The following is a 72,089-nucleotide window of genomic DNA, read 5'->3' as shown; positions in this document are numbered from 1 at the left end:
TGAGGTGCTGCAGCATGTTCAGAGAAGGGCAACAAGGCTGGTGAAGGGTCTGGAGCACAGGCCTTATGAGGAGCGGCTGAGGGAACTGGGGTTGTTTAGCCTGGAGAAGAGGAGGCTGAGGGGAGACCTTATCGCTCTCTACAACTACCCAAAAGGAGGTTGTAGCGAGGTGGGTGTTGCGCTCTTCTCCCAAGTAGATAATGACAGGACGAGAGGAAATGGGCTTAAGCTGCACCAGGGGAGGTTTAGATTGGATATTAGGAAAAATTTCTTCATGGAAAGGGTAGTCAAGCATTGGAACAGGCTGCCCAGAGAGGTGGTGGAGTCACCATCCCTGGAAGTTCAAAAAACGGGTAGATGTGGCACTTTGGGACATGGTTTAGTCTAGTCTACCCTTGATTGGTTTAGTGTGGACTTGGTAGTGTAGGTTAATGGTTGGACTGGATGATCGTAAAGGTCTTTTCCAACCTAAATGATTCTATGATTCTATGATAAAAAAAAAAATAAAAGACTTTGTTTTCCTCTTCACATTGCTGGTCTTGCTGCAGGGAATAGGAAGAACAAAAGCAAGAAAACTCATGGATCCAGATAAAGACAATTTCAGAGGTGAAGAAAAGAGAAAGAAGAAATAAAAAGTGATGGAAAGGCAATCACTAACCACCTCCTACAAGCAGACCAATGCTCAGCCACTCTCTGAGTGATGTACAACTTGGAAGCCAAAACCACCCCCTCCTTCTTCTCCCTCCAGCTTTCATTGCTGAGCCTGACATAATAGGGTATGGAATATCCCTTTGGCCAGTGGTGTCAGTTCTTCCCGCTGTGTCCCTCCCAGTCTCTTGCTGACCCCGCGCCTGCTCACTGGTGGGGAGGTGGGGGGAGTACAGAATGGGAAAAAGAGAAATCCTTGACACTGTGCAGGTACCATTCAGAAACAGCCAAAACATTGGTGTGTTACCAACACTGTTTTATCCAAAAATGCAAAACACTTAATGTGCATAGTCATAGAATAAAAGAGACAAATTCTTCATAATAACATATTTCAAAATGTTGCATGTATCATATGGGTCTATAATTTATAACTTAAATAATGATGACAATGACAGCAGCAATCTTTTTTTTTAAAAAAAAGTAAAGAGAAAGGCATCTTTTTCACAATGTATTCCTGTCTGTAGCAGCTACCTGCAAATAATTTTTGTATGCAACAAGACCAATATACGAACACGAAAAACAACTTGCGGGTATTCTTCCTCAGTAAAGCTTACCACTCCTTGTCTGGACTGAGGTCTCCAAGCACCAGTCTTTGCTAGACAATGCTGAGGAGAAATAGCTGATATCTAGAGTTGTAGAGCTGAACAACATTATGACCCTAGAGTATCAAAATGTCCATGCAAGTGTCCTTATTAGGCCTTTAACAAATTAATGTGCGCATTGCATAAGAATGACAAGATAGGGCCTTGTAAAATCCTGCAGGTGTAACTGCCTACTAATACTCTGTCAGTGTTCTCAGAAGAGGAACGTATTCTCTCAGGATTAGCTAAGGGACTAAAATCTCATCATCAGTACTAAATAGCCAGTAGGTAGATACATGGGAGCGTGATATGACATTCTAATTCCTTACACAGATCAAGGCACCCAGTCAACTAGAGTAAACGTGAGACTAGAGATACTTATCCTGAGTTCATTTTCCTCATATGAATAAAGTAGAAGAATTGAAGTAGATAGAAGCTGGGAAAGTTGTCTAGAAAAAGAGCTAGTTTCTCTGCTTGTGATGCCACTGCTGCTGTATACTGACCTTTATGAGGCAGAAGGTCAGTTCCCTAACTTTGCGGAAGGAGAAACTGCAACGTACGCAGACCTTGCCAATATTAGAATATCTGCATTGTCTAAACACACAGCTTAGAATTTATTCCAAACATTAATGGCTGTGTCTTCACAACGCAATCAAGTTCTGAAGGAATGAGTGATTCCCAGTGCTTGCAGTTATTGAGTTACTCTCTCCAAGAATTGATTTCCAACAACAGAGCATCCTCTGCAACCTCTTCAGTAGAATGTCCATCATTTTGTAGTTGATGATTCACTGTTCTAATATCTTAAATTTTGAAAAAAATACTATTTAAATGTAAAACTAAAAATGCTTATTTCTTTGTGAGTCATCAACACTAGGTTAGCTTCCTTTACAACAACATTGCAAGGCATATATTCTGAAATGTTCACCTTAGTATTCTTTTAAAAATGACCCTGGTTTTGGTTCAGACTATCAGATAGCAAATGGTAAATCAGTTGTATCTGTGGGACATTCCTCTTTCTGCTTCTATTTGCAGGAGTTAATGCATATAAGAGGAAGAGCAGAATTAATCTGAGTGTATATGTAAATATATTGGGTTCTGTATTTCTCACTTCAGTTCTAAAATTATGAAAGCCATGGTAACAACAGACATTCCCTTATGCATCCAACAATTATTATTCCTAACAATTCAATTTTCATTGTTTTCTAAGAATCAGAAATAATCTCTTAAATGTAAACCTAGTATTTACAATGTGTTTTCCTTGGTACATTTTTATATTGGCTCACCAATATTTAAACTATGATATTTGCTAACTTCTGAGATCCCAAATACAGAGGTATGGGACACAAGCAGAATTCTCTGTATCGCTTTAACCAGATTATTCCATCATTTTGTTTTTAGCATGTTACCAAATTCTATATACACTTAGTCATGTGAGGACTGAGAGAAATTTACAGGGATTGTCTTACAATCTTCATATACTAATTACAAAATTCAGTCATGTCCTACTTTCCTTAGGTTACAAGCAATATATCCAATTTATCTACTTAAAGAATATAAATTATATAAAAAAATAACCTGTATGTTCTTTCCATTTCACAGCAGCTGGGTTCCTAGAGGAACAGCCAAGGCCAAGAATGTACCTTCATCATGAATACAGTCATTTTTTCAAACCAACATAGAAAAAAATTGAGGACACACTAAGCAACCCCTTTTTTTATAGAAGAATAGTGCCATATATTCTTAATTAAATTTATACATTGCTTCAAGTATAAGGACACAAAAAAAAGGACTGGGGTATAGTATAGATCAGAACAAATAAGCAGAAAAGAAAAAAAATAAAAGCAGACCTCCAGTTTGGTGGGCAAGGGAAGAAGAATCAAGTAGAGCTATTCAGATAAAGGTGACAGTCTAACTGACAGGCCAGAAAATGATCTTGTCAACAACATTTCCTGAGGACTACACTCAATAGACCTGTGAACTGGAGAAAGGATAGGATATGAATTAACAGCCCTTTCCTTGCAGTTTTGGATGAAAGTGAGAATGACAGTGTAACTTGGAATGGCAGCAGAGGATTTTAGAGAAAAGATGGGGAATTTGCTTTTGTCCACACTATGCAGACATACAGGAGGGAGTGTTAGAGAGAGAAAATGAAGTGCAGGAATATAGTTTCTTAGTTCTGGAGAGAAATCCTGTTTTAAGTGCAATGAATTTAGCAATACATCTTTTACAGTTTCCTTTTATCTGAAAAGTAACTTGCCTTACAGTAAACTAAATGGCTTCAGTTCTAATCCTGCGCAACAAGGAGATGTTTATGATGTCAACAAAGCTTCCTCAATGAATCATTGCTTAACAAAACATCAATATCTTATTTTGCTGAAAGATTGCAAGAAAAAGTAACAGCTAGGTGGAATACTTCAGATTGTGAAATTTGGCAACCTTTTGTAACATGTAGTATTTAGTTTCTCCTTTCCTATCTTTTTCCTCAGTTCCTACTGAAATCACTGAGAATAGAAATTCTGTTTGTGAATGTAAAGTCCATTACACTCACAAAATTAATTTCCACCCATGCAAATGCCATCATAAGAAAGTAAGGTTTCCCTTGCTACTAGGCCATCTGAAATCATCCATCTGGTCTCACTGCTATTTTAACGTTCTGGTTTTTGTGCAATTACTAACCCCAGAAAATAGAGAGGCCCACATACAAACCTGAATTTAACTCCAATTCAGTTAGTGGATGAGCTTGTGCTTCCACAAATCAGTAAAGATCCAAGACAGGCACAACAAACATGGAGCAGACATGGCACTTGAGTTTTTCCTTTCCCATAAGGAAAGGTCTTCAAAAAGCCTCAAGTAATCATAAGTAACTTTAATTGAAAAAAACTATGTATTATTACTCTTTATATCAGCTACCAGTGTCCTGAGGGCACTGCCAGCCCTGACTGTCCCTGCCTGGCCTCCTTGGGTCTCCCCTCTCCTGTCCATGTCCCAGGACTCCATCTCAGCCCCCTGGGGCCATCAGCCTCTGCCCCAGTGATGCCACAGCAGGGACCTTCTCCAGCTCCCTACCCTTCTCCCAGCCCTGCCTTGCCTATCCGTGGTCCCTTCCAAGCCAGGCCCCACTGCAGCTCTTCCCATCCCCAGGGAGGTGCCCAATGCCCAGGGCTGGGGCGATGCATGGTGCCCTCTACTCTTGACTGGGGGTGGTGGGCTGGCTGCCAGGCCCTACCTGGTATCGGCCTCAATTCCTGTTCCATGGGAACCGCTGGCCCTTGCTGAGTCCTGGCATAGAGGAAGAACTGTTGGAGGAAGGAGGAGGAAGAGACTGCAGATGAGCCCCGATGCTGTGGATGAGCTACCCTCTGCTGCTGGCAGAGCCTTGCCAGATTGTTTCTTCCGATGGCCGTTGCATTTGTCCCACGCTGCCCCATTCTCTCCCTGGAAGGGTTGCCATCAAGAAAGTAATTTCAAAACCCAAACAGCAGCAGAAAAGGAAAAAAGCAGCAGAAAGCAGTAGTAGAAGAGAAAATTCTTTTGTTAAGCTGCTGTGCTTTGTTTTAATAAACAAATTTGGGGTCATGTCCAAAATTCTCATGCCCTTTTGTTTACTTTTAATTACGGCATTATTATGTGTTGCACTGTTGTTCTTTGTGGTTTTTAAAAAATGCGTTTATTAGAAACTGCCAGTTAATGAATCACTTTTTGTGTACCTGGCAAAATATAGCAAAGTAGCACCTGTCAATGAAACAATGAGAATAATAAATGCAAAATCCCAAATGAGACAAAATCAAATGAAACGATGACAATAATAAATGTAAAATATATGTTATGGCTGTACAGTTTTTATCAAACTCCTAAACAAAACCTCTAGAAGTGTAATTTGCATGCAGTGGCAGAAAGGCATGTATTTTAATAAATGCATTGCCTAGAGACTGAGGAGAAAATTGTTGCCAGTCTCACTATAATACCTGTCCTGGGAACTTCCAAACTGAAGGAACCTTCCCCAAAGATGGTATTTCTGTTACTTAGATTCTGTTAAGTAAATGTAATGCCTAAAGCACACAGGAAAACCAGCACACGAGCTCTGATTGCTCTGCTTTATGACCCAAGGAGAAATTATTTCAGAAACTTAGCCAAATTCAGAGTTCCATGTGTGTTTCTTTAGAACCTTACCTCTGCTAACGATGGTGAATTCTTGGTAATACAAATAAAGTCTGTCTGTGCTTTTTGAACTCAGAGTATTAGTAACTCACTAACAAATGACTAGCATCCAATTCAGCAACACCATTCCTTTCTAAAGTAATAAATTAAATAGGTAAATTATACACCTATACTAAGTTTCCTCTATTTTGAACTTGAGTCAGCTTATTGTTTGTCTTGACAATGCCATCAGCCAGAGTGTCAGAGGACACAAATGAAGATAGGGTCATTGAGATACTCTGTTTACCCTAGTTTTACTATGGTTTACTGCCTTTAAATCTTCAGCTAATTGTTTTAACTGGACACCAACATAGTAACTTATTTCTAAAACAGTGTTCCAAGCAGTGCTATTGACCTTTTTGTATTTACATCCTCCACTTCTGGCTGCTACCCAAGTAGCTCTTGTGAAATTGCACTGGCTAAGTTGGAACAAAACTACTCAGCCTTACCTCCAGTTTCAAGCCAACTGAAACCCAAGGAGATTTCTGAGAACAGGCATGGTATGTTGAAATAGGAGAAAATTACTTCCTTGTGGCTAAAAAATTGGGCTGAGCCAAGTGTGGTATAAAGGAAGAAATTAAGTTAAATGCAGCACTATTCATAATTTGCGAAATTCAGACACTGGCATGAATAGCATGAACAGCATTTAAAAACCACTGTCGAAGATTTCATAGACTGTGTAATGACTGGTTTTTAGTATTGGTATAAAAAAGTAATTTTTATTCAAGTAACAACAGCATATGTATTTTCTACAATGTTTTACTGACTTTCTTGCTTGTACTCACTTAGAAAGGCAATTCACTAAAAACAATACAATCAATGTATCTGTTAGTGTTAGCAAGCATTAACATGATCCAGCTCAAAAGTTTTCTGCAGCAAAAATCCAGAGAGTACAGAGCCAGGAAACTGGCAGAGCAGAGATGGAAATCCTTGAAGAGTCAGGCTGCTAGGAAGGTGGGGGACATGATGGCACATCTGGTGATGATGGGGGGATTTGGTGCTCCTGCAATAGTTGCCATCCCTGACATCTCAGCTGCTCTCTTAGCAGAAAGAAGTGCAGCCAGCCTGCCTTTTGAGGGCTTTACATTGATAAAGTAGTCATAGGCAGTTTGCTGATTAACTCTCCTTTTCCTGTGTCTACAATTATATTAGTTAATATAGCAAGCTTTGTATGTTTATTGTCTTTTCAGAGATGAAGAGAGAGATTCTGGAAGAAGAAATGGGAGGTAGGAGAGGCTAGAGAGAAACGGAAGAGGTGTAAGGAACTTCCCCGACAGCCTACCTCCCCAGCTGTCCCTGGCTGATTTATCACTGGTCTAAGCTTCTCTTAGAGGGGCATGCAATGACAGGTAAAGAACTGGTCTCTGCTTTTCCATACCTGCTAGCACAAACACAGCTTTTGAAATACTCATGCAGTGCTCATACAGTCAATGCAATAGATTTTATCTGGTAATGGCCCCTGCCTGGGCAAACAAATGGGCTAGTTTAGTGTGTAAAAATGATTGTAAAATAAACTGCAGCAGGGGTGACTCAGAGTCTCCTAGCTTCTTCTCTGTGTTTCCAATAGCAAATCAGGAAATGGCCCTCTTCTAGAACTATCACTGGAACTGGATGTCTCCTTTTTGTTACAGCATGAATTCTGTCATAGAGGCACAGTTCACCCTACAGATGAAATGTTGCCAGAAAGAGACAATGCTCGAAAGTCATAGTTGGAAGAAAAAATTCTTTCTTGTCAATGAATTCCTTTGTGTTTTTTGCTAATGAGTTCGCCTGTGTTCTCCCAAAATGCAGCTGAGGACTAGGTACCTGTTAGTTTCTGCTGAACGCTATGAATAGAGGAATTTTACAGGTATTCTGTTACGCAAGAGCTTTCAGTCACACTATTGATTTCACAGTGCAACACAATCCAGAAATCGTATCCTAAAGTGGCATTCTTACAGTCCGTTGAGTTATAACACCACCCCCCCACACCCCAACCTTTAGCATTAAGGTAAGATATCATTAGGACAGCAAAATATATGACTGGTTTTATTATAGGCACCAAGCGTGAAACATAGGAATAAAGGAATTACCATAACACAGACTATCACAGTGTCCAGCAGACCCTGATGTTCCTAAGAGGAGCTGCAATACTTGCTGAAGCCGGAGCCATGAACATTGTTGGAACTCCTAGCCATTGTGCAGATCACTTTAAATTTTGGGCATTTTGGTAGTTCACCTGATTCTCAACAACATTTACTTATTCTAAAAACATAAATGTCAAAGCTGATAAATTTCATTCTTTTATGTACAAGCAAAATTTGTTTGTTATGTGGATGAGAACATTGCTTACATCCATCGCTTGTAACATTCTTTTTCTTTATCGAGGACTAAAAGTATGTTCTAATACCATTAACAGCAATTTTTTGAGTTTTTCTAACCTAAGTTCCAATACCAAACTCCTGACTGACCAATAAACAACCAATCAAACTCTTTGTCTTCACCCAGTGACTTGATACAGCAATGTGCTCAGGCTTGTCTTTGGCCTGTGCCTTAGAACTGAGCCTCCCAAACTGCTCTGTCACTGGCAGGTGCTAGACAACCTACCATTGCTTGCTATCCCTTCTTCTTGTTGCAAGTTTTATAAAGTTGTGGTGAAGGTATCTTCTCTAGAGACATGCACCAAAAAGGCCAGTTTCTCCTGTTGATCACATCACTCAGATTTCTGGGACACAGGCAAGTTCTTAACACACTGCTGCAAGTTTAACAGGGCAATTGCTTTGCAGCTGGCTGAAACACGCTTACTGATCTAGGCCCTACTGACTCATAGCACAGACTAGACCTGTTGCTTGTGCTTTCAATTTATGTTGAAATCACAGGGTAATGACCACTGCTATAATTGAGTGCATTATTCACCTTTAGCCGTAAGGTGTTCTTAGGCCTTTAAAAGCTATAAATTAAATTCAAATAATAGATAACTGAAAGATATTTTATGCATTGAACTCCTTTCTCCTTTTGTAAGAACTTTTTGTAAGACAAACTTGTACTTTCAATTTTGTTATTGAAAACAAATACTGTTAAATAAACAAGATGGGAAAAAAAGAAACATAGATTCTAAAGTATTTGTTTTATGAAATAAGCAAACAATTTCCTAACTACATTGTGAAGAAAAATTTTGTGGTCTAAATCGACTAAACTGGCTAATCAAGTGCTAGCTTGCAAGCAGATGAAGACCAAAGCAGTAACAGCATATTAGGTATTTCCAGAGTGTACCAATGTCTGTGAATATAAAGTGAAACAAAATAGTAGCAAAATAAACCAATTATTTCAAAATCTGGATTCATCCTATCACACAGAATGTGGAAAGGATAATACACCCCTGCAAAAGTTGTTTTGGGGTTTTTTCTTTTTCTCATCTTAGAAGTCCAATTTAGAGCCCTCTCCTTGAACTTCCAAGCATCAGGAAGACCAAGTGAAATTCCAGTTAACTTTGTTCACTTGAGACCTCATGTGGCCACTGTTGTCTGTCAGAATCAGTGTGTTTCTTTCATTGTTTTACTTTATGTGAATCACATTTTTATACCAGCTCTTCTATCTCAAATAGCCAGACACACAACAGTTGTATTACTTGAAACAGAAACTTAGAAAATTCTCCAGCTATTATCTATTTTAGAAAGATAGAAAATTGGCAGCTAATGCTACTAATTTATATTTTCTAAAACGTTATACTCAATATTAACATGAATTTAATTTTAATTTTATTTTTTGAACAAAAATGGGATTATGGAAAAATAGCAGACTGCTTTCTCACATTTCCAAATGATTTTTAAATATCAGAATTGTGAAGTGATAGCCATGTATTTAATTAATTAAAGATAAAAGCTTAATGCTTCAACATTTGAATATAATTTAATACTTAAAACATGGAGCCCAAACTTACTGTTGCAGAAATTTTTGGAAAAGTTCTCATTCAGAAATGTAGATTTGAAATAAAGCTGCATTTATAATTTTTTCCTTTCTCAAAGGAGATATTAAAATGAATTAAAGTGAGTTTGAAATATTTCACAGGAAAATGTTATGTGAATTATGTCAATAATATATATTTATAAAAAAATTAAAGTATTAAACAGGTAAAGGTGGCTGGACCTGTCTTCACAACCATCTCAACACAAGGGATGAATTGAGAATGTTAACAGTAGTACAAGTATGGGATGGGATATGAATAACCCCTTCCTTTAAAGCCACTTTTGTTCTCTGCCCTTCTCCTTTCTCATCCTCTCCACATACATGTTTGCTATTTGCAGCAGACGCATCCTACAGCTTTGACTGATCAGATTATTTCTTTATTTTATTTTCAGAATTTTTGAATGCTTAATCTGGTTCTGAAAAAGAGTCTGAGTCTCTGTGGGATAACATTAACATGGAGGGTGATGCATGGGTGAACACTGCCTTCAAATTTTATTCAGACTAGATGTTAGTAGTAAACCCATTGGGTGACTGATTGGGTAGAAGTTTAGTTTTCATAACTACTACTGTATTTAGTTCTTACTTCCTCATGAACATTTCAAACATTCACTACATTGCTGGGTTTAGTACTGTGGATTTAGCTTAATGTTTCTGGCTAAATCAATTAAATGTGATGTAAGATTACAATTTACATATTGCCACATAACTTATAAACTGGCCAGGCTGTATTCATGAACTGAATTTTAAAGGATTTCATATGTAACACAGCTTACAGTAATGCTACCCCTGAAAAATAAATGCCATAAAGAGTTTCATAAAAACATCCAGCACCTTTTTTTGTTTCATCCCATAAAAACATTTAGATAATGAAACTGTTTTAAGGTAGATAATTTTTTATTACTTTTAAATATTTGTATATTATTTTGTATTCTGTAATATTTTATACTTTTATTTTTTATATTAAATTTGTATGTCTTTTACCTGGCTTAAACCAACAAATCCCCTAAATTATCAGATTTTTAGGACTATCTTACTTTCCTGTTTCCACATAGTGAATTTATTCCTCACTCACATAATCTGCTACTAGAGACACACAGATATTTTATTAATATGAATGGATATTGTGCCTTTACATCCTCTGAAATGTATTTCCTAAGCAGCTTCACCTACATTTACGAAAGAATATTGCAGTCATTGAGAGTTCGTACATTCTTGATGGTGAATACACATTGTAGTGTTCCAACTCACACAGGTGTCCCATTGACGTCAAGGTAATTATTAGAGTGGGCAAAGTGTATGAAATGGCTACAGTCAAAAGAAAAAAGTCCTTGCTCGATGTAAATGTCAGGATAACCTTCAGCTTCAATAGTGTCAGGTTTTCATTATGAGTATATCCTTACATCAGGCTTTTAAAATAACTCCAGTCAGTGGGATACCTACTTCTGGTGTACTTGAATTGAGAATCAGCATTTGTAATTCTACCCTAAAAACCTTCTTGCAAACTTCCTTTTCCCTTCTTCTGGACAATTTAAACTTCTCTTTTGGGATGTACACATTTAAACACGTATTTCAAATGCACAGTTACATCATAGTTATACTCTGGTTTTCATATGCTTTTAAATGCTCTTCTGAGAAACTGGTGCATTAAGCTCTATGCATAGTTCCCCAAGGGAACACATCTCTCAGCAGGATTTGATTTAAGATTCTTTGCTTGTGAAGAATCATTTTCTCCATAACTGGTCCTTAAAAATAAACCATTTAATAAAGATCAACAATTATTTTCCAGTCAAATAAATCACTTAATCACTAGAGAATCTTTGCAAAAAAAATCCTGTTATGGCTTAACTTCATAATTTGACTACCACATTTGTAAGAGCTAATATACAAAGGATTTAGGGTTTTTTTCCTTATATCAATTTTTATATACCCTGTGAATTAAATCTACTTGATCAACCTGATATTCAGTGGATTGCTGAGCAGGAAAGTTGCTTAATTTGCAGCTAAAAATATTTTAAACTCCAGTGCAATTGACTTGGAGTTTTCAATTTCTTTCTTTTTTTTTTTTTTTTTCCAATTACAGGTTTTAATTTTTATATTTGCTTTTTACAGTTAATATCAGTATCGGTATTTTGTTGTTTTTCTAGGTTAGGAGAAATATAAAAGGACATAATCAACTGGAAAGCTTAATTTTTAGAGTTTTGTCTGTGCAATACAATTTTTTAAAGCTTAATTTGTTAATAGATTTTTTTTTTTTTGATAGAGGTATACCAGGGAGTCCATCAATTTAACAATTTTCATGCACAAATTCTCTATTTTGTACTACATATTAATACTTCCCAGCTTTTATATTTCACATATATAATTATCATGACTAAGCGCATCAATTAAAAAAACCTGTCCAAGAATCATTCACAGAAACATTATTTTTGGCCAGGAGGATAATAGTGAATGAAATCAGACTTAAGTCTCTTAAAGAAACAGAAGCTTTATATATTTGGAAAGAGGGGAAAATCCTTGAAAAACCCTGGGCAATTTTATGCTGCACCAGTAAAAACATGGGGCAAAATTGTGTAATTTCAGCTTTATTACACTTAGTCGTAAATATTTCCTGTAAAAGGCTAGAACAGTTTGAAATATGTGACATTAAGACACTTCTGAAAATCAAAGCAACAAATTCAGGATTTATATATTTATCTGAATATATACCTGATATCTAGGCAGAAATATCTAGCGGATAAGGAGCCTTGTTCATGCACTGTGTGGCTATAATTTGTAAAAGTGCTACAAAACCCATATAATCTTGAATTGCAAAGAATGTCATATCAGTTGATCCTTCCTTTAAAACACTACAGATTTCCCAAAACTGAAAACATCCTTTTCTCAGAAAAATCTGAGATTCCTGAGAAAATTCAGGTACCTCTTCCATGAGTTTTTAAGACAGGAGACGTCAAGTACTGCATTAAAACTGCCCAAATCTAACAATCACATGATTTTGTCACCTATTTTTGAAACTTTACAGCCTGTACCGCTTTAATATGACTGGAATGTGGCTATTGATGGCTACAGGCTGTTCAGAAGGGACAGGCAAGTAAGGAGGGGTGGAGGCATTGCCCTCTACATAAAGAAATCGATACAGTGTGAAGAGCTGTCCCTGAAGAATAGCCACGAGCGGGTCGAAAGCTTACTGGTAAGAATTGGAGACAGAGGCAACAAAGGGAACCTTGTGGTTAGTGGCTACTACAGGCCACCTGATCAAGGGGAGCCTACTGACGAAGCCTTCTTCCTCCCGCTCCAGGAGGCTTCACGCTTGCAGACTCTCGTCCTCCTGGGGGACTTCAACCACCCTGACATTTGCTGGAAAAGCAACACAGCAGGCTGTAGGCAATCCAGGAGATTCCTGGAATGCATTGAGGATAACTTCCTAAGCCTGGTAATAGACACCCCTACCTGAGGGGGTGCAATACTGGACCTGATGGTCACAAATGCAAGTGAGCTCATTGGTGATGTCAAGACTGGAGGCAGCCTGGGCTGCAGTGATCATGCGTTGGTGGAGTTCACGCTCCTGAGGGACATGGGAAAAGCGAGGAGTACAGTAAGGACCCTAAATTTTAGAAAAGCAAAATTCCAGCTCTTCAAGGAGTTAGTCAGAAGGACACCCTGGGAAACAGTCCTCAGGGACAGGGGAACAGAACAGAGCTGGCAGATCTTTAAGGACAGGACACCTTCCATAGATCGTAAGAGCTCTCAGTCCCCAAGTGTAAAAAATCAGGCAAGGAAGGGAAGAGACCAGCATGGCTGAGTTGAGACACGCTGGTCAAACTAAAGAGTAGGAGGGAACTGCACAGGCAGTGGAAGCAGGGACAGGTATCCTTGGAAGAGTACAGGGAAGCTGCCCAGTTGTGTAGGGATGGGGTCAGGAAGGCCAAGGCGCGGCTGGAGCTGAATTTGGCAAGGGATGTAAAGAATAACAAGAAGGCCTTCTACAGGTATGTCAACCAGAAAAGGAAGGTTAAAGAAAGTGTACTCCCCCCCCGATTAACAAGAATGGCAACCTAGTATCAGCAGACGAGGAGAAAGTGGAGGTACTTAACAACTTCTTTGCCTCAGTCTTTACTAGCAACCTCTCTCCTCACCCCTCCTGAGTCGATGGACTGCAAGATAGGGACCAGGGGGGTAAAGCCCCTCCCATAGTAAGGGAAGATTGAGACCACCTGAGGAACCTGGATGTACACAAGTCTATGGGACCTGCTGAGATGCATCCCAGAGGCCTGAGGGAATTGGCTGACATAGTTGCCAAACCACCCTCCATGATATTTGAAAAGTCATGGCAGTCAGGTGAAGTCCCTGGTGACTGGAAGAAGGGGAATGTTGTGCCCATTTTTAAGAAGGGAAGAAAGGAGGACTCTGGGAACTCCTGACCTGTCAGCCTCACCTCTGTGCCTGGGAAGGTCATGGAACAGATCCTCTTAGAAACTATGCTCAAGCACATGGAAGACAGGGAGGTGATTCAAGACAGCCAGCACAGCTTCACCAAGGGCAAGTCCTGCCTGACCAACCTAGTGGCTTTCCATGAAGTAGTGACTGCATCAGTGGACAAGGGAAAGGCAATGGATGTCATCTGTTTGGACCTCTGTAAAGCCTTCGACACAGTCCCCCACAACATCCTTGTCTCTAAGCTGGGGAGATATGGATTTGATGAGTGGACTGTTCAGAGGATAAGGAATTGGCTGGATGTTTGCATCCAGAGGGTTGTGGTCAATGGCTCGATGTCCACATGGAGACCGGTCACCAAAGTGGAGTCCCTCAGGGGTCCATACTGGGACCGGTGCTTTTTAATATTTTCATCAGTGATATTGACAGTGGGATCAAGTGCACCCTCAGCAAGTTTGCAGACAACACCAAGCTGAATGGTGTGGCTGACACGCCAGTAGGATGAGATATCATTCAAAGGGACCTGGACAAGCTGGAGAGGTGGGCCTGTGTGAACCTCATGAGGTTCAACAAGGCCAAGTGCAAGGTCCTGCACCTGGGACAGGGCAAGCCCTGATATCAGTACAGGCTGGGAGATGAAGGGATTGAGAGCAGCCCTGTGGAGACGGACTTGGGGATACTGGTAGATGAAAAGCTGGACAGGAGCCAACAATGTGCTCTTGCAGCCCAGAAAGCCAACCGAATCCTGGGCTGCATCAAAAGAAGCGTGGCCAGCAGGTCAAGGGAAGGGATTCTGCCTCTCTACTCTGCTCTGGTGAGACCTCACCTGGAGTACTGTGTCCAGCTCTGGAGCCCTCAGCACAAGAAGGACAAGGACCTGTTGGAGCGGGTCCAGAGGAGGGCCACAGAAATGATCCGAGTGCTGGAGCACCTCTCCTATGAGGCCAGGCTGAGAGAGTTGGGGTTGTTCAGCCTGGAGAAGAGAAGGCTGTGAGGACACCTTATTGCGGCCTTTCAGTACTTAAAGGGGGCCTATAGGAAGGATGGGGAGAATCTTTTTAGCAAGGCCTGCTGTGACAGGACAAGAAATAATGGATTTAAATTTTAAACTTCTTATTTGAAGAATAGATTTATACTAGACATAAGGAAGAAATTTTTTACAGTGAGGGTGGTGAAGCAGTGGAACAGGTTGCCCAGAGACGTAGTGAAGGCCCCATACCACATACATTCAAATATTGATTTGACTTCTTTTGCAGTGGCATCTCTAACATACTAGTAAGTTTCTTTCTGTACACATTTCTTCCAAGGATTTTTTTAAAAGCCCAAGTGGAGAGATTTGATATAATCTCTTTCTAGACGCACATTCATAGCAGTGTTCTCTGTTAGTAAAGAGGCAAAGTCAATAGTAACTAAAACTGTGACATAAGAGAATTATACCATCCCACCCCAGAAAAGGCACTTTTTTTCTGCTGCTGAAATATTTTTTGTGACAGATCACAGAATCACAGAGTGGTCGAGGTTGGCAGAGGCCTCTGGAAGTCATCTGCTAAGTGCCTGCCTAAGCACCACCTACAGCCACGTGCTCAAGAACATATCCAGCCAGGCAGCTTTTGAATATGTCCAAGGATGGAGACTCCACAGCCTCTCTGGGCAACCTGTCCCAGCGCTCAGTCACCCTCACAGTGAAAAAGTGTTTCCTGATGTTCTGATGACTGTGTTTCAGTTTGTGTTCATTGCCTCTGGTCCTGTTACTGGGCACCACTGAAAAGAGCCTGGCTCTGTCTTCTTTGTGCCCTCCCTTCAGGTATTTATAGCCATTGATGAGATCGCCCCCTGCCCTCAGAGCCTTCTCTTCTCCAGGCTGAACAGTCCCAGCTCTCTCAGCCTTTCCTCAGATGGGAGATGCTCCAGTCCCTTCATCATTGTACTGGCCCTTTGCTGCACTCTCCATTAGCTCCATTTCTCTCCTTCTGGGGAGAGCTGGACAGACTGCTCCAGGTGTGGCCTCACCAGTGCTGAGTAGAAGGGATGTGAGGATGAAGCCAGGGAAGCAGAATGAACACAGAAGGGGTGTAGATTTTCATTTGCCATATGACTGGTATAAAAAGATTAAATTCACTGCCAAAAAAAAGGAGTTGCCATTATGGTAAGCATAGAATTTAAGAGAGAAAGTTTGCTGATTTACCTGTTTCTACTCTGTATATGCAGAATTTACTTTACATCATAAATCATTACTAACTGCCTGCCACTAGAGGTCATGTATTTCTATTCAAACAAACTATGAGGCAGATGAAATTTAATTTGTTTTTGTTCAAACTGGGAACCAGGCAAAAAGAAAACAGAAGAGACTGCCCAGTTCTAGAAAACACTGAAACTAGTGTTTCTGAAAAGAAATGAAGTAACTAATTCTTCTCTATTAACCCACTCATTAGATTCCAAGGGTAGAAAAAAATCCATGGAACTTACAATGTGAAAAATCAATGACTGTCGTAAAGGATTTTTCACATTAGCTCTGAATATGTTTACAGGTCAAAGAACATGCAGTTTACAGAAAGCAGGCAAGGTTTGGTTAGAAGTAAAAGATTATGGCATTGAGATAAAAACAGGAGATGCCTTGAGTTTTCACCTTGAGGCATATTCATTAGACAGTTTAACAAATTATGGGAATAATTATAGGAATTAATTGTAGGATATTAGTTTAACCCCTTTACTGTCACTAACCGAGTAAACAAACCTGCATACGCTTAAATGTATTTCACTGCAGGATAAGTTGTTTAGACTTCAAAGGATGAAAATGGCACAAAAGTAAGAATAGAAGATCCATTAATAAAGAAAATAATTTAAGAAAATGTCTCCTTTGCCATATATTCAAAACAGGGAAAAAGTTGATGTTGCGTCTTTGGGACTATACTGGTGGCAGAATTAGACACAGGGCAGATTAAGAGCTACATTACCTTAATTAACATAGATACAAGACTCTAAACAACCAGAGAAATTAATGCTGTGTTGGCAGAAGCACGACTGCCCTGAGGCACAATGTAATTTAGAGATACCGTGAGCTAGTTCAGATCCTACAGCAGAAGAGTATAATGCTGTAGGTTTGCTTTGTTCACTTTCAAAAGAATAAATGTGTTCCAAAAGAAACAAAACCAGATCATTTTGCATAAATAACTAGAAAACTACACACAGACAAGCAAGATTTTACATTGTTTCCAAAACAAACACATCATCAGGACTTAAATGGAATCAAGTTTTCACTAGAAATATGAAACACTGAATATAGTCAAGAGAAAGGATAACTACTTGTGGTGGTTTGACCCTGGCTGGATACCAAGTGCCCACCAAAGCTGCTCTATCACTCCCTTTCTCAACTCGGCAGGGGAGAGAAAATATCATGAAAAAGCTCATGGGTGAATGAGGATGACGAAGCACTGGAACAGGTTGCCCAGAGAGGTAGCAGAGGCCCCATCCCTAGAAACATTCAAGGTCAGGTTGGATGGGGCTCTGAGCAACCTGATCTAGTTCAAGATGTCCCTGCTCACTGCAGGGGGTTAAGGTCCCTTCCAACCCAAAGCATTCTATGATTCCATGATTCAAAACTTTCCTCTACTGAAGATTAAAAGCCTTCTAACTTCTAAGAGAAACTTATGGTCAGTTTGCTCATTTGCTCTAAATTTTCTGTTGCCTTTTGTCCCTCTTACGGTTGCTTATTATTCCATGGAGCACTTTGCTAAACTGAACAAGCCTGTTTCTTTCAATTCTCTGTTGGAAAATACACTTCTGTAGTAATCTTTCTGCATACCTTCTCCATTAAAAGTAAATTCTGGGAAGTTGAGGATCCAAGTGGTACACAGTATGGCAGATAGCAGCTTGTAGAACAACTTTAGCACTTTTCAATAAGCTCTAATAGCAATGCACGCATAAATTGTAGGTCACATTTGCCTTCTCCATGAGCAACTTCCATCTAGTCCAACCAACTGTTCACCTCACAGTCTACTACCATTTTTATCTGAGCACCCTAGATACTTTCCTAGAAACCAGTTGTATTTTGCCATTTCCAGGTAGGTTGTGTACCCAATCTTGAATGTCAGGAATTGAAACTTCTTTAATAGCTTTAAGCAATGTCTCATATTAAAGCAGTTCATAAAAGCTGGTTGGATCTACTGCATTTCTCTGCACATTGCTCGCTGAGGAACAACAGTATCACTCAGGTGAAATAACCAGTACAGAAATACGTCATATTTTATTCTCTCTCTTCCTATCCCTGTGGCTTTCTCTTAAAATCTGTATTTTACTAGCGTGGTATAAACTCTTGAGAGTTCACTCCTATTTTATTCCTTGGATTATTCAATTCCCTATTTAATTCCCAAACTAGGCCTAGACCGGACACCACAATGCTACCTCCCCAATTTTCTTAAAAATGTTGGTGACTTCAGCTGAACACACTATTTTTGATAGGGAGCTCCACTCACTTCTCTTTTTCCTGTCCCTTCTGTGATGATAAAACCAAAACCATCATGTTCGGAGGGTAACAACTAAATAAAGGTACAATAAACTTAGCTGACCTGGCAGATCAAGGGAGATTTTTATGTCTCATTAGCAGTATAGTAATTCAGTGATTTTGTGGATTATTCTTACCACTCTAGATGTAGAGCACTCTAGCGAAGATCAGGATATTATTTCAAATGACATGTCCTACTTTATTTTAATTAGGGGGAAGAAAAATATCAATAAAATGCAAACAAGCACAGGCAAAAGAAGACTTTACTAATATGCTATTCCTGAAACAGGTTAGCGTGCCAGCTGACTTAGGCACATCCTTAGACCTCTCAGAAAGCTGTTAACTGGGATATGTCTTGACCAGTTGAGGAAAAAACATTCCAGACTATAGCTTGAAATAAGAAGCTGATTTCAGGCTTTGGGGGCCATCAGAACCAGCAGAGAAGCACTTCACTGGGGAGCTGCTATGTGAGCTCCTGTGGGCTCCACTGCTGGCTGTGGGGCTGGGGCAGCACCTGGGAGGGACCCTGAGGTGGATGAGCTGGAGGGTGGGGAAGGCCCAACTGCCAGGGAAGCCCATGGCCCTCCAGCTCCAGCCACCGCCCGCTGCCCCTGCAAGCTACAGCAGCAGCAGGAGCAACCAATTTCTCATTTGCCATTAATCTATAGAAATATTCTCTTCTCTAACCTACTGTTGTTTTTTTGGTTTGGGGTTTTTTTTTTTTTCCAGAAAGTCATCTCCATGTAGATTCTCTGCTGCTAATGAGTGTTTGAAAATGTGTGCTTCTGTCTGAACAGCTGTGACACCAGTGGAAGAGAGGATGGTTGGGAATTCAGGAGGATGCTCTGGCTTTCACTGTGAAACCAAAGCCACTGCTGATGTCTCCAGTTTCAGTCTTACTTTACTTGTCTCTAAAATGTTTAGGACTCTTGAAAGGAGAAGGACTCTTCAGGACAAACTCTGTAATACCCAGAGATTGACACCAATGGTGGCAATTAGTTGATCCCTGGACTCCTTCCCACATGTTCTTGTGCACATGAGTAATAATTCCCACCATATGCAAACAAACTTGGTACTTCCTTGTACACTTGACAAATTCTTCTGGTTGATGTCTGCAACCAAGTAACTTGTTCAATGACTGGAAGCTCCTGCAGGTGGAAACATTCTGTGGTACAGTAGGGGAATAATATTTCCAAAGGATGATGTCTGCAAACGTCCAGGGTTTTTTTTTTTGTTGGGTGATGGGTTTCCACACCCAAACGCGTCATGTGCCAACTCACTTGCCTAAAGTGGGAAAGTACCATATCTGGAAAAACATCCCTTACACTTTTTCCAACACTAGCAAAGAACATTTTGCCATTTTTTGGTTTTTGGAAGAAACATTCATGAGTACTTTTTCCAGGTGCTTGCTTTATTTTTTCTTTTTGGCGTGAACGTTGCTAGATAAAATCGATGTGCCATTTTTGCTGCCGCTGCTGGGTACGTGCCAGTCGCATCCGCTGAGCTCCACCGCGTTACCTCCCCACGCCTGCCGTGCGTGGTTCTGCCTCGGGCGGCACAGCACGGCACGGCACGGCACGCTTCCAACCAGTCGCTAACTGGAAGTTTAAAGCAGAACTTGGTCTGGACGCGTGAACTTGAAACAAAACACAACGCAGCCCTCACCGCGCCCCGGGCTGATCGGCCCGACGTTAGTGTTAATCGCCGCAATGAACGCTACGTGGCTGCCGGCGCGGGAGATGCTCCCTCAGAGGGAGCGCGGCGCCGAGGCGGCCTGGCCCGGCCGGCAGAGAGACCCGGGCCAGGGCCCGGCGGGGCTGCAGGCCGCCTCACCGCGCGGCCCAGGGGCAGGTGCGGGGGCGGGGGGTGCGCGGCGGGGCAGCGGTCGCGGCCGCTGCAGGCCCTCCCCCGGCGCCAGCTCAGAGGCGACACCACCAACGCAGGGCTCCGGCCGAGGGCAGGAACGGCCGGACGCGGGCCCCCGCCGCCCGGGCGGGGCGGGGCGGGGCTGGGCCGGGCCGGGCAAGCCCTCCTCGGGAGGTGGGGGAAAGCGCCGCCACCTGCCCCCGTCGGGGCCGGCCTGGCCTCGTGGTATTTAGAGGAGCGCTGCGCCCGGGTGTTGCTTGCAGCCGGCGTCGGACAGCGGCCTCTTACCGTCATGAAGGGTGGTGGTATCGAGAACCCGGTGTTTGAGCCACCCAGCCCCGACCTCGGCCGCCAGCGCCAGGCGAGCCCCGCTGGGGCAGGTGCCCCCGTCCCTGTGGCAGCGGCTGAGGCTGAGGAGGGGTCCTGCGGGTGGGGCCGCTGCGCCCCTAAGGCTCTGCAGCTCTGCAACAACCCCGAGGGCTACCTGGCTGCCTACAGCCTCCTGGCTATCTTCCAAGGTAACCTGTCCCTGCCACCTTGCCCTGAGCTACAGGCCTGCTGCCCTCCTCTCTGCCTTCCCTGCGGGACCCGGCCCCTGCGGGCCTTCTGCTGCCCTGGGTACATCTCGCTCTCCTTTCTGGAGCGGCGGGGGAAGCCAGAGGGGGGGCCTGGGTTGGGGAAGGCAGGGGAAGAGTGGTGGCGATTTGGGTGGTGGGTGAGGGGGGGCAGGGTTCCTTGAGCTGCCCGAGTCTGGTGCTGTTGCTGAACAGTAGTAGTAGTGGCTTCACTAGGGGAAGAAAGTACCCTAGTGCCCTGGATAGGGAAGTTGCTCATGCAGTATTAGTGTCTGTGCTTCACTCTCTTCTTTTTCTTTTCCTGCCTACCTTTTTGACCGCTGCTGAGTCCATGGTCCCATCAGCTCTGTGTTTCATGCTCTTGTCTATACTGCATGCCCATTGCTCACAGGGAAGTAGTGTGCCACATAAGCCTCACAGGTTGAGACATATGAGCCAGGGAATAAACCACACAATAAAAACCAATAGACAAAACTGTAGTGCCCTAGCATGTACTTTGTTACCTGCCTGCCAGTTAAAAAAGTACCTTGGCATGGTTGGGTGGGACTTTGGATAATTAAGATGCCTTTAAAAAAATCTGGTTTTGTTCTATGGATCCCAGTGCAGCCACCTTTCTAACAGTTAACTAATGGCTTAACTTAACCTTGGGGGGAACCTGAAGTTTAGGTTGCTCTTAATTTCTGTTGTTCAGCTTCAGATATTCTTGTCTGTATTTGTGGTTTTCTGTAACAGGATTTGTTAGGGCCTTGGCAAGCCTTAGGCTTAGAAAGTAGTAATTATGGCTGAGAGGGGGAGGGGAAGCATTAGTGTACCGAATGTACAACCTTGAGGTTTGTAAAGCTTAGGTATTTGTCCATCAAATAGAGCTATTGGATTAATGTTCAGAGCCCTCCAACTTTATTAGACTAGCTAGGAAAGAAAACTCTGTTTCCTGCAAAATTACGAGGCTTTAATGCTCATCCTTGTTGCTCATAAAGAATGAGACTGCTGTAGAGGGGTGGGGGGAGACACAGAAGAAGAGATTCAGTGCTAGAAGAGCAGGCAGCCTATGCCAAAGGCAAGTGGGATATGGCTGTGTTCTTGACTGGAACGACACTGAGGCAACTGGGATGGTCTGAGGAGAAGTGAGCGGGATCCCTAGAAGGATCTGACTGTTATTTGTGTTGCTTGGAAAATCTTTAAAAGAACCAGTGTGTCTCAGTGTGTGTTTCCATTATCTCTTTCTGATTTCAGCCTGTTTGGAATCTGATCTTTTCTTAGCATACATGTATCGTGTTAGAAAAGAAGTATCTAGAGAATTTTGGGCAGAGCCTGTTGTTCCTGGCTTGTTTTTGAAAAGCCATGCTACAGCTGGTAGGAGCAGGAGGTGATTACTGTTGCAGTTGTCCTGCTGTTAGCTCAAATATATTTTCTCTAACATAGTAAAAAGAAAGGGAAGGGTGGATGAACTTCTTATATAGTGGATTTCAATGCCAGCTGAGTAGTAGAAGACTCTTAGATCATGCATATATGTTTTTGTAGCTTAAGAATACGGATAGGCAACCAAAAATGCATTGAATGTGACACTGAAAAGTTTCAGATGTTACACTAGACAAAGTGTCTTGAATATTTCCAGAACTTATAAACTTGCTATAGCAATATTTCTTAAAATACAGTTTGCTGTGCTGATCTGATCGTCTGCTCAGCTGTATAATGAATTCAGTATAACTTAAATTTTATCTCTTAGTAGTAGTGTGCATAGGTTCCCAATCATAAAAAGGTCTTGTATCATAAGACTGAGACAGAGGTCCCCTTAGGATGCTATGGGTGTTGGTTATGCTACTTATCTAGGTCTTGGTCCTGTTATCTAACTGTAGATGTATGCCAGAGAGGTACCTATCTAATCTAGTTTGGATTTAAGGCTGTAATATAAGGAAGATTCTGATGCTTGTTTTGAAAGCTGATGTAGGCATGGCTGTTATAGACCTTGTGGCATTCTTAATGAAGTCTTATCTGGGTTTCTGAACAAGTACCTTTCCTTTGGTTAGATCATAGAGAGGAAATTGGGCACTGAAGACTCAAGTTGCAACTCTTCTTGAGAAGCAGACAAAACAAGAATCATCTCAGACAAGAAATTCAGGGCTGCATGTGAAACTTCACAAAAATATTCAGGTCTTGCAGCTTCAGAGTTTAGGTAAAAGCATACAAAACACAACTGGGATTTTGAAGTTATGTGAGCTGCTACTGTACTCTAGCTTTGGGTCTAATTATTTAATTTACCCTCCAAATTTCAGAAACCATCACTGAGGAAGATAAAATATATCTATAAAACTTGCTAATGTTGCTAAGTAACTTGCTAAGTAAGTTTATTTCCTAATGCACTGAAGAATAGTGAAGTAATCAACACACTTCTGATGTATATAAGTTGTTATACTAGACTTCTTACACAATGAGTGAACATAGTAGGTAGCTATCTGCAGTGACATGGTACATGTGTGTAGAATTTTGTATGTGTGTCTAACTGAAGGTATGTATATTGGGTTATTTTCTAGCTGCCCTAGAAAAGAGGTTATTGTTATCATTAGCACCTGATTTTGCTGTAGTTCAGCTTCTTGGAAGATTCCAGGTGAAACTTAACTTCATTTCTTGCTGTTTCTGTTTCAAGTACATGTGAAACCTGTATTTCTAGAATAGAAAATACTTCTTTGTGTAGAACATGGTTACATGACTAATACTTGGTTTCTGTATGGCACTTGGAGTTGCGTAAATGTAAGATTGCATCTTGCAATACAATAACCAGATATGCTGCAGTTCATAGCTGTAGTAGCAAACAAGGTAGAAGTTATCTTGCTGCTTTGAGTACAAGAAGGACTGTTTATTTCTCATGTCAGTAATAATTTTATTAAACAAAACAACAGAACCACTGTTTAAGAGTGGTCCAGTCTAATCTGTCTGAAAACTGTGGATAGCACTAATATTTTAAACCCTGATTAGATTTATTACTGGAAGGACTTTTCAATTATTTTGGCTTTTTCTTTTTTAATTGGGTGTCTGCACACCACTGCTTTAAAGCCCCCATACTTAGAACAATGGTAGAGCATGTTTTATTGTTAAATGGATGAAGGAAAAAATAATCTTGTTTTCCATTAGAGCAAATGAAGCTGGTTTATGATTAATCTGGATTTTCTGGGTCAGTACACACTGTACCTAAACTTCTAACAGATGTGGCAGGACAATAAGTTTTTGGATGAGAACAGTGAAAAAATAATTTCTGTACTAGTATTTAAATGTTGAGATGTCCTTGTTCAGATCAAGTTAGTATCAGCCAGGCTCCATCTTTCCTGAAGACACTTGAGTGATTAATCCCTAGATGATGGCATTGGAGAAGTTAGGCTGCTGTTCATCATATCTACATTTTTACAGATGAAGTCTAATTATACAATAAAATTAACTGCAAGGTTTTATGGCTTTTAGGATGTAAATTAAAGGTGGCAACCTTAAACTACAGGTAAAAGAACTTTGAATTCTATAATCAGCTTGCCACATAGCTCACCTACTTCATGTGAATGTTTTAAGGCCTTAGTAAATGTTTGAAGTGCTGGCAAATGGGAAGAACTTGTTTGTTCATTCCTGCATGCTAGTATTGTTCTTTTGTCAATGGTCCTTAAGAAGAAAAGAAGAAAGCTGCCAAATGTATAAATAATGGCAGCGGAGTAACACCTGAATACTTCTGTTAATCCCATATGAATTTAAATGTGGTGGTCAGACTGACAGGTGAAATTGTCATCCTTAATAAAGAGGCCGTAGTAGGGTATTAGAAAATCAAGACTGTGCCAAGAGCTGCCTCCTTATGGAAAGCTGAAGTCTTTAGTTATGGTGGGGATTGCACTTACAGCTGGCTGATCACAGATTTGGAGTAATTTTTTTTGATATGTAGAGCACTCTAGGCAGATCTGTTGAAGTTCAGCCTGTGTAGCTGCACTTCTGCATGGTGCAAGGCTTATTGAAAACTAACTTAAATCCATTGCTGTCCCTAGCCATCTGCCATCTGTTTCATTCTGTACTGGAATGGCAGTAGAGAAATTGTGTTTGAATTTTAGAAAGAGGATGTAAAACTGTAGGGCCTGTGTTATCAGAGCTGCTCATCAGTCATCTGTGAGGTTACAGAACTCTTATTTGCAACTGTGACTCCAAGACTTCCTAACTCTTTTCCAGGGTATATATTTTATTACAGGCACAGTTTAATTAGACTATCATGAAGTTATCTGACACTTTACAGCTATTCATCTCACTTGTAACAGAATCCTATTTTGGGACTGTTAAAATTAAACTCCTGTAAGTTTAACTACTTGGTGTTTCACATAAAAACAGAATGTGAGGCAGGATAGGAGGTTCAAGTTAGTATCTACAAGCAACACTTTTGTAAAAATGGACAATGTGTATGAGCATGCACTGGCGATTGCAGCTTACTTGCTTCTACTTCTGGGTCAGTTTTTTGGAGTTCTGTACCTAAGGAGGGCAGCTCATGTAAGGCCTTTTCTCCAGGTTGCCTGATACTTCTGCTTCAGGGAATGTCAAGATTCAGAAGGCGAACAGTTTTCTCAAAGTAAATCACCGCAGTTGCTCTGAAACAGTTGTGAAGTGTTTTTAAATAGCTTTACACTTTTTTTATATTAATAGGGAAGGATGTCTGTTCAGAAGCCCTCTTGTATCTTCCCTTTGTGATGGCAGGGAGGAAATGATGTTTGTTTGACAATCATCATTTGAAAGCTATGTCCTGAACTTGCTTCAGTCATAGCTTGTATTCTAATGCAGGTCATAACCTTGACTAATTTTCTTTTAATTTGTACAGTATCTTATGACACTAATGCATTCTGTTTGAAATTTCTGTGCTTCAAACTGAATCTGGAACCTTAATACAGGAACAGAGTTTGAGACATGGTATTTTGCTGGCTTCATGCTTGAATCTTCAGTGCCAGCAGGAGAGAATAAAATTGAATAGGTCCTGTGCAGTTTGGCTGGCTTAAGTTGGCACTGTATCAATCCACTATACACCTGGTTTTTAAAGCTAATGAATACCTCAAAATGTAGCTTTGTAAATATATTCATTTTAACCCTTCCATCACACAATGGTAAGTTTACCCTTGCAACTCTATCAAGTTAAAGTATCTTTGACTAATTATATCCCTTTTTTTTTTTTTTTTGTAGGTATTGTGGTAAATGGCCTGATTAACATTAGTATTTCAACAATTGAGAAGCGTTACGAGTTGAACAGTTCCCTCACTGGCTTAATCTCTGCAAGCTATGACATTGCTTTTTGTATACTGTCACTGTTTGTATCTTTCTTTGGAGAAAGAGGGCACAAACCACGATGGCTTGCTTTCTCAGCATTTATGCTAGGATTGGGCTCACTTGTATTTTCCTTACCACACTTCAGTAGTGGAAAATACCACTATGGAGCTAAACTTGAAGGTAAGCTTATCCTTACATTTTGAAACTGATGAGAAAAAAAAAAAATCTCTGTAGTGACTTGGTGCAATTCTTAATTTGGTACAACATAGTTAATCTCTGTCAAAGTCCTAAAAATACGGTATTATCTCTAACACTGAAAACAAAATGATTCTGTGAAATCTGTATGTTCTGCACAGTGAACTTTCTTTTTCAGGAGAGATCTGAGTGTCAATATCAGTTCGTGCTTATAAGCAATATTTGAATAAAATGCTTTTTGACTTGCATTGATGAATGCAATTAAAATTCGCTTTGAGTAAAACATGGTCTGGCATTTCTTTGAATAGGAATGCAAGTGAGGTCAGTGATCGAGAATAAGTGTTAAAGGAAAGCTGTTAGAAAGGTGACTACATGTTGCAGTTCTTTTATTAAAGGCATCTTGAGTAATTCAGTTTCACTAAGTTCTTCTAAAATGTTGATTATAACTTGTGGGTTTATTTGAAATAAAGAGGTAACAAGCAGTACTGAACTATACTGAAAAAAAGCAGTACTGAAATTGTGGGAGTAGCCAGGTCTCAGATCTTACATATCTCTTCTCATAAAACAAGACTTTAAGTGCAGTGTGCTTAATGCCAACCAATTGCATCTCAACTTAGTGGCACACCCCAAAAAACCTTCCTTGTTGGTTTTTTTTGTTTGGATGAGTAGTTTACAGAGATTTTAATGTACTTGGAGTAAACTCTTATTTGATGCTTTGTATTAAATACCACCAAATTTATTTTTGAACAGTTCCCAGTTGGTTACTTGATTATTTATGTTCATCTGGTATATGTAAGTGCAGCGAGTTTCACCTGCAGGACAACTTCAAAGTGTAGTTCAGAGCAATATTTAATATGGCTGCCAGGTTAATAAATAGATCTAGTCTGGAATACAAAATATATCTAGCCTCCAGTATAAGGCTTACAGACTTCCTGGAACTTAGTGTTTTACCTTGAGATATTAATTTACTTTTATTCTGAGTATATACATATCCTACTTTAGAAAGCTATTCCACTGGAAATATTTATCATAGTAACACTCTTAGAAATAGTTTAATCCATCTCATATTGAAAGAGTAGCTAACCAAGTCTACCTATTTACAAAAAGTTTTAGCCACAGCAAACATATCTTGTCTAATCCCTAGAAGGGCTTCAGACTCATTTGTAACCTGGATGTTACAAGCTATTTGTTCTGATAACTTTTTTTAGAATACATAGTCTTCAGTGTCTCACCTGGCTCTCATATTTATAGTCAGGAGCTCCATCTAGTGGTTTGTCTGTAATGAAACCATTCTGTATTCAATTACCCGTAGACAGTACAGAGGACTGTAAAAACTGCAGATACTCTAAGCAATATACTTTTAAACTTCTGTCTCAGAACTTACTGGAACATGTTTAAATTTGTAAAAGATGTCTGTCACAGCAAATGTAGAATGCACATCTTCACCTGACACAAGGAAGATAATTTTATTGTGAGGACAGTCAAGCATCAGAACAGATTACCCAGAAAGACTATGCAGTCTGTATCTCTGTGGGGTTTCAAGACCCTGCTGAGTAAAGTCCTGAGCAACTTGGTCTGCATTGGGTTTTGACACTGTTTGGCCTGATGGCTCTACCAACCTGAGTTTTTTCCATGGGTCTTTTCAGTAACAGGATGTGAATGATGTCTTTGGAAAAAAAGAAATATCTTTGTTAATAACAAGTCTTAGCCTTTTGAGTCAAAGTGTGTGTGGTGTGATTTGAGAAGAGGAAGAATGACTTGAATGCCTTCAGTTCTCTGTTGTACTGGAAACTCAGGTGGTGGGTAAGTCATTTAGGGTCTGAGAGTTAGTGAATCTTCTCAGAAGGGCATTAATTAGTGACTGCATCAGTGGACAAGGGAAAAGCAATGGATGTCATCTGTTTGGACTTCTGTAAAGCCTTCGACACAGTCCCCCACAACATCCTTGTCTCTAAGCTGGGGAGATATGGATTTGATGAGTGGACTGTTCAGAGGATAAGGAATTGGCTGGATGTTTGCATCCAGAGGGTTGTGGTCAATGGCTCGATCTCCACATGGAGACCGGTCACCAAAGTGGAGTCCCTCAGGGGTCCATACTGGGACCGGTGCTTTTTAATATTTTCATCAGTGATATTGACAGTGGGATCAAGTGCACCCTCAGCAAGTTTGCAGACAACACCAAGCTGAATGGTGCGGCTGACACGCCAGTAGGATGAGATATCATTCAAAGGGACCTGGACAAGCTGGAGAGGTGGGCCTGTGTGAACCTCATGAGGTTCAACAAGGCCAAGTGCAAGGTCCTGCACCTGGGACAGGGCAAGCCCTGATATCAGTACAGGCTGGGAGATGAAGGGATTGAGAGCAGCCCTGTGGAGAAGGACTTGGGGATACTGGTAGATGAAAAGCTGACATGAGCTGTCAGTGTGCGCTTGCAGCCCAGAAAGCCAACCGTATCCTGGGCTGCATGAAAAGAAGTGTAGCCAGCAGGTTGAGGGAGGGGATTCTGCCCCTCTATTCTGCTCTGGTGAGACCTCACCTGGAGTACTGCATCCAGCTCTGGAGCCCTCAGCACAAGAAGGACAAGGACCTGTTGGAGCGGGTCCAGAGGAGGGCCACAGAAATGATCCGAGTGCTGGAGCACCTCTCCTATGAGGCCAGGCTGAGAGAGTTGGGGTTGTTCAGCCTGGAGAAGAGAAGGCTGCGGGGAGACCTTATTGCAGCCTTTCAGTACTTAAAGGGGGCCTATAGGAAAGATGGGGACAATCTTTTTAGCAAGGCCTGCTGTGACAGGACAAGGAATAATGGATTTAAACTTTAAACTTCTTCTTTGAAGAATAGATTTAGACTGGATATAAGGAAGAAATTTTTTACAGTGAGGGTGGTGAAGCAGTGGAACAGGTTGCCCAGAGAGGTAGTGGAGGCCCCATCCCTAGAAACATTCAAGGTGAGGTTGGATGGGGCTCTGAGCAACCTGATCTAGTGAAAGCTGTCCCTGCTTACTGCAGCGGGGTTGGGCTAGATGACTTCTAAAGGTCCCTTCCAACCCAAAGCATTCTATGATTCTATGAATTGATCTTGCTTCCCAGAACATGCCAAGGACAATTAAAGATTGGAGAAGACTGTGGCGTTTGGATACTAATGGTGACAGAACAGCTGTGATGTCAGCCCCAATTTGACTGTTTTGTCTTGCATTATCAGTACGTCTGCTTTTTGTGTTGGTTTTGCTCTCTGAAGAGACTATCTGATTAGTTGAATAATGGATAGTGCTGCTGTTCTCTACACTGGTCTGTTTCTCTATACCACTTAGATGTTCTGTAATACTGCAGCATCTGCCTTTAGAAAGTAAGAACTTCATCTTCCTTCAGCATGTTCACTGATGCTTTGAGTGACTTTCCCATTCAAGACCTAAAGGTGAGACAGATTTTTAAGTTTAAAAAAGGAATAGAAACCAAGCTGTTCTTTCTTTCTCATTCCTCACAACTCTCTTTATTCCCTGCCCCCCCAAAGGACAAAAAACCCCCACACCTACTGGCTGCAGTTCTAAGATATGGGTAAAACGAGTCTTGACCTGTCTTACTTCTAATGAATGTAATTGCTAAAGCACCTCACAATTGGTTCTGCCTTCTTGGCTAGTATGTTGCAACAGATATTTGGGAATATTTTGATCTTTACATAACTTAGATTCAGGTAGATGTGTTAGATTAAAGCATGCAAGAAGGTTGATAATCACTGACTCTGTTAGATTGTGTTGCCTTTAACACAGTTCTGCTCTTTAAAATGCAAGTCTAATCCACTGACTTTTAGAAGGGAAAACAAGTTTAATGAGAGAAGGTAGTTAAAAATGGTCCACCACCCATCTTAAACTTCTCCCAGGGCTTGGTTTATCTCGGTTAGACTTTCTTGATCATGTAAAAGCCAGTACCTTCTGTCTCCACCATTCTTATGACAGCAGCAAAGAGTCTTGTGGATCTAATCCAGGTTAGATTTAACCTGTGTCACTTTACCAATTTGCTTAAACCTTGGACTTGTACAAGAAGGGGATGACATAAATGGCCGAGGTAGAGGGTGCAAACGGTTGTTTGATGGCAGTTTTGATTTATGCTGGTTTTAAACTAATCTCATAGTTTTGTGGTAAATTGTCTTTGCTTTTAAAATATTTCTTGGTCCATGACTCCACTCAGTGTGCACTTGCTGATTTTAAAAAAAAAAAAAAGAGGTCTGATACCCTATGCAAATAAAAGGATTATGATTGTATTAAAGCACATATTGATGGTTCTCTTAATTTTGTAGTTAGACCTGATTATGTGGTTCTGAAAACAAACCAGTGTGATAAACTTCTCTCATCTCCATGTCAGGATAAATTGCCTAGGGCATATAAATTGAAGAGCTAGAAAACTGAAGGAGAGAGGCTATAATCAATTAATTATACAATGCCATAGGCTTTTAGATTGATATGAATTGAGACATTGGGGTTGGGGATGGGGATTAATGAAGAACCTCAGTCTGTTAGAGTTTCATTTCCATTACCATGTGTAATCTGCTTATTTCATGAAGCTATTTCTAGTTCTCAAATCAGGCTACACTTTTGTCATTTAACATAATTCATGGCATCTTCTTGCTCTACATTACTTGTTTTCTGATGTGTATATTTTAACAAGATACTATTATTTGTGTACTACAATAAAATAACTAACAAAATGCTGGTTTAGACTTGCCCAATAGGTATTAGAGGCTAACTTACAGCTGCAGGTATATACTATATACGTGCTGTACATGAATATGTGTATGTTAATAAGATATGGTAGGACATGGTGTCCTTCTACAGTAATTTTAGATGCTGTGCATGTAAATAGTACAAAGTTGACCTGATTTAAGATGTGATTTCCTGCAGAAAAGAGGAATATTGCTAAAGAAAGCAGATAGACAATAAATGGAAAATATACTCTGAAAACCTTAATTTTCAGAGTATTGATTCATAATGAAGTGCTCCCCATGTGGCTTCAGTATAGCATTGAAATGAGGATTGTTCCTAAGTGGAAAGGATGGAAAACTTTAATGACTCCTCCTGAAGTGAAGTTTTCCCATCACTTCATGTTGGCCAGTTTCTGTGCAACAGCACTGAATCACCTGTTGTGTGCTACGTGATTCCATCACCACTATGGTGCCCTTCCTTCTGGAGAAAGGCATGATGAAACTCATGGATGCATTTATGATAACATCAGTGTAGACAGTTCTAATTTAAATATCTGCTGTGTGGCAAGCACTTGCTTGTATTTTATGTCCTGTGAGCCCAAAGTGTGGACAAGCTTGCCCTTTGTTTGCTTAAGTGAAAAGTGTTCTCAAATGTAAAAGGACCTGAGGAAAATGATGTAATAATTTTGTAGCAAAGTATTGAGAATTAATCAGTGTACTCATCTGATCTGAAGGGTGTTTTCGTATATTTGCTCTGTATGGCTTGTTTCCACTACTTAGGAGTTTATCCTCTTCCTTAGGGTTGTATGCTCTTCTGTGGAAAAACCTGGAAAGAACAATGCTCCTCTTTTTGATCTTGTCACTTGGAACTGTCTGCTACTGAAAGTGCAGTGATAGCAAGAGGAAGGAGAAGAGAAAACATACTCTGTCTTCACTTCCTCTTTTCTCTTCCCTCCTCATAGTGCCAAACGTTACAGGAGAAGTTGCAACTGTAGGCTACCTCTGCTTCCCTCTTTGTGTGTGGGGACAAGTACAGAGGCTTTACATTAACTTCTCATTCTGGAGATATGGCAGTGTGTGCTCTGAGAGATAGTGGTGTGGGTTTTTAAGTGGTTTGTTTTTAGGGTAATACTTCTCAAAATGGTGTTTGAGAAAGGAAGTATTATCTTTGCTTATGACACTTCATGACTGCACTTTCCTCTCCAGCAGTCCAACTTTCCTCAGGTTGTTCAGGCTGCTCTGTCACTTAAGAATGGAAGTTGTTGTTAGTGCTTCTCAGGATCACTATAAGGTACAAGAACAAAATGAAGTGTGTTTTACCTAGGAGTATTCACTAACCTGTTCAATGACCATTTGATTTGCATACATCTGGCCAATAATGCTTTCAACAAGCCAAAATGTTTTAATAAGGCTATTTCATCCATCTTTCCTTTCTGGTAAGGAAACAAAAAACAAGCCATGATAGTATTCCTTTTGGGGGATATGATATCATAGAAGGTTAGGGCACTGTCATATAGGATATATTAATAGGCCTGAAAATTAAAATGGGAGCCTGGCACTAACAGCACTTCATATGTAGTTTAACTTTTAGTACAGTTTTTTCTTCAGTTGGACTGTGATGAGCTGGGTGACAGAATTTTAAAGTCTTGCTGTCTCTGTCTTTCAGACACGTGTCAAATTCCAGGAGCAAGCTCTGCTAACTTCACTTGCAGTGCCAGCAAAAAGTCTTCACTTCCCAACTATCTATATGTCTTTATCCTGGGACAGCTGCTGCTGGGAGTTGGAGGAACTCCACTATATACTTTGGGGACAGCTTTTATTGATGATAGTGTCCCAAAACACAAGTCTTCCCTTTATATAGGTAACTTTTAAAACTGTTTATAACACATTGTCTGGGTAGATCATAGACTGCAATGCCTAACAAATGTTTTTATGAATTCCTCTAATTAAATCAATCTTGTAATTGTTTACTTATGTGTGTAAAGCGTTTCTATATCAGTTACTGTGCAAGTTAGTTATTACTCTGCTATGTGTCAAGTCTTTTCAATAGTAATTTTGCAGAGCATGGTAAGGCTACTTTGTGCACCTCTCCTGCTGTTTTTTCATGTCAGTAACTGAAAGTGATTTAAGTGGTTAGTGTAACCTGCCTGTTAACAACAGAATAAGTTGTAGCAAAAAAATTTGCTTTTTACTGTCACAGATTTTGAAAACTACTGTACATCAGGTCAGTAGCCACACCTTACTGTATTCTTTAACAGAATTTATTTATTCAGAATTTATTTATCAATTTTATTTATTTACCTTGTAACAGTAGGCTGTACCCTCGGTGCAGGGACATTCCTATGCATCATGTGATCAATGCAGTTCTCTAGCCACATACAAATTTGGCACTTCAGCAGGAAATATGGGAAGTATCTTTCCTTAATTGAAAGTAAAGGGATTGCCTACAAACATGGAGAATGTGTTTGTCTTACTGTGGGGCTGTTTGAAGGCTAAGGAATACTAATTCTTAGCAGTATGTCTTGTTTCTGAGGCCAGTGAAATAAATTAGAGCAGAATTAGGGCTGTCTGCATGATTAGGGGATCAAGAAGTGGCCTGATAATTCAGGAGAATTGTGTCAGCATTCATACTTAAAACATAACAGACCACTACAAGAAATTAATGCTTGTGCAATCTGTAGACAACTGCTGAATTCAGAAGAACAGTGTATTCTGCCTAATATAACAAAACTAGAAGGTGAGTGGACAGGTAGCTACATTAAGCCTTAATACTTTTTCTTGCTTTATGCAATATATTTGAGGATTTAATATATATTGTGTTGCTTTGCCTAATGCAAGACAACTTGTGCAAGGTGGCAAAAAAAAAAAACAAACCCTAAAACTTTCTGCTAGTGTCTGTAAATAGCTGCTGGCATCTTAGCCTATAAGCTTGCAACTCATAAGCTGGTAGTTTCTTTCTCTTCTGAAACTGGGTGTGTTTTCATGAGGACTGTTCTCCTCTTGCTGAACTGAGGCATCTACATGTAAAGCCAAGGAAATGTTAAGCAATTCCAAATGGTAACTTAAACTGAATGGTCTGTAGGAGGAAATAGGCACCTTCTAAGCCAGGCTTGAAGTTCTATAGGATGCATGTGGACTTAATTTAGGAAGATCCTATGAGCATGTCATTATTTCCAAAGTACAGGAAGACCTGGGATATGTCAACTCTATTTTGACTTACTGATATTTGAGCATCCCCTTCTGTGTCCCTTCCCTCTCTTGCACCCCTTCCAGCTCCCCCCCCCAACATTCCTTCTTGATGTCTAAAGAGAGTGAAATAATACTAAGTACTCAGGATGTACCACTTTGGAAACAAATGAGAAATCCATATTCTTCAACCTGGGGAAAAGCTTATGATATCAGCAGTAAGGATGCATGTCCTACCAATTATTTAGACAGATCTAGTTACTATTAGTTGCAAGCCTTTACCTGCAGAGACAGTGCTCCTGCCAGCAGAGCTGAAGTGCCACAGAAATCTGGCTGGTAGGCCAGGGAGGCTATTGTGACATGGAAAAAATCTTGTCCTAAGGCCAAAAAAAAAATAGATAGACCTAAAAGTGCTGTTTAGTAACATATGGTTACACTTGCGACTTTGGTTGTGTGATGGTGGTTTGTGGGTTTTTTGTTTTGTTTTTTAGAACTGTCAGGAGCCCTGGCTTTGTATTTTAAGGCTCATATCAGTAAATGGAAGTTCATATGATTGAGTTCTCAGTGAACTCAAGTGGAAGATACTACTTCAGTCAAAAGTTTTAATGGAACCCTGGCTTCTGGTTTTGGAGGATCTTTAGATTTGGTTTTTAAATCAACTTAAGACTCAAAATAAAAAAGTAGGTTCTTAAAGATTGTAGGCATGTACTACTAACAATTGATGCTTGTAACAACCTAACTTCAGAAGCTTTTTCACAAGCTAGCCTGTGACTGTAGGCACAAGATATGCAAAAGGCAGTCTAATAATGCAAAAAGATGCTGTCAATGAAGTGTCTTTTGCTGAACCTCTGAGTTGCAGCTTTTAATGAGAGCTACAAATTTTCTTGTTGAGGGACAAGTACAAATTTTGTCTTCTACATGCTATAGTTGAAGTAATGACAGTGAAAGAACAGGTTGAATTGCTGAAACCATTTAGTCTAAAGTTGATTTAGGAATTTTTTTAAAAGCAAGCTTTAAAAATGTATGGTGAACTTCATGTATTTTTCTCTTCTAGGAATTGGCTATGCCATGTCACTTCTGGGTCCTGCTATTGGCTATGTCTTAGGAGGGCAGCTACTTAATATTTATATTGATATCCAGATCCCAGAAAGGCAAGATACAACTTAGTCTTTTGCTTTCTGTTTTCTTTTCCTAATAATTCTTATTGAAATCTTCAGCTTTTCCTCCATGTGAGGAGTATTTTTGTTTGGAAAATACTGCATTTTCAAGAGCTGCTTTAGCTTGGCAACAAGCTGCATTTACAAGGGCTTCTAGCAGGTGAGTTACTTCCCACACTGAGTAGTCACTCCATTGTGTGTAAAAGTTTCTCTGTAGTGAAAATACTTAGTTCTAGCTTTTTGAGATATTGAATATTTTAAAGCTGACTAACAGAAAATGCTTTGTCTTTTGAATAGTTGCTCATTTAGGGTTAGACTACAACTATTGATTTCTTGTGCAAAAAGTTTCCCTGAGGTAGGATATGAGGGGTAGGATACTGCTACTTACCTCCTGGGGAATAAGTTGCTAGAAAATCTACCAGTTGGGTGATAGAGCTCTATTCGAAAAAATAATGTTATAAATTGTACTACTGTCCAAACCAACAACTTCATTTACACCTCTGTTTCCTGTGTTTTAGGGTCTTCGGATCAATGCAATGGCTTTCTGAACTTCTGTACTGGCTTTCACATAACTCATTGATCATGAAGATTCTTTCTAAAAACAGCTTTTTTCAGTATCTTAATAATGCTACAGGATCTTGAAATCAGGGCCGAATAGTGGCCTTTAAATCAGAATGAATTTGCTTAAGGAGTTGAAAGCTATATTTGATAGAATGCAATATTGTTATAATAGAGCTAATGAATGTGCTTTAAACAAGCAAACAATAAATTTAATACATGTAGAAAACAAGAAAATGACAGTATTCAAAGGCTTTCTGTTATATCGGTACTTAAAAAAAAAAAAAATTCCAGCTCACTGACATCTGAAATTGCTGATTTGAATTCATGAATGGTAAACCTGCTTTTTCAAATTATTTTCCAGCACAAAGATGGATCAAGATGACCCACGTTGGCTTGGAGCATGGTGGATAGCATTTCTTGCATGCTTTTTTGCAATTTGGCTTCTTATAATACCTTTTTCATGCTTTCCAAAACACCTACCAGGTAAATGTTTAACAATAATGTACTACTTTGGAAGAGAGACTTGTTTATACTTGAGGGTTATAGACTGTTGGACTGAGTGATTGATTCCTCTTTGATTCTGTTTCTTGGTTAAATGTCTCAGGCTAAAACCTGATAATAAATACCTTGTTTGCAATATGTAGCCTTTAAAACAAGGTGAATGGGCTGGAGGGGGCATCTTGTGTACATAATGGTGTACAGTAAGACTGGAAACAGGTAGAGCGTGGAAACTGATGGTCGAAGTTTGGAAGATGCTTTCAGCTAAGCACCCAGGACTGTATTTAAAGCTGCTGTTTTGCCTACCAAGAATCATAAGGAAATTCCATTGACTCAACCAATGCATTGTTGTCTTTGACTCTATTGCCTTATTGTTTTGGGTGGAACAATAAAGCATGAATCAAAGTATCCCAGAGCAATCTTCTAAAAAGAGTAATTTTAATATAATTTCTGTTCAGGCAGATACTACCTAGGAGTCCCTTGGAAGAGCATCTAAAGGAACTTACTATGCTTATCTGGAAAGAGAAATGATGGAGGAAAAGAAATAACGAAGTAGGGAACTGGGGAGAATGTGAGGATGATTTTAAAAAAAAAAAAAAGGAATGGGCTTCCGGATACTCTGAAATACTTAGGATATCCCTTCCTAGGGATAGGAAGGTATCTTCTTACAGTCAAGGCCTTTGAATGGAAGCATGATGCATTCAGCCAAATTTTTCTTTCTGTAGCAATGTTATTGATCCTTTTATGGATCTGTACCAATGAACCAAATCTGTATCAAAGGAGACTTACAATGTCTGAGCTAGTTTTCCCAAGGAAAGGAAACACCTATTTTGATGCCATTTCTGAGTTTAAGAGCACAGATAATTAAATGTTTTCATTGTCAATAAATATGCCTATTTGTAGGAACAGCAAAAATACAGGCCGAAAAAATCTCTGAAGCTCATAATGATGGAAGTGAGGTACTTGTTGAGATGAAGAATATTGGAAAAAGTTTTAAAGACTTTCCCATGGCTCTCCTGGTAAGGAAATCTTGAGTTTACTAAAACTGATACATTCTGAGAAATTAAATTCTTTCGTGTAATACATAAGTGTTTAGAAAGGTAATTGCTTCTTTATTGTGTTGTGATAGAGAAGTCTCCAGGGCTACTGATAATTTAATGCATATTAATTTTGTTGATGCTTAAGATTGTTAAAGCAAGAAAAGCATATTAGTGAAGGTGCACATGAAAGTATCTACTTTAAAATATAGTGTCTTCTAGTTTACATGATGCGACAGTGACATAATTTCCTGAATGTTATGCTAATTTCCCCCCATAGATACTGTTAAAGAATCCAGTGCTTATGAGTCTAATAATAGCCAGTTCTTCAGAAGCTTTAGTTGCCACTGGCTTTGCCACATTTCTACCAAAGTTTATAGAAAATCAGTTTGGAAAGACATCAAGTTTTTCAGCAACTCTTGGAGGTAATGTGGCTTTTCATTTTTAAATTTTAAAGATATTGTGCTGAACACCTCTAACATTGTAAGTGGAAGCTTATGTAGGCATCTTTTGTCTGAGGTATTTGTGAATATGCTTATATGAAACTCAGTTTTCACAGCAGAAACAGTATTTTTATATTATTCTTGCCTGCCCTATGGAAATCCTGGTGCTTAATTCATCAAGGGTGCAGAGGTACTCATTTTAAGTTCAGAAGACTCAATACTCATATTCAAAGTAGAATAAGAATTTTGTGTGCTGCTGAAACTGTAATTTATTCCTTTCTTATTCTTGGTGAAAAATGTTTAATTTTTCTTGTTTAAAATCAGCTGAAGGAGCATTAAGCCTTAGTCCCCACTAAAGGAAGCAAGATGAAGGGCAGCTGGAAAAAAAAGCAGTGCTTACTGCAAGTAAGGGGTTCACTTGGCCTTTCCCTTCAATTCTACTGTAATGTTAGTGAGAGCTTACAATAAAAAAGCTAATCAGGATATATTATAAAACTGTTGTGTAACTGCTTCTATAGTTGGCTTACTGTCACTTATCTGATATACAGAAGTAATAGGTAGAACAGGGGAAGGCTATGAGAAGCTGAATATTGGAGAAACAAATAGGAAATCTGATGGAAGAGCCACACTAGGTAGTGTCACATGATTAATTCTGACATAATTACTTCTGAAGAACAGCAACCAGATCAAGGCAGCTAGGCCAACAGATGCTTGCAATATGGCAGACTTAATATTTCTGGAACATATCTTGCTAAATTATTTCAGCTGTATAGGGCTGCAATATGAACATATGCTAGCTGAAGTGCTCTTTCTCCAACAGAAATATGTTTGGGAGAGACTTTCTAAATGACTTACTCCCCTGGATTATGCTAGATAGTACTATCGCTATTCAGACATTATTGCTTCAAAACAGTCTCTGGAAGTTTTACATAGAAACATATTGGAATACATGCTCAATTGTTAAACAGTAATCAGTAATGAAGTAGAAAACTGAATGTTCCTTTTTTGTCTGTAGACCTTGTCTGAACTTCTTTTTGAGTTGAAAATATTGATAGTGTTAATTAAATGTACAGCTTTAAAGAAATGCCTACACTAACATTGAAAGCTAGCTGTACTGAACTAACATTGAGCTAGCTAGTTTAAGTGTTACCAGTGACCACGTTAACTATTTAAACTACCTTTGACTTACAGGCATCTGCAGCCTGTGCAGTTCTGCTGCTGTACCTGAACTGTCTTTGAAATTAGCTGTCTCAGCTCAGTGCAAGTTACACTGAGTTCTGTGTTGTATTGTATATTAGCCATATAAGACATACTCATTGTGTATCTGGAGTCCTAGCACTGCAAAGAGGATAAATCATTATGGACTGTATGGACTATGACAGCAAAACTGACCCACTGATCTAGACTTTTAAAAATATTTCTGTAGATGCCTTATTGTATCTTGTGCTGTCTCTTTTATAACAGTGATTATGTTCTCTTATTAAAAAAGTTCATAACACAAATGTGTAACAAAGAACATGGACATGTGCAAAAAATGCTGAAGCAATGAAAGAGCATTTCATGTTTCTATGAAGCGGTCTACTGGTGTTCAGAGATTCCTGCCCAGTATGTAGTACTCTTAAGTAATCTAGTTTTGCTGTGTTGAACTTGGGTTTTGGGCAACCATAAATTACACTGCCAAGCTGAACTTCTGGAAAGGGTAAAGATAATGCAAGGGTAGGATAAATTACTTACGCTGACAGATTCAGGTGGGATGGTTTGAAAATGACATCACATGGACTGCATCTTAAGATACAGGTAACCATTGTGATTTTTTTTTTCATAACATAAAATTGCACTCTAAATTGCTTCACTAATTATATCTTGCATTTTTGTGTAATTGCTGGTATCTTGTTTTCCTCTAGGGCTTGTATTAATTCCAGCAGCAGCACTAGGCCAAATCATAAGTGGCATCTTGGTTTCCAAGTGCAAAATGGATTGCAAAAGCATAATCAAGTTCATGATAGGCACTTGTTCAGTGGCCCTACTATTAAACACAGTGTTTTTATTTGCTAAATGTGGGAATGAACCTTTCGCAGGTGTCTCTGAAACATATAATGGGTAAATATATTTTAATGCACTCGGGTTTGGTGTTAATGTTTAAAATAAATAAGCTACATCACAGAATACAAAACCTTTAAAAATGTCATATTTTACCTTGATGTATGAAATGGAAATGTTTTACAGAACTCTAAAACCTTGTTCTTGGAATCTTTATATAATAGATGATTAAGAAAATGCTGCAAAATGTTCTAAGCAGACTGGACCTGCTTGACAAAAAAATCCTGGCTTTTGTAACTATTCTAGGTGTAGTAGCCATGGTATTGACTATAGCTAATTTTCTATCTCTGTAGAAGTACCATGCCTTTTGTATCTTGTTTTATTAACCAACTCTTGACAATCTGGGCAGTTTGTTCCTGGAAGGAGTCTGCCATGTGCAACAATTTCATGAGACCACTGATGTGCACTGCAACTTAAACTCATTGCAAATTTTTCCCTAGAAAAATAAAGACATTATTGTAGCATCACATTCTAGCACATCTAGCCTCCATTTACAAAGGAAGCTTTGTTTTTTTCCTGGTAAAATGGCTGATAGAGGGTAGAAATTTAATGCAGAGAGTGCTCAGTGATCCAAGCTGAAGAATAAAATAGGTGGAGTAACATTGTTAACTGAAATATAATTCAAAATATTTTTGACTAACATGTTTAGAGAAGTCTTTCCTATACAATATGCACTTTTCTTTCCCTTAAACAAAACAATTCTCATTCCTGATGAGAATGCAGTCTATCACTCATTTTTAGGTATTTGTAGTAATTGTAATAAAAATTCTAGGATGGATGTTCTTCCTGTTGCTGTGAAAAAGCTTGCTTTGGAAACCAGTATGGCAGTGGGGAAAAACGTCAGAAAAGTGACAGTAAAAATGAAGCAAGATTAAAAACAAATTTCTGCAAGGATAAGCATTCTTTAGAGAATGCATTTCTAGGTCCACTTTTAAAACTTCAGCATTGAATGTATGTGATCAAATCACCAGCACAGGCACTGTGTTGCGTAAAATGCTCAATCATGCCTTACTAAGGAATTAACAGTAAGATTACAATGTTTCAGTTCTCATAGTTTTAAATAGTACACATTTTTGTAGCATGAGCAGTGTTTAAAAGCAGGAGTAAGGCAGCTGGCTGTGCCAAAACTGTGCTCTCAAGTGGTCCATTACTATGCCATGAATTGACAGAGCCAGAGGCAACTCCAGCTGTTTGAGGGTCTGCCAAAGAGCCAGATGCTGTTGTGCAAAATAACTCCAGTAGGCTGGTAGCTAGGGAGTGCTGGCTATTGTTTGAAAAAACTATAAGCATGAGCAGCATGCTGTGCAACTGGATGAATAACTTCTCAATACTTTGTTTTCCTCAAATCCCCCATTTTAGAAAAGGGTTAGGTACTCCTGTCTTGTACAAAAGCAGAATCTGTAAGTTATGCTCCAATGCATAAAAAGGCGTTTGAACCTACATAGGGTGGGGAAGAGGATCTTTGTACTTTACTGACACAATAGGATGAAGTGCACCATGAAAATGCAGAAGGTGGGTTGGGGGGGAAATTGGTTTTGTAGCCTCTAATGCACATGCAACTGGTAATACTTCTAGGAAAAAAGATAAATATCTATCAACAGTTAGGCTTATATGGTTTCTTCACTTGATATTTATCATGCTTTTTGACTGACTTAAAATGAACATATAGCAAATAGAAGAATGCAGGAAAATTGCATCTTACTCATGGAGACAACTAAGTGTACAAATGTCACAGAATATGAAGGCTACTAATTTTCCTGGGTCCTTTAAGGGAATAATTGACATAAACATAACTGACAAATATTACAAAGTTTTCCCCAAATGCAAAGAGTGACATGAAAGACTAGCCAGATATTTTTCAGGTGTCTCACTTAGGTAAATGTGAAAACAGTAAAATAGATAACATTAAGTTAACAGGACAGAAATTCAGAGGGCTTGGAGGCAGTAGTGACTGAAGACATTCAGGCTTCCAGTTCTCTAACAGAGTAGAAATTTAATGCCATGATACCTTAACCATTCATTTGTCTTTTCTTTTCCAGAAGGCATACAAAATTAATAAACCAAATTTCATACACTGGGGACTGGAAAAAGAAAAAAAAAGTCCTTAAAGCCCAAGTTACCACTCATTTTGATTCTGACTTTACAACTTGCTGTATCAATTGACAATATAGTCAAAGGCCAGTGTTGACATTTGACACTTAAAACGTGGCACTGCTTCAGCATCTGAAAAAATGCTAGCTGTGAGATTACTGTGGACACTTTCACACCTGTGAAAACTAGGATGCAGACTCTGGTTGTAGAAAGTTTATAGTTACATACTGAGCAAAAGAATCTGTACATAGCAACTGAATACTGAAGAGGTTGTATAGAAAATAGCATGTGAAGCTATCCATATTTCTATACCAGGTCCATAATGAGCGGCTGACAAAAGTTACAGCTGAATTGATTTTTGTCCTAAGTTAAATGCAGTTAACTTGTATTTAATAGTTCTGTGTTACTTTGGCAGTTATGTAGTTTAATTGTTGCTGAAGACCTCTTATCTACAGCAATTTGGAGTTAACCAATCCTGAAATAATTCTCTCCACTCAGTATCCATTATAGAAAATGGCTCTGTTTTGTCTAAGCTCTCTACAACTACCTGAAAGGAAGTTGTAGTGAGGTGGGTGTTGGTCTCTTCTCCCACGTAGGTAGCGATAGGACGAGAGGAAATGGGCTCAAGCTGCATCAGGGGAGGTTTAGGTTGGATATTAGGAAAAATTTCTTCACGGAAAGGGTAGTCAAGCACTGGAACAGGCTGCCCAGAGAAGTGGTGGAGTCACCGTCCCTGGAAGTGTTCAAAAAATGGGTAGATGTGGCACTTTGGGACATGGTTTAGTCTAGTCTACCCTTGATTGGCTTAGAGTAGACTTGGTAGTGTAGGTTAATGGTTGGACTGGATGATCTTAAAGGTCTTTTCCAACCTAAACGATTCTATGATTCTTCACTGTTATGTGTTGGACTATAGTTTGTTGAACATGTGACCTGCATCAGAATAGTTAGTTGCAGTAATATAGTGCCAGTTTTGAAACTGCTTTCCATGAAGAAATAAGCAACTAAAATATGTTGTAGTAACTTTTTAAATAAACTTACAAGCTTGTGGATAGCCAAGTGTCTGACTCCTGCTTGTGCTATTGAACAAATGCTTCTGAAAGACTAAATTGTGAGAGTACTCTGAGAGTTGTCTTGGAAATTGATGCAGATTCATTTTTGTGGAGATTTTGAAGAAATCCTTCATGGCAAGCATTTTCTTTCTATTGGAAAAAAAGCCTGGAGGTGGGGGGGTGGGGAAAGCTTTTGCAAGTTTAGTACCAGAACCACATGAGTACAGGATCACTTTTGAGTTCATATGTTAATGAATGAAGTATATTGTTTGTAGTACTGTTTATTACTAAATTAGGCTATAAGCAGAACTAACTTGGTTTACTTCATCTAATAAACACTTCAAAGAATTGTTTTTGCCAACTTCTTTTGCCCAGTATTTCCTTGCAAACTTGAAGGAACAGAAATGCAGTGACTATTTCTGTAGTTCTGTTCCTCCCCTTTCCTTGTTTTGTTTTGCTGTGAAAAAATACCCAACTTTTAGAGCTTTTAAAGGCCATTTAATGGTCTCATCTACTAGGCTTCTTTAGAAAAGTGATGTTAGAACAAAAGTTCATTTCACTAAACTGTATTTCTTCTGTACTTTAATATTTCTCTGACCATGCATAACTAAAGGTTCAGTCCCTCTGTAGGTCAGGGAAGAGAGACACTGTCTGCACTGTAAACAGGACAAATGTTGCCATTGACTTGATTAAATACTTCTAGGTTTGACATGCCTCATAGGCTAACAAGGTACTGTATGAACAAACCTGTGATTAGTTAGTGAATTTGCTTATGGTGCACTGCAGTGATTTAAACCAGTGCAAACTAACTTTGATTCTTCCATGTTTGAAGAATGAACTAATATAACAGTAGGGTTCAACTGTACTACAACCAAATCTAGTATATAGGTAGTTATGATGTCCCTAATATTCCATGTGCAGTTTGAATTCTATGTAAGTTATCAGCTTAATTCCTAGGTGAATTATTTTTCCTCTTAATATTTGTGACCATCTTAAATTTTCTTAAGAAACTTGACTTTTAGATAAAGAATCTGGAACTTTCAGTTTACACTACAATATTTAAACTACTGGCAGTGTCAGTATCCTGGTTTCAGCTGACTGAACTCTTAACCTGTGAAGCTTCTTTACTTACTACACGCACTACTGTCAGAAAATCAAAGGGAATTTTTATGCTCTCCAATTTTATCTTAAGAAGGTCTCCCCACATCACAAACTGAGTTTTTTTTAATACTAATAATATAGTGGGACTACTTAAAATACAACCATACTATGGCCTATACTGGAAGTAAATGCCTAAATTGACAGTAGTTATAGTAAGCAAGAGTTAAATTAAACTCTGTTCTTCATTCCCTAAACAGCTGGAGAAAATCTTTACAGTCCTTTTAGGTGTGATAAGACTTTTTGTATGTCATGGCACTTCCCGTTTAGCATGTGCAGTCATCTTGGTGCTGGAACAATCTAGATGTCTGTATAGCAGTGTCAAAAATAGTAAAAAATGCAGGGGGTTTGCAACTGGACTTGAATCCAAAACAGAAAAAAAACCCATGGAATATGATCAGTAGAATAAACAATACCAAACACTACTTTTAATTGTGTTGCATTTTTCTTAAAACTGTAAATTGAACAAATTCAAGTGTATAAGTGCGTGGGAAAGAGGAGATGATACAAGAATTGTGCTGGGACACAGAATTTTGTCATCTGTTTTGTGAATGGAAATTGGAGGAATAATCTGTGGAAGTAATAATAGTCCAAAAATTATAAAATAATAAAATATATAAAATAATAAAACAAAAATAATAGCACAAAAATGTACAGAGTAAATAGTTGTAACTACTAGGAACGTGGCTTATTTTTAAACAATTAAGTGCATAAATCACCTGAATTGATTATTTTGAGATTTATTATCCTATAAATACTGCATTACTTATTTACATATCTGCTGGTTTTAAATTGCTTTATTAAAAGCCTATTAACTTTTACCTTTCAGAACAGGCATGCTATATAACTTAACAGCACCATGCAATGCTGACTGCAGGTGTTTGCACTCTATGTACTACCCAGTTTGTGGCAGAGATGAAGTCCAGTACTTTTCTCCCTGTTTCGCAGGATGTGCATCACAGCTTTTTAACAACGTGAAAAAGGTACTTTATGCTCTGAAGACAGCTGACATGGTCTGTTCTGGTTTCCTGCAAAATGCATTCTATGTCAAAAACTTTATTCCCTTAGCATGACAGGAAACCACAGTATATCTGAATCTAGGTGTTAGTTACTCCAGGAAGGTTGGTGTGGATTGGAAATACATGTCTAAGTAGGATGAATGTTGGTATGTGTCAGAGTCCAATACTCTCTGACTAGGTCCTTTTAGATATTACACTTATGGAGGTGTAATGTTTAATGTCAAACTTACTTATTTGATGCTAGTTGATGTTACACAAGATTTGTGATTTAGCAGTGATATGTTTGTATTGTATTTTCAGTATATTTTGTAAGTTATGCTTAGCAACATATAGCAATTGCAATACGCAGTTCAGTCACAATAGCAGTATGATTCCCATTACTGGTCTCTCACACGCTCACCATCATGATGCTGGGCCTCCCCAGTTGTTGGGAAGGCATACATGGGTTGAAGCCAGCTCGAACCCATTGCTCTCTTTGAAACTCTTCTGCTACTTGTCTGGCTTTTTATACTCTGTGGTAGACTGAGCCCCACTCTCCCATGCTGGTCTGGCTAACCTAGGGAGACTTTCACACTCTCTTAATGAACTCAGGAAAAAACATTTACACAACCAGTTGATCTGCTCAACTGACAAAACTGTTTCTTTTCTGCATAGCTTTCTTTGCAATGGCTGTGGTCACTCGCAGCCTGCATTGTTCCATGAGCTTTATGGGCACATCACCGTTTCTAATCTCCTCTGAGCCTTCTTCCATTGTAGGTGTTTATTGGTCAGTCACAGTATGTTTCTCACTGTGCATGTTATGTTGTGAATGTTACATCTACTAAACTTTCTAATGCTGAAAATACATGAAACTGGAACGTACTTTAAACAGAACTGACAATCAGAGAAGCAGAAATTGGCCACTGTTCTTATCTAGATCTTTAAGCATAATATAATGTTTATTGTATGCATGGCAGCCTGCTTCTGTGTTTCCAAACCTCAAATGTCAGTTGTGCCTGATGTAGGAATGGTAAGCCATGAAAGTGGCTGGTTATTATTGAGCCTTCCCAGAACTGAGAGACTTTCTGTGCTTGTCTCTACTAGTACAACAAACTCTTGAGCAGGGGTGTGGGAGGAGTGTAGGAAGATCCTAAGGAAAGCAAGCTGAACCAGGGGGTGCCTCTGGGGACTTTATATATCAGAAAAGAACAATAGCAAATGAGAGGAGGTATTATCTAGAAGAAAATGTAGGAGACTGACAACTTTTTGTTGTGAAAGCTTCACACTTCACTGACATATATTATTTTTTTTCTTTGAAAACAAACTTGTGTGGATTTAGATGAAGAGCATAAAACTATTCAGTTTGTTCACCTGCTTACAAAAAAATGTCCAACACTGCTTCTGTTTCCTGCTTAAGTCTTAATAGTACAGTTCACCTCTCTGTCAAGTACAGACTAGTGTAAAAAACAGCCTGGTTTATAGCCAAGACTGTCAAGCTAGGTGATCTGGGACTTGCCAACATCTCTGAAAAATGTGAACTGTTGTGGTTTCCAGTTTGTTCTGCTACAATTGTAACTGGATGTGTATTGTCTGAGCTTGAAGAATAAGGCTTGAGGAAATAGTGGTGCAAGTAGATGTGAAACAAAAGAATGAACCCTGTTTAAAGATACAGTTTGAAGTAGTCAACAGAGTTAAAGTTCTTTGGAGACTTCTGAATTGTACAGAAATAATCAGCAGGTTTGGTTAATAAACTAGGTAAGAGTTCACATTAGCTTGTTTCAGTATTGGGAAAACTACTTTTGAGAACCATGTAAGATACCATCTGCTGTAAGGGAACTGAAGCTTTTGGGTACCCTTTGTTGAGCAGTTACACTTTGCAAATGAAACCAGACTCATGTAGAGAAATAGAAAAAGGACATTTCTTTCCTTCCTCTAACCCTTGACACCCTCCATGGTGTTTCATGTTTTCAAAGAGGTGACTTGTTTGAAAGTTTTTTTTATATATATAGATATAAAAAAATCTTGTTTTGAACAATATAGCTTGCCCTTTCTTAATTGTATACAGTAATTGGTGTTATGTTCACTCATTCATAATAAGATTTGAGTGCAAAAGTTAGCATTTAAAGGCTTACTCTGTTGGTGTTTTTATGTAATATTGTGTACTGCATATGTCGTTCCTTTGACTATAAAATTTTCCTTAGTTTTAAGGGTTTTTTAATGTTTGTACCTAAAAACTTGCTCCACACAAAATGGAGACTATCACTGTCTTTTTAGATCACAAAACCAAAAATAACTTTTGCTCAGGTGAGCTGGATCAGTCAAGTTCTGCTGAATCTGTTTTGAAAATGAGAGTTACAGTGCCATATGATTATCAGGAAATGTACTGTTTCCCATACTGTAAAGTCAGGGTTTATTCTTGTATTCAGTGAGATGCAGACCCAATGAACATCTATCATATTAGTGTCACTTAGTGTCATTCTTACAGCTGAATTTTGTTTTATAAATTAATTGTAGATGTACCACAACTGTTCCTGTATTGGGAAACCAAAAAGAGAAAATGGTTCGGAAGACTTTCTTTATGAAGCCGTCCCTGGGAAATGTCCAACACAATGCAAATTTTTACCTTTATTCCTGACCTTCTTCTTTTTTGCTGTTGTTTTTACATTTATGGCTGTTACTCCAACAACTGTGGCCATTCTCAGGTAAGTTTTTTGGGCTGAGAAGTGGGTACTGTTCTTGTGAAAACTCACATTGGTGAAATACTCTAATTTGTTTTGTTTTGGAACGTGGACTTAAACTAATGTGCAAGGGATTTCCTGTTACAGTACTTTGTGTAGTAAGCAGGCAGTACTTGAAGCAGAGAACAGTCATACCACTGTTTGCTATCTCTGTAATTACATTTGGTTAGTAGATACTGTTTGAATCTATTAAAAAAAAAAACAACCCAAAACTTTCCTGCTTGTAGCAAAACCCCTCTTCTGCGGGAGCACTCCTGATTGTTTTAGTCAAAGCAAGAAGGAATAAATGTGTTGTGTGCTTGGTTGAAGAAAATACTCAACTAGCCTGTGTATCAGTAGTGCCAGGATTTCAGACTGTACCTAGAAGAACAAAATAGCAATCAGTCTCATTCTCAACCTTTGATTCCTGTTTCAGTTCAGAGTTCTGACTTGCAAAACTGTGGTCTGCCAAGAACTGCAGACTACCGTTCATATGATACTGATATTGTATGTATGGTAGTCATTAATATAAAATGTGACAGCATGTATGTGGCTGTTAACCAGTGGTTTGACTGTCTTTCAAATCACTGAGACTCATGCGTGAAAGCTAGATAAATTTTTTTAATATGTGGTGTCATTCTGAAAGTAGAGGTGTTTTACTTTATGTTGAAATCTGACTTGTACCTCTAATACTTCTAGAGAGAAAATGTTCATGATGCATAGGCATAATGTACTATACACAGGATGTTTTGGAAGGGTGTGGTTAGATGCTCTTTTTCCAATATTCTAGGCAGGGGGTTGGGGAGGGGAGTGATACACTGCAACAATGCTTTGTAGTAGCCTCCTGTTCAGGGTTGGTATAAATCTGGAATTAATAGCTTGTCATATTAGTATGGTGGCAGAATCATGTGAAGTGTTGCATTATCTTCAAAACTGAGCTGACATAGTTTTATTTAGATAATTCTAAGCAATAACATTTGGAATCTTGAATCCTTGTACACTTCAACTGAAATGCTGAAACAGTTTTTATGGAAGAGACGACTGTAAAGCAGTTTAAATGTGCAAAAAAATGATAAATGTGAGGTAAGTTGCTACAGTGTATTCTAGTATCTCTTCAGTGAGCCTATTTCATGCAATTTCAAGTGTAAACCCACGTGTTCTTGACAGTGTTCTAGTGCTAGAAATAACCACCCACACTATGCAAAACTCAATTTCCTTCCTTTACTTGCCTTTATGGATAGGGGGATCCTAACAGTGACTGCTGATAACTGTGCATCTTGGATCTTTTTCTATGGCTAATCCTAATAGATACTCCAGAATGAGGGAGTAACTCCTGAATATTTAAATACTGTCTTTTTTAGCACTGACAGTGCTTCAATGATACAGTTTATTGAAGAAAACAGTGCTGAAACTAGATTGTATAAATTAGGTAAGTTAGGTTGTATTTAATCTTTATGGTAGGATCTTTAAGACACTGTCAGGATAAAATGTTTGTTGCTAGAGAAGTATCTGAAAGAAATGCGTAGGAGGTAAGGAGGTAAATTCTGCTAGTTGTTAAATCAATATATTGATTTGTATAGCATAGGCCAGAACTGATTAATTGTAAGGTCAGGTGACTATATGTAAAGGTTATGGGAAATGCAATGGCTTGTGCTGTGCTGAAGCCTAGTCTCAATTCATGTATTGCTGCTTTAGGAATAGTAGCTCAGGATTGCATTCTAGCACTGTCCTTAAATCCTCAGTGGTTCTGTGGAAAAAGTGTTGAACAGTGTATCAGGGTGCTGCTGGTAAGCTAACTTTTTGTACTGTTTTGTTAAACTAATTCAGTCTAAAATTCCTTGATGAGCTATAGGAGGTGCTTCTATCTTTTGTCAAAACACCTCTTGAAGTTCTTTGGTTACTTGTTCTGCACACTGGATTTCTAAAACCCTCTGCAATTAACAGGTTAAAAGAGTATATTAAGACAAAGCATATTCACTGAGGGACAAAGCAGAGAAATGGAACAGTTAAAACTTGTTTACCAAGTCTCAAACTGCAAATCTTGTTTACAGGTGTGTGCCAGATAAACAGCGCTCATTTGCTCTTGGAGTACAGTCAGTGTTTCTACGACTACTGGGTATGACTTGTTGAAACACTTGCCTCTGAACAATCTACTTACTTGATGTTTTTCTAGACTTAAAAAATAATGCATTAAGAAGCTTTCAGATGAGCTTGAAGCACCCTGTCATTGGCTTATAGAAAACACTTGTTATAAGACAGATGCCAGCTAGACTCAAATTCCTCTTTATATAGGGCTTGCGTGCTCATTGTAGTCTTTCTTGTACTTACCGGCATGAACAAAATACAGGCAACTGTCATTTTTTCAGCAAAAGGCACCTGCTGTCACTTCCCCCAGAATGAAGCCTATTCTGAAAGTTGAGATAAGAAAAAGTGTAATACAAAACAGCTTAATGTAGTTAAGATCTCAAGTTCCAGAAATTAAAAGAAAGTGGCACTGTCTCATACAGTTGTATCCTTAGTGGCCATACCAGTATATTTTAAGTGGATAGGTGGAGTCTTCTGTCTTCTTCATTCCCTTTCAATTCTGTTGACTAATTTTAGCTTTTATTGAAATTGTAGACACTTGCATATAAATTACTGAATTTTTATGTGGGAAGTCTACTACTTGAATTCTAAATCTAAGCATCTCTAGGATCTCAGTAAGACAGGTCAATCACCCTAAATAAAACATAAAGTTAAATGTAGGTGTTCTCTGAACCATTCATTTGAATTTTCTCAGGCACATTTTAAATTCTTGTTTTTGTTTTCGACACTCCTTAAATGTCATGTGTAATTCAAGACTGGGTCAAGGCTCAGTTACTGAGTAAACTTTTATGTCAATGTTTAGTTCTGCAGCCATTCCCTACCATGTCAGAGCAAATATCTAGCAATGTGAGGTCTGTACCTGTTGAAACTCCAATTAATCTAAGTCATTCTAGCAGTAAAGCATAACAAGAGTAAACATCCTCACAGGTAGAAATTAGCTGGGAGGTAGTGTTAAGTGGTGTATGAGAGCTTCTTGGTTTCATTTTACTCAAAGTTAAGATGTCTGTGGCAGAGTCTTAACTCTTGACTGCACTGTGGAGCAGAGGATAGGAGAACTTTTTGCACTGCCTGTACTGCCTGCAGCTGAAGAAGGCAGCAACTAACAGCATTGCTACCAACAAGATATTTATGCTGTTAGACTTGAGGAATCACACAGGGGTCCTAGACAGAAGAGCTGTATTGAGGACATAGCTGCTGTTAGCTCAAGAACAGTTTAGGCCTTGAGTAGGATAGGTATACATGCAGTGACGTATCTAGAGTGTTTATAATAAAATTGGCTATACCTGGATGCAAAACACTTCTTGTTTATAAAGCACTGTTGTAACAAAAAATCACACATCTAGTAAATTCTGTGCTGCAATAATTTTAAACACTACTCATTTTACATGAAATGTTTCCTAGAAGCTTCGCTACATCTGAGGGATGGAAAAAATGTATAATTGTACATATTAACATAATATTTTTAGTTCTCTGCTTTTGGAACAGGTTAGTGTATGTGATCTAAGGAAAATTACTTCTTTTCCTTCAGTTAAAATCCTGCTTCTTTGATTAGCTGCTTTTTCCCCTAATTTTAATCTTTTGTTTTCCAATGAAAACTGAGGAAGTTATGAGAAGTTTAAGTCTTTGAACAAACTTCTTACCTGATAAACGGAGAGCTGTATAAAGAACTAACTGCCCTTCTGTGAATCCTACCTATTAACTGAGAGCAATGGAAGAGGCACACTTACTATGTAATATGAGCCCAATGACTTTGATTAAAATGTTATGTTTAGTGTGTGGCTATACCATTTTATCTTACCCACCAGCTTGGCATTTTGCTATATGCATTAAGACAAGGTAAGACTATGCCAAGTAACTCAAATGTTCTAACATGTTTCTGTGGTTTTTAGGTACTATTCCTGGACCAATTTTGTTTGGTATTGCTATAGACAACAGTTGTACTCTGTGGGATATTAATGAGTGTAAAACTAAAGGAGCCTGTTGGGTTTATGACAATGAAAGAATGGCTTATCTGCTGATGGGCATAAGTAAGTGACTTCATCATATTAAGTACATGTACAAGGTAATAGATACACTGACCTTGACTGCTAGATAGGAATTATTTTAAAATAGAATCTTAAACTTTCATTTTTACAGCAGTGTTTTATTAAATAAAGTTTAGTTTTTTTAATAAATTAATAAATAATAAAAAGCAAAATGCCATGGAAGAAGCAAGGTGACATTAAATGGCTCTTAAAAATGACCTAGAAAAATTTTTTTAATAACAGTAATACAAAGTAGTTTTGCTCTTCGGTCTTTCTTTATTGTCACACTTTAATTACTGAATTTTAAGGGCTTGGCACACATTTCAGTCTTTTCTGGCTTGGTGAGTTGGCAGCTTAAGAGGAGCTTTCTTCCTTTTGTCATATTTCACTTCTTTTCCCTAAATTAATAACAAGATCTTGACTAGTGTTCAGAGATATTTTCAAAAATTTTCCCAACTTGTTTAACAATCTGCTCCCCTCAAGTGTGTGAGGTACATATGTCTGGGGGAGGAAAGGCAGGCTCAGCTTGCATCTGTGATAACTGCTGTTATCCTGTCTTCTAGCAACTGTGATAATTACAGTGCATAAACTGAACTGCTAACAACTAATCTTGAAACTGAAAAAGCAGGAGTCACAACTTCAGGTTTCAGTATATCTCAGGCATATTTGTGATTAACATACAATCCCTCCTCTTTTCTCCCTCTCCTTGCCCCCCCAAGTTGCACAACTACCACTATGTACCAGTGATGAGTAAATGGAACAAGCTTTTAAGGTAGCTGAGGAGAGAATACTTAACAGGCTTGTACATGGGGAGTTTTAGTTTGTGGCAAAGAGAATATTGATGCATGAAGAACAGTACTGAAACAAGAAGGAAGACTTGTACTTCAGGCTAGAATGGGGTGAAGAAATACAGAACTGAAGTAATGGCAGTAGCTGCTGCAAGGAAGAACTGGCAGGCAGGTGAGGGGTCTGAAGTCAGTTGGAAGACTGCCTTTACCTGCCCTTTGCAGTTCATGTAAAATACATGGACATTCACAGCATCCATTTAAAAGTCTTACAGTGTAACTCACCATGTGGAACTTTATAAATGACTGAAATACTCTTGTCTACTATTGAAGGTGACTGCAATGAGAACTCTTCTATTCTTTGCATTCAGGTGCTGCTTGCAAAATCATCACGATCATCTTTGTGGTCATGGCAGTATGTTTGTATAAGCCTCCACCAGCCCTGTCACAAAAGGATTCAGAAATGGTATCTGCTCTACACACATAAATCATGAGCAAGTTGGGGGCTTTGAAAGAAGCCAATAAGAATAAGCACTGCTATAACACTTGTACCAAAGTTCTTGTGCACCATTACCTAAATATAAAAGATCATATTCAATTCTTGAACAACTTTCTGAATGTGTAGTGTTCTCTAACTTGCTAAACATACTTTTTAGTATTCCATTGTGTATATCGAAAAAAGTGACACTTAAATTTGCAATCTAATTTTAAATATCTAATTTGTAACTTAAGTGAAACGAGGTGGAATACTTCAATCAAAAACAGGAAAAATGAGCTGAACTGGGCTGTGAGCCCCATTTCCCTGTGCTTATAAAGTAATAACTAAGTGACATTGTAGTGGGAGAAAACAAGTAACTTGGTATATTAAAGGGAACTGTGGATGTCTGAAATGGACTTATTTTAATATGCACATAATCGGAGCTAGTGCCTTGGGGATTTTGACTGTAGATACACTTGGGAAGGTGCAAATATGGACAAGTTTTGTAAAAATATTTTTACATGTTATCTTAATGGCATAAGTTCACTTTTTAGTATCGTAGAAAAACGTAAATAGTTATTATAGCTGGGTTTGTAACAGTAAAATGTTTGTTAATTTAAGTGCCTGAGTTTCTATCTGGAACATATACAGAAAGCTGCTGTCCAGCTGTGTTCTTTAGGCATTGTTAACATTTTTCTATAAAATTTGAAAATAAAACCTATTTTCTTACTATTTCTGTGTATGCTATGTCATTTCTAAGTGACTGTGTTTCTTGGAGTTGAGAAGCCTAGAACTCAGTGCTGAAAGCTACCAAAGAATGTGTGTGCAAGCATCAAAGTAGGAAAATATAGCTTTAGTTGTTCCTTTTGACTTATACACTGCATGCTATTAAAACTGTATTTGTATAGCACAACAGATGTGCTATACAAATTAGCCACACTTACAAGATATTAAACTATATTGCCTGCTACTGAAATACCGTTCAATATTGACTTTTGAAATTTTTAATGAGCGAGATACCCTCTGCACTTCCTTTGTTAATGTAAATTTCCTTTCAGTTACACTGGCTAGGCATGCCACTCTTAGTGTGTGGTTACATGGACTGTGCTCTTTGACTCTACCAAGATTTTTAAACAAGTGCTACAGCGAAGGATTTTGGCATATGGGTCATGTTTTGTCTAATTCTTTAAATGAAGCTGTCAAACTAGGTAGATGTTAAGTATACAACTGAAGAAGAGGATTGTCTGTAACTATTTAGAAAGAACTATTCAAGAAATAAAGCAAAATAGACTGCACCTCCTGAAAGCATAAGACTTCATGGCTTTTGAGGCAGAGGAAAGGAGTAGAATACAACTGAATTTATGCTTGTTCTATTTAGTTGAATGTCTCCTGATAACATAGTTTCATGATCATAGAATCATTTAGGTTGGAAAAGACCTTTAAGATCGTCAAGTCCAACCATTAACCTAACACTACCAAGTCCACCACTAAACCAGTTAAGGGTAGAGTAATAATTAGTTTCATGTTTCCTGGCTTGGTGGCTGGTTTATTTTTTGATGAAAGTAAAAACTAGGGATCATTAAGGTTGGAAAGGACCTCTAAGATCATCAGTCCAACCATCAACCCAACACCACCATGCCCACTAAACTATGTCCCAAAGTGCCATGTCTACCTGTTTTCTGAACACCTCCAGGGATGGTGACTCCACCACCTCTCTGGGCAGCCTGTTCCAATGCTTGACCACTCTTCCTGTGACGAAATTTCTCCTAATATCCAAGATGGGTAAGTTCCCTTGAAAGAACTAAATACTGATCTTCCATAAAGTTTGGGAATATGGCCTAGAACTCTGAACTCAGTTTCCAGCACTGACATGGTTTGTGTGGGGTATAGCAAGTCACTTAATCATAGTAAAGACATGCAATATGGTAGCTAAACTGGTAAACTTGTCTCTTGTTCTGTTTTAGGCTGTGAGATTGTAGTTTACAGTTTCTGCTGCTTAATGTGATTGTGCAGATTACAAAACTTAAAAGGGCTGAGCAACAGGAACTTCCTCTTCTGAGGAAGTTATCGGCACTCTTAGTTGCACTGGAGTGGTTATTTGGGTGGAGAAGGAAGGAAGTATTGCCATGGTGTAAAATTACAGTTAATGCTGAAGGTTGTTGCAACTTATAATCTAGCCTATGACTTGTTAAAGAGTAACCTCTCTAGTTTAGGAAGAGCAGCACAATGATTATGAGACACAAAATATTTAGGACTGGGTAAGTTTACTCATTTACCTGGTGTCATAGCAATGTTAATTTAGTAGATACAGCAATAGATAGTGGAGAGCAGTAGATGTGTCAAAGATTTTACTAAGTAAAGGTAAACATCATAGACAAGCTGAGCAAGTGTGTGTTAGGTATTTGGGCAGGGAGGGTGAATTAAAACCTGCCCAAATGACTGGGCCCAAAGGGTCAAAAAAGCACAAAGTCCAGTTCGAGTCGAGTCACACAAGTGCTGTACCCTACAGATCAATACTGGGGCCAATCCAGTTCAATGTTGCCATTGATGACCTGAATGATGGGATAGATTGTGCTCTGGAGGAGTGGCTGATAGACCAGATTGTTGTGCTGCCATCCAGAGGGACCTTGACAAGAAGGAGAAATGGGAACCTCATGAAGTTCAACAAGGGGAACTGCAAAGACCTGTGCACCGAGGGACAAATAAACCCATGCACCAGTAACATGCAGGGGGACCACCCAGCTGGAAAGCAGCTCTTCGGAGAAGGCTCTTGGGTTCATGGTGGACAAGCTGACCACAAGGCAGCAATACACCCTTTCTTCAAAAAAGGCTGGTAGCATTCTGGGCTGCATTGGGCAAAGCAGTGCCAGCAGGTCAAGGGAGGTGATCCTTCCCCTCTACTCAGCACTGATGAGGACACACCTGGAGTGCTTTGTTTTTGTGCAAGTCATTACAGACTTGCTGGAGGGAGTGCAGTGCAGAGCTACAAAAATGATTTAAGAATGAGTATCTCTGATACTGTGTGAGATGGGGAAGCTCTCTTCAGCCAGGAAAAGAGAAAGCTCAGGGGGATCTGAGCCTTGAAGAGGGGAAAGCCAGACGACTCTTAATGCCCAGCTGGCTGGACGAGAGGCAGTGGGCACAAACTGAAACAGATGAAGTTCCCTCTGAATGCTTTTTTTTTTTTTAAAAAAAAAAACCAAAACCAAAAACAAACGAGGGTGATCAAACATTGGAACAGGTTGCCCGAGAAGTTGTGGAGTCACCATTCTTGGGGATGTTTAAAACCTGACTGGATGTGATCCTGAATAATCTCTTCTGGCTGACCTTCCTTGAGCAGGGGAGTTGGACTAGATCATCTCAAGTGGTCCCTTCCAAACTGAATGATTTTGTGTTTCTGTGAGATGCTCCTCAGCATGGCCTTTGTCCCATTCACCATATATTGTGTAACTTCTGTATGCATTCTTGCAAGGGAAGGCCTATCTGTTCTTGCAAAGCGTCCTTTGGTTTCTTTCTTTGGGTTTTGTTGGTGGTGTGGTTTTTGTTTTTTTTTTTTTTAATATCAGCTTGTATCTCACATTAAACAACGTTTAGCACCTAATACTGTCTCTATGTCTCACTGGGTGATATTAGTTTTTTTCATGCTAACAGTGATAAAACATTTCAAACAGCAGTTGACAATCTTCTGTGATTTGTATGTGCTCTGTGACCTACTGTTTAGGGTGCTTGGACTGCTAAATGCATGACTTTGAGGTTTTATCAACTACCACAGATTTGGGGTTTAAGAAGAATCTAAAGTATTGTCCAAAATAAGGATGATTTAAAATGTTTTGAAAGTTGCATCTTCTAACTAGCATGTCTATTTTCAGAAACAAATCCTAGTGCAAATGAGGCTGTACAACTAAACATTGTAGTTGAGCAAAAGTTTTAATTCATCTGTGAGCCAGTAGTAAGCTTCTAAACCTAAGTATATTGCCCTTCATGGTTAGTGCAAATAGTCTCCAAAACTTTATTGGAGCCTCTGCTCGGTAAATCTGTAGGATTCCAGGAGTCTTACAAGGGAGTGACAGTAATTAACTGTTACAGTCGCGACTAAACTTCTGATCTAAACTTGCTTTGTTGTGTGTTCTTTTATTTCAAAATCAAGACTGCATTTCTCTCTTCTGCAGAGGAAGGATGATGATAGGGTAATCTCAAGCTTCGAGAGTGGTAGCTGGAGCCCCTGTTACAATAAGCTAATATTTTGTATTTGAGCAGTTCTCCAAAGTGAATAGCTTAACACCAAAATTCACTGCAATGGCAAGGGAACATTCTTTCTGGCTTCATGAATACTGAGAAGGGGAAAATCTGAATTTTATTTTGCATGTGGCTACCATACATATTATTACTTAAAAGTATGAAGTATTTTGTATACATACATTGCTTGCAAGGTCTCTTTGCACGTAATTAGAGGTATCTGAACAAAATAACCCGAAATGGGTTGGCTGTAAACAGAGTAGACCCAGACATGTCTACTGATATATTATAGACAGAAACGTGGGAACCTTAGGAATGCTGCAGCTGCCTAGCTTTTTTTACATATTTGAAATTCAGTTGTTGACAGTTACTGAGGTGGTGACAGTGGGCCTTGGACTGCTTCCTGGTCTAAAACATGTTAAAGGTAGATCAGTTGTAAACAAATATAAGAAAATTACTGAAAAAGCATCCTTCAGGTCTGAAAGTCTTCAAAAGGTTTGTGGGTTGAGTAGTATTTCAGTTTGGGAATGAATGAGTGTGAAATACTTCAGTAATCTTTTTTTACAGTGGCAGAACATACAGTTGTGATTTAATATGCGACAGTTTTTTTGTTTAGTTGTTTTTTTTGGTTGGGTTTTTCTTTTTTTGGTTGTAACAGTACGGTGCTTTAGAGTGCAGAGCAGAAGATACACAGCTTTTGCAAAAATATTGTTAGTGGAAGTGTGTCGTGTCTTTTGTCTGTGTGGTTTCTGTTTTGCAGTGGCAGTGACTTTCTTGTTGTGATAAATACATCAATATGCCTGTTTATGATTTCTTTTCTTTTTATGATGTGTCTGTGCAGCACTCTACGCAACTCAATTTTTCTGTAGGTTCTTGTGTTTCTTTTTCCCCAAAGACAAATTCCCAGGCAACAAGGGGCAGTGTTAGATTAGAGAAGCTTTTCAAAATTACAGAGGGAGCCAGTGAATCTTATATCTCAGTAATCAGTGATGCAAAAAAGCTGGAATACATTATTTGTGTGCTGCTCCCATGGCAAATATACCCAGAAGAGTGAGTCTGCTATACAGAGGAGTCTTAAGAATTTGGGCTGCCTACTCCTGTGTATGCATTTCAAAATTTGTATAATGAGAGTGCTGGTAACTGGTTATAAAGCACCCACTCTCCAGTCTACAGAATACCTTAGTAAATGCACAAAATGGAAGTCCCAGGAGCACATACAAAGTTGTTTTCCGGATCATTATTAATCTTTAAGCATTCATATTCAATATGTGAATTTTTAGCATGAATTGGAACTCGTGAACGGAGGTGAAATATAAACTAGGAAAATAAAATCCAAGCTGAGTATGGAGATCCTCATGCCCTCCAAATTATTCAGGAACTTCTAGTAATGGGTAGGCTAACTTAAGACCTGTTTTGGCCCCAGTATTTTGCTCTTAGATTGTCTTTATAGGAGCAAAGTGAGGAAATACTTAACTTGTTCAGAAATAATAACAAAATCATAAAGTAGGGTCAGTTGGTCTGAAGACAGTGAAGGTTTTGCTATTTATTTAAAGGGAATCAGGGTGCTTAGATTGCAAGACAATTGTTTAATATTTGATGCACTTACTATATATCCAACTGGAGGAAGTTGGTGTCACAAAATTGAAAGGATTCGGTAACCTATAAACCTTGTAAGAAACGACTGAGCTATGACAGAAATGCAAGCTGGAGAGAGAAAATTAGTGCTTTTCAGAAGTTTTTTTTCCTACCTAGTCATCTTTTTAAATGTCTCACTTGTCATGTTTTAATTGGCTAGATGTAGAGATTGGTTTCATAGATCAGGAAAAGCAAATCCACTTCTCTACCTTTGTGCTTTGCTTTTCTCATGCATCTGTTGCCATTCTTTGAATGGCAAACTGTCAGGCTACAGATAATGGAGGCTCCAAAACACTGAAGTAATTACCTGCAATAAGTGAACTGAAGCAGTTCCAGCAAGATATTGGCAAATAAACATACTAATGTAGTTATAACAGGAGATGTGAACCGAGACAAGAAAAATGAGGGCTGAAAATGTGACACATGGAAGGAAATTCATACAGGAGAGGAAGAAGATTACATTGCTTTCGTATTTTGTTCTAGTCAAATCAGTTATATGTGCCTATGGGAACATAAGGATGTACAGTGGTTGATTGCATAGGGCATGACCTCCTGGAAACAAACCCTGGAAACAAATCTCGTACTGTGTGCACATTACAATATGTGGTAGGATAGCTAGAAGAAAAAAGATACATTATATGCAATTTAAAGAAGTTCAACTTTCTGATGCTGTAAAAATGATTTACCCATTTGTAAGGCTGTGTCTTGCATATGCATATACTAGTTTAATTTTTGTCATTTTTGCTTACCAGATAATATGCCAATATTCCCTTTCCAGCTAGCTGGGTTTGATTTTTAACAACATTCTCTTGAGCGTGGCTCTGCTTTTCTTTGGGTGCCCCATCATTTGAAACAACACTGCAATGAGGAATCTCTTTAGCCTGACCTCCTAAAAAACAAGACAACTGTGACCTAGTCTTGTCAGTTCTCTTCTTGCTAAAGATCTCCTCCATGTCCTCCTTGAGAATTTTTTGACTGAGTGATTCTGTACCAAATTTGACAGAGACAGAGGACACAAATATGTGAAACTTCCAGAAAAGTTAATCAAGCTTCATCAGAATGGATAGCTGGATGCCATCCACTAAAGAAAGTTCTAATTCAGCTATCTACCTTTTTTTACAGCTAGAGGTCAGCCAGGCAATTGAATGTAGGAGGAGTAACTGCTGCTCCTGGATGCCCAGTGGGACAATGCTGGGAAGGCTGGGAGGCATGCTGAGGACATAGGACAAGTCCACAGGAAAACACGCTTGGTTGATCCAAGCTCATGGATCAGCTTCTTTCTAGTTGTAAAATCCTTTGCTTTCCTTTCACTTAGATATAGTTTTTGTTTACTTTCTTGTGTGACCATATATCTCTCTGCTCTTGTCCTACTCTGATTGTTTCCCCAGAAAAAGAGAATTTTCAGAACCCTGTAAAAAGCAACTTTATTCTTTCAAAATGGTTCCCTAAGAAGTGGAGAACAAAATGAAATTTTGTGCTTTAAACCTGCAGTAACCAATACTGAGAGTAATCTAGGCAATTATTTTTATATTTAAAAATCTTCAAGGTAACACAAATTTCACATTCACTTAGTTTTAATTCAAACAGGGCCCTGACTTCATACAGGTACCATTTTTACCATTACTTAGCACTTACTACTGAAGAACTGTCTCTTGCACACCCTGTCCACTGGAATAGGTGGAAAAGGTCTTGCCTAGTGTTTTGATCTTACCACTCTGTGTGCAAATATTTAACCTCAGTCATGTGGGCAGTTCCCTCAAAGTATCCATAGATTTCAAGCTGAGCAGATGCATGAATGTAATTAAAGGGATGTAAGCAACTCTGTGAGCTGCTGAGGCAGTGGTTTCTACCATGAAATGTTTTTTCTCATCATGTTCACAGCTTCTAACAAGCATATGCTCTCATTTAAAGCACAAAGCTATTAAAGCAAAAGTAATTAGATTTTATTAATTAAGTTCCTGTGTAAGTAAGTCTTTCCTACTTTATGGATCTTTCTGCATTTGTGAGTAGGATTTACTACAGCCTTTTGGGGCATTTCTGTTTTCTCAAATACTTGAGTGGTTATGGAAAGTCTACCTCAGAGCCTTTTGGAGTTAGAATTTTTTTGTTGGTATATTTCAAGAAGCACTATTTGTTTTCTTGCCTCCTAGGTTAATAACCTGAGGTCTATTGGATGTTTTTTGAATACTGAAGCTATAGTCCAGGTAATAGTTAAATAGATACTTTGTTTAGCTTTTTCTTTATTTTTCAAAAATTTGAGGCTATGTATGTGACGAGAACTACCAAGTGCCTCAGCTTTGCTAAGTTTAAAAATTACCCAAGTCTAATGAAATTATCATCCTGTTTAATAGTGAGAGTCAGGCATTAAGGCATTGAAGAGGACTAAATTTCTTAGCCCAGTCAGTCTAAGAAGCTACTCAAGAGTTTTTTGTATGTTATTACTTGATCTCCCATGCAACCTTTGAAGTGCTTTACACAGTTGCCAGTGAATAGTCCTCAAACTAACTGGAGGGATAGTGACTAATGCAATGAAAGTTTTCCTATGGTATGTATCTGGGTTTTTTGGTTTGGTTTTTTTTTTTTTTTTCATTTCAAGGCATGCAAACTGAAATGACAGTTAAGATTATATGTGTAAAGCAAACAATACATGTTTTCTGAGGTTTCCTGCATTACACTGAAACAACTTGGTGTTGCAACTGGACGAAAAAAATGCTATCCAAACATGCTATGTAAATAAACTTCCAAATGCAACAGTCAAATAGCAGAAGACTAAGCAGGTAAGATGGGCAAGAATTCAGCCAATCAGTAGTAGATGCTAAGTATTTTGATTTTCCTTTTTTCCCTTTGAACTTGTACAGTGTGCATGCTACGCTAAAGATGTACTTGATTTAAAGTAATTTTAAAGCTTTGTAAGTCAATTCAAAATCATGCTTTTCTAAACAAATTGCTGTAGTGGATGCATTTGGGATGATACAGATTTGTGGAATGCACAATATTCTTAAATAATGGTTACACTTACTAACTTGATTGAGCTTTGAATTCCTTTGTATTCTTTACTATGCACAGTTGTGGTGGGTTTTTTTCTAGTTTGTTTTTTTGTTTGTTTGAGTTTTTTTGGGTTTGGGTTTTTTTTTTTTGTGTGCAATAGTGCTTGTAGAATGTGAGATGGCTGTTGCTGGAGGCTGCACGCATTAACTGAGAAATAAACTTTGCTTCTTTCCCCTCCCCCTTTTAATTAAAATAACAAACATAAAACTTCTTGGAACAGCATCAGGACTTCTAACTAAAATTTCTGTAAAACTCAAAAACCATAATAAGCAGCTGCTATGATCATGGTGTGAAATATTTATGGAGATATCACTGCTGGGTCACAAAATGTATCACATAATGGGATGATTTGATGTGCATGTTGAAGCCCTTAAGCTACAGAGCAACAGTTTCTTGACAATAAAATGCAGAAATCAACGTGGACTGGGTAGAATTTGATCCAGTAGAACATCTGTCCTCAATGCTAGAAGTAAGACATATTTGTGTTAGCTACATACAAAAGCTACATAAATAATGGAGAGTCAAAAACACATGTAAGTTTTAGCACGTTACTACTTAATCAAAGTACTTAATCAAAGTGGCCATGAAGATGAAAGTTGTTCAAGAATAGAATATGAACTGATCAAGAGGTATATTCCCAGGATAATATAATTGAATAAACAGGGAAAAAGGTCTATACATATTTCAGTTAGATGTTTTTATATTCAACTAGCTTTGTGCTAGTGGAGTTTCTTACTCAGCTAGGATATATTATTATATGCTTTTTGTTAATGAAGATTATTGTACCATAAAGTCAATTGCAGGAGAAACCTTAGAAAGAACAGATGGAATTGTTGCAGGCATAGATCTGGAAAAAACTTGTGTTGAGTGGACATTCTGTGTAGTACCTTGCAAATATGTAATTGCATGTTAATTTGCCTTTTGGAACTTACTCTTCAATTTCAGTGTTTGGGGGAAGTTTGTGTTTTGTGCATTGTCTTATGATGGCACTTGATACTGAAATAAGTGTAATTTGACATGCTATCCCTTGTGTACATAATTGGCAGTATTAAAGTTGGTATGCACACAGTGATTAAGTTTGCCTCTTTCCGAAGAATTAATAAACTAAGCTAGACTGACAGCAGCGATCTAGTTAATTCTTCCATTTGTTGGTTTGTGTAGTTTGTTTACACAGACAGTTTCTGCGAATACTGTGGTTTTTAAATCAGCGGAACTAGCTGACCTGGGCTCAATAGGGCTCAATGCTGTCACTATGTGCTCTGTGGAAGAAGTGTAAAATCTTTTTATACACACAGTGAATGGACTATAGTGTCTCATTTGTCAGACTGTATTCTTTGAATAGATTCAGACTTAATTCAAATGGTATTTCATTTACCTGTGAACTGTGTAGTGGTTTGCATGGATTGCTTGGTACATTCATTATATACTTTGTTATCCTTCACTTTCACTTTCAAATTGAAATGAATAAAGCAGGTGGTGATGGTTACTAGTTTTATCTTGTAACTTTTTCACATTATTTATGGCAGACAAAATATTTTCCTTTCATTTCCATTTTAAAATTTGATTTACAAAGCAGCAATATCTCACACGTTCTATATGGAATTAGAAATGGGGAGCATTCATTACTTCTTGACACAAAGAAGCAAAACCATTAGGAAGATGTGCTGATTAGGTTTATTACTATTTGCCTGAACAGTAATGTCCTTTTAGCATACTGCATAACATCACTTTTAAGTGGTAAGAGAACATTATTAGGAGGCCAGCATATTACATATTTTAACATGAGCATTGTGGACACTCTTCAGAGTGTCCAGGAGAAGCTCTGCTGAAAGTTTTATGTCCTCAGCAATCTGAAAAACAAGGCCACTTAATGAGATACCTGAAGTACCAACTGCAGTAAAATTTAAAGCTGCCTGAGCTCCATTTTAAATACTAAAGGTAGAAGCTCCTGCATGAACAATCCCAGCTCTTTCAGCCTGGCCTCATAGGAGAGGTGTTCCAGCCCTCCGATCATTTTGGTGGCCCTCATCCCCAGGGGATCCTAAACTTCAACTTGCATTAAAAAGCAAAGCCTTCTGTGACTTTTCTATCTGGCATTTTAAGTGTTTATTTGTTGTTGTCACAAGGAGCCATGTCTAGCTGTTCTTGAATGAGTAATTTCTTTTCAGAAAGTGTATTAGGAGAGTAAGAGTAATTGAGATAGATAAAATGGGGCACTGAGGTCCCCTTCTTCCCCTCCCCCACCAAATGCTTCTAAATTATTGTATTAACTGCACTGTAGTGACTACATGATCTAACAATACAAGTAAGCAGTTGCTGCTCTCTTAAAATTATGTTCCTAATGGGAGTTTATTTCTTCAAGCAGCAAATTCATTTGCTGACATCAGCATATTTGTAGCAGAAAATTAAAATGAAAATAGAATTGTAACTGTCAGCATCTGATGCAGAGCAATACACCAGTAACCATTAAATCTTACTGTTCTCTCTGCAGAGAGGGGATGATGATGATGACTTTTTTTAACACATCCTATTCAACCCTGTTGCAGAGTCTGTTTTTTAAAGAATTATGTGCCTGTACAAAATGCCCTTTCCCTTCTACAACGTTAGCTTCAGATTCTTGGGTTTAATTTTCCTAAACTTTCTCATGGCGTGTCCTAGCCCTGTAAAGCTTCTTACAAGATTAGGTTTGTTTTTTGCACAGACTAAAAAGGAGTCAAATCTGGAACATGCCATGTCAGCTGCAGCATGTTAGAAAGGTTTTCTGCCTTTTTTTCCTTGACAAATTAAAATGTTGCTGTAATGGTGTACAGTTCAGCAATGACCCAGTGCCAAAAATCTTGACAGATACTTTGTGCAGTGCTTCTGTTCACACACCCAGCAGGAAAGTGAGCCTCTGCTGGGCACAGTGTGTGTGTATGGGTCCAAATGGATCTTGAGAAGCTGTGGAAGGTGTCACACTGATACTGCATGCTTGACAGGGATTCAAAAGGTTTGGTTTGCTGCATTGGCAGTGGAAACTGGGAGGTTGAATTTTTCATAAGGGTCCATCAATACAGAAATTTAATGAGCACAGGTCTTACGCTAGACTGTATTTTTTTACATAATATTGAAATTAATTTTAGAGAAAATAGTAAATCTTTCAGAATGCCAGGTACCTAGTTAGCCTATTTCAGGTCTTGGGACAACAGGTAGAAAACTTATTTTTTCTTAAATTGTAGCTCTTAAAAAATGTGACTTTGAGCATTGGAAGTATATGCTGAAAGGTAAAATAAATCTGCTGATGGCAGGCTACAAAAACCTTCTATAGGTACTATACCTTTTTGTTTTCAGAGTTGTATCCCATTAAAATGATTGTTGAGGTTGCAGTAATAGGCCTTAAGGTGACAAGAAAGTACAAATCTGTTCCTGCTCAAAACAGTGAGAGAAGCCACTCCATCCTTTATGTACAAAGGTTAGGTTTTTTTGCCCCCTACTTAGTTCCTCCCTCTTATATCTTTTATAATCTCCTGATTTTATCTTCAGAATACTGCAAATGTAATCAAGTTAGTGAATGGCTAGAACAACTTCTGGGTGCTATGGAAGTATTTTTGATTGGTGTTGGGCTTTACTCTGAAGCAACATGATCACAGAACTGGGTTAGAGAAATGAGCTAGGATATGGTCTTCATTGTAATATGTTTTTTCTAACCAATTTCATTAATGGCTGTCTTCATCCATGGGTGATTTAAGCTATCCTCTGAGGGATAATTTTATACCTTTGAATGCAGACCAGTTCATAGTATCTGCATTTTACAGTAGATAACACTGTGCTTCCATGCCACAAGACAAAGTTAGAGAAAAGATGTGTGGTTTTTGATCGGGCATTCTTTCCTTCATTCTTCAGTGCAACTTGCCCAGTCATCTCACGCTCCACTTGTGGAGATATAATCTGAGCTTTGAACATCACTGGGGACAGCCTCAGGTCTGTCTTTGTCACAGTGATGGATCTGTTTTAATTTTCATGCTTTCAAGCCAGTTGTGCATATCACTTCTACAAGAAGTCTCATTGATAGAAATATTCATGTCCTCTTTAGTTTAGGAAAAACAATAAAAACGTGATGGTAGTTTTTGTATTGTCATAATGGCTTTAATTGTTGGTGTAATTCAGAAAAACCTTTGCCCATTTCAGAAAGCCATTCAGCACACGTGGGCCGCCACATGCATTCAGTGTGAGAGGATTGCAGTATATGCACAAGGCTCGTAACACTGAACCAGAGGTAGGACCTGCAGGAAGAAAGTTGTGTTTGGGACAGAAGACCAAATTCTAGATTCTTGAAATCCTTGAGTGGTTGCTGTCTATCTCAGGAAATGTACAAAGTCTAGAGGCACCTCAGTTTCTGTTTGCAAGCTTCTCCATGTGCTTGAGGATGTGCCTTTGGATAAGTCTCATTAATTGTCTTTGAACTAGTTATGTTTCTGTGCTAATTGGAGCAGGAATACGCATTTCATACCTTCCAGCTAATTGTTCTAACAAAGGCTTTAATGAACGCATTGTCATGGTGTGTTGCAAGCAGCTGGAAACTATTTCTGCTCCTGTTCTGATCTGACCAAAAGACATATGACTTTAGTTAATGTGATGTTAAACTAAAGTTAATAAGCTCTGCTGAAAGAAAAGCTCAGGCTCAGCACCTTGCTAACATGATTGCATGGCTCAGCACATATGGAGCATGTACATTATATGTCTACATATATAGACGTCATTAGGTGTCTACAATCCTGCTACCTCCAATCTCTCTGAGCAGTAAATACTGGATGGTTCCATACATAAGGGAATATACTGAACAGGAAAGGCTGAATATGCTCTATCTGCTGCAGACTTACTTTCTTTCATTTTTTCTCTTCATATTCCCTAAATGGGGAAACAACTTTACTTTTAGGATAAAATACAATACATACAATAACAAAGAATACAATAGACAATAAAAAGAAGAAATGACAATGTGTTTGTAAAACAACCATGTAAAGCATGGTTGGAAAAGTATTATCTGTGAAAATGACATCTTGGTGCTCCATGTTTATTTTCTGTTGAAGCTTCCAGATCAGATGCACTCAGTTAATAAGTCAAAGCAAGACTTTTCTAACAGCCTACACAGCATGCCCAGTGATTTATCTGAAATTCAAGCTGTATTCATTTCACTTCCTACATCATCACTAATAAAAACAGTCTGGAGTCACAATTTCATTGGCAATCCTGCTGATGCATTTTGCAAATGAAACATCTTTCTTTTCCTCAGTTATTTTGGCTCTAAGACATTAGTAGTATATATTACCATAAACTGAAGTATACAGTTGTATCTCAGAAGCCAAAAAAGGAGAATGTAAGTGCAAATGACAAGGTTACTTTTTTTCAAAATAATTTGATCAGAAATGTAAACAAAATAAATTGGTTTGGAGATGGTATATAAGAATCTCTTTTCATGGACACCTAAAACTTCAGTGCTTATCCTCATTTTTGGTCTGTCGCTGTTCAAAATCATCAGTGGACAAGGGAAAAGCAATGGATGACATCTATTTGGACTTCTGTAAAGCCTTTGACACAGTGCCCCCACAACATCCTTGTCTCTAAGCTGGGGAGATATGGATTTGATGGGTGGAAAGTTCAGTGGATAAGGAACTGAGACCTCACCTGGAGTACTGTGTCCAGCTCTGGAGCCCTCAGCATAAGAAGGACATGGACCTGTTGGAGCGGGTCCAGAGGAGGGCCACAAAAATGATCCAAGGGCTGGAGCACCTCTCCTAAGAGGACACGCTGAGAGAGTTGGGGTTGTTCAGCCTGGAGGAGAGAAGGCTGTGAGGAGACCTTATTGTGGCCTTCCAGTACTTAAAGGGGGCCTATAGGAAGGATGGGGAGAATCTTTTTAGCAAGGCCTGTTGCTAAACAGCAACAACAACTACTCCAAGGACAAGGAGCAATGGATTTAAACTAAAGAAAAATAGATTTAGACTGGATATAAGCAAGAAATTTTTTACAGTGAGGGTGGTAAAGCACTAGAACAGGTTGCCCAGAGAGGTGGTAGATGCCCCCTTTCTGGAAACATTTAAGGGCCGGTTGGACGGAGCTCTGAGCAACCTGATCTAGTTAAAGATGTCCCTGCTTATTGCAGAGGTAGTGGACTAGACGATCTCTAAAGGTCCCTTCCAACCCAAAGCATTCTATGATTCTATGAAAATCAAACTGAAATTTTTACTTTATGGTGCAGAGAATGACCAAAATCTCAGAAGTGTAGCCTAGTACCTCCTTCCAATTAGTGCCTGGCACTAATGAGAATATTTAGAGCGATGGTGCTCATTGTTATATATAAAGTAAATCTACACGGTTGTCGTGGTTTAGCCCCAGCCAGCAACTAAGCACCACGCAGCCGCTTACTCACTCCCCCTACCCTGATGGGATGGGGGAGAGAATTGGAGGAGTAAGAGTGAGAAACACTCCTGGGTTGAGATAAGAACAGTTTCATAATTGAAATAAAGGAAAATAGTAACAATAATAATAATAACAATATAATAATGATAATAATAATAACAATATACAAAGCAAGTGATGCACAATGCAATTGCTCACCACCCGCCGACTGATACCCAGACAGTTCCGGAGCAGTGATCGCTGCCCACCAGCCAACTCCCCCCAGTTTATATACTGAGCATGACGTCATATGGTATGGAATAGCCCTTTGGTCAGTTTGGATCAACTATCCTGGCTGTGCCCCCTCCCAGTTTCTTGTGTACCTGGCAGAGCATGGGAAGCTGAAAAGTCCTTGACTAGCATAAGCAGTACTTAGCAATAACTAAAACATCAGTGTGTTATCAGCATTATTCTCATACTAAATCCAAACCACAGCACAGTGCTACTAGGAATAAAATTAACTCTATCCCAGCCGAAACCAGGACAACGGTATTTTTAAAACTTGATACAATATCATGTTTATTATACTGCAGTCGTACTGAGAGACTGTGAATCAGGTTAGAACACCTTTTGTGTGCAAGGAGGTTCAGTCCAGTATTGAAAGGCAGGGCTGCAGTTTTGCAGTTACTTCAAGCTGCAATCATCACATTTCTCCAAAATTTACCTGTCTCTCAGATGAATAGTTTTAACTTGGTCACTTCTCTGACTTGATTTCCTGACCTAAACATTATGTTGGCAAAAAGAAGTGGCTGTTGCAGGGACAAACAAAGGTGGTGGGGCAGAGGGGTGAGTGAGGAGGAGGATGAAAGGATAACCTTCTGATGGTATTTGATGGAGTTAGTGCAAGGTTATTACACATCAGTGGAACGATCTCCATCTCTCCATGGAGAGTGGGAACTCTGGTGGCCATTAGTGCTGTATCTGACTGATGTAAATTTATTCATCTATCATTTAACATTGCTTATCTTATTTAACTTGTGAGTGTTCATTTACTTTTAAAAAAACTGCTATTGAAACAAGCATAAAAGTGGATGAAAGTGGGTTTTCTGTTGTTCTATAAGGGGGCAACTGAAATGCACATTCTAAAGAATAAAAAAAGCTTTATAATGAGAGGAGGCAATGTCTCTGAGGTAGAGGCTGTGAACCCTCAAAGGCCTTAAAAACTTGACTGGACAAGGCCCTGAGCAAATCAGTCTAGTTTTTGAGCTAGAGTTTGGAATATGAAGTTGGACTAGATGACCTTCAGAAGTCCTTCCAAGCCTATGATCCTATGATAATACTGTAAGTGATCTCTCCAAGATTATATGTTAAGGCTGTGGTAAAATTTGGAGGATTTTTTTCCCCTAATCTCCTAGAGAAAATGACTTACAATACAGGGGGAGGTAGTCTGTATGCAATCTATCCATTTTTCTTTACTAAATGATCTGAACCTAACCATTAGAAATATTTTTCTCTCCTTTAATCCTCCTTAATAGTTCCTGGCTGGATATTTTTGAGCAGGCCTATGTGCCCTGTATGTATCAGGCAGGAAGTTTATTTGAATGAGCTGCAAATGTTGACAGCTTAATGATGATGATTCTTTGTGGATGGTGATTCTCCTTTCTTTAAACTTTAATTGAAGAAGCAGGAAAGCTAAATTCCTTGTGTTTTAGTGTTTGGGTGTGAAGAAGGTGACTCTAGTATCCAAAGAGCTAAATGAATTATTCTTAATCAGTTGGATTCCTGTTCTTTTGCCAGTTAATACCAGTTGGGAGGAGTTAATGGTCCTCAGCTGCATCTTGGATGATTAACCACTGAGGAGATTATTAGTGCCTGCTATTAAGAATTTTACTATTACAAGCTAAATGTATTTTAATGTCTTCTGAATTGCTTGTGGATTTTTTCCCTGAACTTGTTTTGAGTATGTGATGTCATTGCCTGGACTTAACTTTTTATTTGATGCCACTTACTGTCAACAAAGAAGGCACCAAAATGAAAGTTTCTTCCAGTTTAAAAATTGGAGGAGTTAATACCCAAAAGTATTTTCTGTTATTGGAATTGAAATTCATTCTTTGTAATCCACTTGAGCAAGGAAGAAACACTGTATAAAAACTAGTCTATTTCTGTCCTTCATGGTGTGCTTGGGGATAGCATGAGGACGAGGATGGTGACTATAGATAATCTCTGTAATTTAAGTAGTGCTGGGTTTGTTGTGTATTGGGATTGTACAGCATCTACGATAACTCTTTGGGATATGCATACTGCACATAAATGCACTCAATGTGTGTTTTTTTTCTTTACCTTCATCTTTTGTTATTTATTGACAACAGCTGTACAAATAAGTTTAGATGAATGATCACAAAATCTTTGCACTGTCTCAAATCAATGGATGCACCTCGTGTCAGAAAAGATTGTAGTGGGGGGAAAGTCTTAGATTTATTAGTGACTTTATTCTGGAAAATTTTCACATAAAGCAAGTATCTTTAATATAATTAATATTTCTATCTATTTCTTGTATTTTTTGCTGGAATGTCACAATTGGTTGGGCTACTAAGCAAACTACTGGTGGATGAAGGCATGTCCTTGCTGAAGGACAGCACTGGAAGAGTCAATGCAGTGTTCTGCTGCCACAGATATAAAGGCAGAAATTTAGACAGTCACCAGAGAGTCTTGTGAACTTGCATTAAGTAGAAAACATTCAGAGGAAAAGGTCACAAAATGGACCTGAAAGGTTGGAATTAGGACATCAAGGAACTGACCAGAATGCTGTTGTACCTGGACCCTGCTTGATCATATTTCATCCCATTGTATCATAAGGTATCATACTGTGCTATCTGAAGGAAAGAGAGAAGAATTTATCAAGAAACTATAGTGGGTATTGCAATGTAGGGCTTGCAGCTTTTTTCAAAGACATTTATTTCACTGCTGTGATCATGTCATATCATTGGTTTCCTTATTCTATCCACATCTGACAGAAAACTAAAATGTTCTGTAAGGCAAATGTTTCGTAAGACAGCCCTGCTGGGTCCAGCTGTCTTTCCTCTGCTCTCTTCTGTTATGGTCCAAGAGTGGACATGTAGAGAGGAGCAACAGAAATGGAAAAAGACAGTACAGCAAACAGTAGTGCTTTATATGGGCTATTCCAGGCTCTGGCAATTTTCTGACTCAGGGGTTTTGTGAATGGTTTCTCTATCTGCACTCTGTGTTTACTTGCAGATGGGGTTTCCATGAACTTGTCCATTTTTCCCTTGACTTCTAGAAAGCTTTTGCATCCCTGACGTCCAGTGTTAAAGTAGCTTATGGGAGTGTGTCTTGCAGGAAAAAGAACAAATTTTATGTGAGTGGTCTTAAAGACGATCAAAACTGAAAACTTCTGAGTTTGTTTAAAATGAAATTGTGCCACTGTGTCTGGGTGTAAATTCTC

The 72,089-nt window shown here is 38.8% G+C and overlaps 1 protein-coding gene across 1 annotated transcript; it reads left to right on the top strand.

Annotated features, from left to right (window-relative positions):
• The first annotated feature begins 20,521 nt into the window (after nt 1–20,521).
• LOC104038161 (solute carrier organic anion transporter family member 4C1-like) lies at nt 20,522–53,356 on the top strand. The gene is made up of 13 exons (XM_075726839.1): nt 20,522–20,747; nt 25,992–26,255; nt 32,629–32,823; nt 35,203–35,299; nt 36,228–36,349; nt 37,268–37,383; nt 37,682–37,826; nt 39,749–39,944; nt 45,072–45,225; nt 47,755–47,942; nt 50,009–50,073; nt 51,932–52,069; nt 53,223–53,356. The coding sequence occupies exons 1-13, from the start codon at nt 20,522–20,524 to the stop codon at nt 53,336–53,338; spliced, it is 2,022 nt and encodes a 673-aa protein (XP_075582954.1). The 3' UTR covers nt 53,339–53,356.
• The last annotated feature ends 18,733 nt before the right edge of the window (nt 53,357–72,089 follow it).

Source organism: Pelecanus crispus, chromosome Z, assembly GCF_030463565.1.
Source record: "Pelecanus crispus isolate bPelCri1 chromosome Z, bPelCri1.pri, whole genome shotgun sequence".
In the NCBI taxonomy this organism is placed as follows: Eukaryota; Metazoa; Chordata; class Aves; order Pelecaniformes; family Pelecanidae; genus Pelecanus; species Pelecanus crispus.
Note: the sequence above shows the minus strand (reverse complement) of the source record. Positions and strands in the feature narration are given on the sequence as shown.

Coding starts and splice junctions, on each gene's coding strand:
- LOC104038161 (XM_075726839.1), top strand. CDS start 20,522: ATGAAGGGTGGTGGTATCGAGAACCCGGTGTTTGAGCCACCCAGCCCC. Junction 20,748..25,991: donor CCTCCTGGCTATCTTCCAAG/GTAACCTGTCCC, acceptor TTTTTTTTGTAG/GTATTGTGGTAAATGGCCTG. Junction 39,945..45,071: donor GTCTCTGAAACATATAATGG/GTAAATATATTT, acceptor TTTACCTTTCAG/AACAGGCATGCTATATAACT.